Genomic DNA, 65838 nt, shown 5'->3' with positions numbered 1-65838 from the left:
GGCCAAAGCCACTGGACAGTGCGCATGGGTGATTTTAGAATGCTTATCAATTGTCCCAGTGCCATTTGTCATGCATGCGCACTGAATACTGGTGTCTGATGGGCTGAAATGGACAACATTTGCAGTAGTGCAGCTGTTACAGAGGTGCCCAGGGGGTCCTAACAATCCCTAAGTTCCTGGAGTGCTTTCAGGAGCGCAAGGGTTAGAGAGGCCACCTCTTTATAGAATTTAAGCCAAGTAGGTTTTTTAATAGGGCTGTGTGGAGCTTCAGGTAGTGATTCGATTAAGAGGAGATTCAGCCCGATTCGGTGGCTGAATCTGGATCTGAACTGAAGCAGGGGACCAGTTTAAAGGTCTGAATTGATTCAAAGTTCTCCGAATCTTTTCTGAAGATTCAGAGAGCTTTGATGATTTGGGCAGTTCCTGGTGGCTGCAGCAGGAAGCTGCGGCTGAACTCTGACCTGGTCAATGCTAGGGGCGGGGAAAGGGGGGACTGGGGGAAGCCCCCCAAACCCCCGCCTGTTCCCCCAGCCCTTCCATGGCTGCCCTCACTTGCCCCAGCTTCTGGTGCTTTAAACAAAAGCCCTAGTGCTCACTGGGTGCTGCTGGGTGTGTGGGGGGTGATCCCCTCACTGCCCCACACTGCTTCAGGGGCCCTGCCATGAGCCCCTTGGTCCCCTCCCCCCTTGCTTCCCCAGTCCCCCACCCCACAAGTGCCCCACCTGGGCCAGCTCTGCCCCTTAAACAAAACACAGAAAAGCCCTGGGACTCACTGTTCCTGCAGTGGCCTTGGGGGCTTGTGCAGAGGCCCCCATGTGGGACGGGGCAGCAGGGATTGCTCCCACTGCCAGGAGTGGTGAGTCTGGGGGTGTTTTTTAGTTGTTTGTTTTTTTTTCTTAAACGGCTGGGGCTGGCCTGGGCAGGGCTCCCATGGGGCGGGGCTGGGGGTTCATGCAGAGCGCCCCATGCAGCATGGGCCAGTGGGGGCAGCAGGGATTGCCCCCTGCCTGGCAACACCTCCTGAGTCGGGGCTTTTTTTTCAACAAGTGCTGAAGCTGGGGAGCTGGGGTGGATGGGGTAGCCGTTGCCAGGCTGGATGAGCAGGCAGGGGATGGGCCTGGCTGATTCAGAGATTTGGCAGCAGCCAAATCTCTGAGTCAGTCGGCCGAATTGAATGGGGACAGTGATACGAGTCACTGTCCCCCAAATCAGCCGAATCCGAAGCGAATACTAGCTGCTTCGCACAGGCCTAGTTTTAAACACTAAGGGCACTATCCAACTCCAGATGATGTCCTCTGAAAACTTAAAAGTCAAAACACAGATGCGCATATTCCACAAGACTATTTGCTCTCTCAGAGTTAGAGGCATTGCTCTCTAGCCTTGAGGACAGCAGATACTGTTCTGGCTTGAAGGCAAATTTTTCTAAAAGCTCTTAAACCCTTTGGACAGTTCAAAAGCTCGGGGTTACCATATATACCACTACACCTAATCTGGATGAAGTTCAACAGGAACTAGTAGTGGAAACAAAAAACGTTCTTCACTTTTTCAGTACTTTTTAAAGGTACAGTAACGGATAAAAATCACTGCAGGGACTGGAAACAAGCTAAAGTCCAGCAAGGGAGCTGTTTGGTAGGAGTGTATGGGAAACTGTACAGGAGGCACCAGACTTAGTCTCTTCAGTGATGGGGCACACTGGACATGTGGGATTCCAGCTGGTTGGACACATGGGGTGTGCAAACTGCACCAGAGTTTATTGCTACGTGCTAATTCCATGTGTAGACGCACCCCCTGAGGATCAGCAGGTGGAGGAAGAAAAAACAATGAAACAACAAGTTACATATGCACAAACAGTTTCATTGTGCAAGTAGGAGAGCCACCAGGGATTTCAGGAGATTCTTCCTGGGAGACAGTATGGTTAGATAGCTGGGTGCTGTTCCCAGCTTGTGTAGGCTAGGAAACATTGCTCACTCAGAAGTGTTGGGAAAGGTCTGGTGCTATTATTGGCATCCAGGTAGAGAAATTAATGCAGAAGTCTTGACTACTGTGCCCAGCATGTTTCCCTACCCATGAAGATGTCCTGAAAGTAGAGTGCATGAGAAGCAGGGTTGGCCTGTGCCTCATCCAGAGACTCCATGAGGTACTGAAAGGAAGGAGGAAGCTGGTGCAGGAGCAGAATATGAAGGGAGGCAATAAGACGACCCAAGCACAACCCAACTGTGCCTTTGCTAGCAGCCTCAGCAGAGAGGCTAAGAACAAACCAGGCTGTGGAGACCAAATTGCTTTAGGACGCACAGAAGAATTTCCATTTCCATCTTCTGTGGCCCAGAATGCTACCTTGGAGGTGCTGGAGATAAATAGAAGACTTGATTCACTTGAGCTGTTGAGCCAACACCTCTCACCTCCTCTAAATCCACAGAGTGGTTGAAACTGCCATTTGTTGTTTGCCAATATGGAAGTTACCTTCTGGAAAAAGTGTATCACTTGTTCCTCTCCGTGCTATTTAGAACCTGGCATTTCCGTCTCTGCACTGCCTGTGTAGACTGAAAGCACTCTGAGTCAGGGATAATTTTTTTCTTGTCTCTACACAGTGCTGGACACACTAGCTATGGTAAGGAAGTGATAAATATCATAATTCTATTATGATGGCAGTCAGGTGTGTACACTTGCTCACCATGAATCATGGGCTCTATGCATGACCCACAGGGTAACTTCCTCTGGTGGGTGGCATGCAGGAGATCAAACAGGCTAATCAGAATAGCCCCAACAGTCACACTGAGGGTGCCTGCATCATCCGTCTTCTCTACCCCAGTGGGGATTTGGAAAGCCATCCTTAAAGCCTTTCATCTTAAAATCAGTTTCTCGTGTTCAGAAGACTATCATTATGGAAGACTGGCTGCTCTGCCTCGGCAGTGGAGCTCCAGCCCAGCACCTCTAGAGCATGAATGCTAAACCTGAGCTGAGGAACCCCCTGGGGACCAAGACAGATTCCAACACCAGGTGGGTCAGTCAAGGAGGGTGGATAGCAGGAAGGGAGGGAGGGGAAGATTGCACATACCGAGTTGCAGGTTAGAGCAAGATTTTGTGGAGAACATGCTAGCAAAGTGGTGCTGGGGCCCAGCCATGATGGAAAAGTCCCAGAGTTTACAGTCATGTTGAAATTTTTGATCTACCTGTCATTTAATTGTTTGCACCCAGAAATAGAAGATTTGAAACCAGACCTGTCCAGCTGGGCTCCGCTGCTGCTTCTGGATCATGGGTGACCATGTCTACATGAGATGCTGACTGCACAGTTGTTACTGCATAATCATTGAGTGCTTGTATAAACAAGGACTAAATGACTGCTCATTAATTGGAATTACTGCACAGTTGTGCTGAGAAATGGCTTTTTTGTGTCACTGACTGCGTAGTAGCTCAAGACTACTGGGCAGTAGCACTGCAACACGCTTCTTGCCATGCAGTGCTACTGTACAGTCAGCATGTATAAGGCCAGTGTCAGTGACCTCATTCAGAAAGAGGCATGAGCAGACCCAAAGAAAAACTCTGTTCTATTACTCTCCCACATGTCTTGAGAGCCTCTGGGCTGCTTGCTGGTTCACAGCCTTGGCAGGAGAAGGTTTCCTGCTATGTGGGAACAGGCCACCCCTGCTGGGCAGGTCTTGGCCATGCAAATGTCTCTGCCATAAAAGTGTGCTGCCTGAATAGCTGCCTCCCTGTAGTCAACTGATCCTGAATCAACGCTGTCTCTTGCTTCCATTTTGGTGAGAAACTGGTTTCAGAGCCATTCTTCTGCTTGTTGTGACATTAGCTAGATGCCCATGTTGCTATTTGGATGGGTCCAAGAAAAAGTCTACAATGTACATGGAAATGAGCTTTCAAAGGACACATCATCCTTGAAAAGATACAGTTATCTTGATACTAGGCATTGGTTTTAGTGGGGTTTGGCAAGTTCCTCATTGTGCAACACAGTTATTAGAATGAAAGTGCAATATCATTTTTTATAGCCAGTCATAAAGCTTAATCAGTTTAGAAATGGTAAATAGCATGAGACAGCAAAGCCAGTACATAGAGATAACAGCTCTACCCAGTTCTGTTTTGCTCAAGAACAGTTCTTCTTCACACATCGTTATGCAAAGCAATTGTGGTACTGTAAGCAGAGTAATTCTGGGTCCATTTTATGATGGGTTGATTTCACTGGGGATCTAGCTCCTATGAGAAGATACCTATTTCTTTACAATATTGAAAAAATAATAAATTACATTATTGAGTACTGAATCTCATTGCAATTAGTCAAGCCTTAGAGAAACAGACAGCCTCGTAAACTTTAAAACCCCCTGCCTGGAACACCAAATAGTCGTACCTGAAAGTCCAGATACAGAGTAGCTGTCAAAAATACACATCCATCTGAATTACTCCATGGAGACAACCAAATAAACCTACCACTTTTCTGTCTGTCATTGTGGTTCATAGGCCATTTTGTATATATACAGGAATGGTTCACATGGTAGACGCATGGAGTTCAAAGAGCTCCAAAGAGCCACTGAAGGATGAAGTGAGAAATTGTATGGTTTCTTTTTTGGAGGATGCTTACTCAAACGCACAGAGGCTGCTGGCAGATATTCAGGCAGTCACACAGGTGGGGTTTGAAGAATTTTATGCTCCATTCCCCCAATTGCGTGACTTGCCATGTCTGATGTGCATGGCAAATTGTGTGAGTCTGGGAATGGGCCTTAAAATTCCTAAAACCCTAATTACACAAGCTGCCAGTGGTGGAGGGGAAGCAGGCAGCTCTCTGATTCCCAGCTGCACCTCCCACACACTTGGAAGCAGCAGCCGAGGAGTCAGCAGCTCTGCCCTGCCTAGGTGCTGCTTTCACAGGTGCCCAGAAACATAGAAAAGTGGGCATGCAGCTGGGGCTCCCAGCTGCATGCCTGCTTTTTAAAGGTGCAGAGTGCAGTGAGCCTGACATTGGGAAGCCTTTCCCTGATGTTGCGCTCAAATCCCCCAGACCTCCAGAAAGTGGACATGCTTCTGGGAGTGTGTTACCCTTTCCAGAAATGTAGGACAAGTGCCAGGAACACAAAACTGAGGAAGAACCTTTGACGTCAGGGGTGGGCAGGGAGGGAGTGCCTTGGAGTTTGAGAGCTAGACTCCCCATGGAGGTGGGCCAAATAAAGACCAGTAAAGAGGAATTAACAGAAGTGATAGTGAAAGCTGCCCCCTCAGTGCCAGACAGCGCAGTAATTCCTGCCCTTTGGGACATCCTGAAATTCTGTGGCTTGGATTTCCCTGAGAAAAGTTACAGAAATTGTGCTTGGATCTAGCATTTCTGAAAAGGGTAACACATGTCCTCCTTGTGGACACACATGGCCCCTGTGGAGATAAGGTGGTCTGGGGAGAGAGTTTGGTCACAACTTTCAGAGGGCTTCAGAGGGCTTCCTTGTTCAGGAAGGGTGCAGGCCATTGGGAAAGCTGGACAATCTGACCTAGGCTCAGTGGTATGCTCCGGTCTCCGCATGGTGCTCCTGCAACCCATGGCAGCAGGACAGCCAGGGAATCTGTCCCTCAGGCTTGGAGGTCTCAGTGGCTAGGGGCAGACATTCAAAAATCTGGAGCCTGAATTGATTCAACCTTTGCAAGTTAGTCCAACCTGCCTAGGTTGAACCAGTGTGTAACAGGGCAAACATTCTCTCTGGACTGAGGAAATGCAAGCACACGCTCAGGGCAGCACCTGGTGGAATAAATCCCCTCCTGCTGGGATGGAGCTAGCCCCAAGGATGCTGCTCTGAGTGCAGACTGAGTGGCAGCTACGGCCAGGTTGTGCAGACCCAGCTGTGGTGCCCTGAGGGCAGAGCAGGGAATAAAACACTGGTAACTTGCGGTACCTGCCTCCTCCACCCAGAGGCCCTGCAGGCAGCATCTGGCCCTGCTCCCACCCCTGCCCTGCTGCTGAAACAGCAAGTGGGGAGCAGACCCTGTCCCTGTTTCTTCAAGCATCAGCCTCTTCCTGGTGGGAGCTGCGATGCAGGACTGGTAGAGCTGCTGCAGAGCGTGGTGGCACTGTGAGAGGCTTGCAGGGCTTATGCTCCCCATTATGACAGGAGCAGCTGCCCCCAACAAGGGCCCTGTCCCTTCCTGCTGCAGTGGCAGGGCAGGGACATGGCCAGAAAGTGCCCTTCAGGAGGGGGGCAGACACGGAAGTTATTCCTCCTCCCTCCGGCGTTCAGTGGAGGGGACAGCAGGAGGCCTATTCTGCCACAGGGAGAGAGTGCAGCGGCGACAGCGGGCAGACCCAGCTGCCAGTGCAGGCAGAGGGGAGACTAACTCTCCTCCCTGCCCCCTTTGCCTTGGGGGCCATGATGCCCTCCTGCTACAGCAGTGAGGGGGCAGTGCCCAGCAGACCTGGCTCAGGTCCCTATCTGTGGAATAGAGAGCGGGGAATTAAACCCTTCTCTGGCCAGACCCCCGGCTCCTGCCTGTCCCTGCTCCAGCTAGGAGCAGAGGAGTGGGGCCTGCCTGGCTGGGCTGGAGCAGAGAGCGCAGCCCACAGAGCATGTCAGGATGCTGGGGGAGTCTGGTTTAACTTAAACCAAGAAGGGGTCTGGGACAGATATTGCATGAACCAGTTTGAGCCAAACCAGTTAACCAGATTTATCTTAAACTGGTTTCAGCCATTTTGTGCACTGAACGTCTGGTCTGTTACAGATCTAAACCAGTTTCTGATCACTTAAACTGGTTTATGTGTAATGTCTGTCCCTAGCTAGGGTGAAGAGTTAGGCAAGCTGTGGGTGGTGCATTTCATTCTTTGGCCTTGCCCCTTCTATGTGCAGTGGGTGTTTCCCCATAGGCTGCCCTGGTCCAGCCCTTCTCTGCCTGGAGATAAAAGGGCAGGGAGCAGGCTGCCATGGGAAGAGGAGCAGAAGATGACAGGTGAGATGCTGGTGTATATAATGCTTACTTTTTCTTGAGAAGAGCTATAGGAGGAACAGGAGGGAGCTGCACTCTGAGTGCGCTGAGACGTTCCTGACTGTTCCTTAGCATAGTCTTTGTGACAGCTTCCCTTTTCTGTCCTGGTCTAGTGCTGGGCATTGTCTTTGCTCTGTGTCGTGCATTCTGTCTCTGGCAGTTTTGCAGTCCTGTTGGGCAGTGGTGTAGTAAATGAAACCATGGAGCTCCATGATTATATGCTGTTTCCTTTCTCCAGGTCTTCTGAGGTGTCTCTCTGATGCCTGCATTGCTTGGTCAGGTTTCCTGTACTATTGGGCAAGGGAGGCTTCCAACTCCCATCTGTACATCAGAGCCTGCCTTCAGTGTGCATCACTGCAGCTTCAGGAAGCCTTGTTGTGGGGTGGGACTAGCAGCTGTAGGAGGATCAAATATTGTCACCACAGCTGCCAGCCTGAAATGATCAAAATCATGAGACAGGCTCCAGATTTTGTGGGATGGGCTAAAAAACATGAGATTAAAACAGTAACCCAGTTGGGTCTCTGCAGCTTGGGCTCTGAGCTGCAGGTTGAATTTGCAATGTGTTCTCAAGCTTTTCCTTGTAATAGGCAGGACTAGCATTAACACTCTATATAGTACATGTGTGTCTACGTGAAATGCACCTGAGAGTGTCAGGTAATCACATGACTCCAGGAGCTGGGGATAGGACGCCTCACATATTATGAAAGATTTGTGCATGGTTTGCGTTGCCCTTATTGATCACACTGAATGGCCTTGGCCTCCACAGAGGGCCTTGCGCACTGGGTTGTGGGCCTACTGTAACCACACAGCTGGTACCTCTCCCTATGAGAGAGATGAGTGACGGCTTCTTTGATTGTCTTTGCCTGTCGTGCCTTGGCACTTGCAGGGCAGAATAGCCCTATACCACTCCATCTCAGTTCAGGAGCTTGCTTTGAGCAGTGTGGGGCAGAGTGGAGCTGTAGTGTGACTGTAATGCTTCAGCTGATCTCTGCTGCTGGATGACAGATGCAAAGGGAACAAATGAAGCTCATTATAGATCAGAGCCAACCCTGGGGATCATTCTGATCCCTGGGTTTCTCTATGGGCAGGAACGTACAAAGCAGTGCTTGCTGCCACCTTGTCTCCTGCTGCAATAGGCACTGCCTGGCCACAGCCCAGAGCAAGGGAGTCTTACACAAGCTTCTCAAGCCAGCAGGTTGCTATATAAACTTACCCTGCCCCTTCCTGAGCACAGTCAGATGGACAGTATGTTTCTGTTGAGACTGGCTCCTCTGAGTCTGAGCTGGGGATAACTGTCCTAGCCCAAGCGAACAGCAGTCATGTCAGAAATTTTAGGTGCTTTGCAAATGTAATTTTGGCTGTGTATTGGTCAGCCTTGGATCTGCAGTGTAGTGTGGGACACGTCATCTTCCAATCCAGGTCTTATGAGACAGTGGAGCCCATGAGGCAATGCTTTGGGGGACTGCACTGTTAAACAGAAGTTCCAGAAAATGCATTCTGACTCTGTGAATGGGCTGGATGGAGAGTTGGATATTTTTGTGGTTAAAGCTGAGGTTAAGGACTGAAAGTCATTTCCTGGTCCTGGTGTAGATTTCTGTAGGGGTTGGCTAAACCATTTATTTTCTCTGTATCTTACATTTTCCCTCTTGTTTGTTCCATGATAAGGTCTTTGAGATGAAGACTGTCTTCTAGTGTGTACCCATGCAGTGCCTGGCATAGTGGGACCTGAAGCTCACTAACTATATAGGGACATCGCTGTAATACTAGTACTACTGACTCATGTAGTACCTTTGATTTTTGACCTGTTGTGAACTGGCCAGGAATAAATTCAGGCTAGATATTTGAAGGTTTGTCAGTCTCAGAGGGTTGTGGTTCTGGAAAAGCTGCCAGGAGGAATATTGGGGACAGAAAATGCCCTCATTTAAAATCAATCTTGATCAGTTTGTGAAAGGGATAATTTGATGAGGTGGCTTGCAATAGCAGAAGGCTGGAGTCAGTGACCCAAGAGGTCCCTTCTGGTCCTATGTCCGACATTGCTAAGATCTGCTCTTCCACTAACAACACAAGTGACAGAAGCCATACCCTGTTCCTGCAAGATACTGGCAGGGTTTTTAGGAGTTTTAAATATTTGTTTTGCATTTGTCCTGAATTATAGGCAATTTTAAGAGTCTTGGACATAAAACTCAAGTAACTGCCTGGCCAGTAGACATTTTACTTGATAGGGCCACGACTCAAAGCAGACAACAAAAAGTGAGCAAAGAGATGGCAGGGAGAGTCACATAAAATTAGGGAAAGCAAGCTGGAGATAAACAAAGCCTGCCTATCAGTTTGTTGATAACAAGGCTGCTCCCATCTGTCATCCCAGAACTTTGCAGTAGCCTTTCCTCCAAGTGACTTAAAAAGAATAACTTCCAGCAGCCTCAGAGCACAGGTCTCCTCCTTCAATCTGCCACAGACTGATCGACTAATTGCTCCCACTGTCGTAGCAGTGACTCCCCACCTAACTCATTCCAGTCATCCTGTTCTTAACAGTGGCTACCTGTTATCATATTAAAAGCACTCCACGACCCTCTCTTTAACAGACAGTTGGGCTTCAGAAACAGCTTATGCTTTATGCTTGGCAGCAGCACTTGTATTCCTTTCCTTCCTTCCTGTTCACCCCCTGTATCTGGGCCTGGTTTCTGCTACACGTAGAACAGGACTGTTGAGGGTCACAGCCTAACAAAGAAGATGGCTTAGGCAGGACATGATTTAATACCTGATGATGGCCCTTTCCACTTGTTCTTGGACACTTCTTTTAGCTTCTGTATTTTCAGTGCTGACACTTTTACAGTGAACTCCTGATCCTCATGGAGATAAAGCTGCCCTCAGAGCTCTTTAGGGAAAGAAGGGAGAAGGAGGGGAGGGGAGCTGTGGTAGAGATAAATGCTTTTCACTCTGCTGAAGCAGCCCAACACATCGAAAAGGAGTGATATAACAGCTTTTCTGCTGTTCTCAGGCAATAATGAGAGGCAGTATCATCCGAGCAGACTGGGTGAGGCCCACACATTTTATGTACTGGGCTTCAGTTTCCTCTTCCACTGGCTGTCTCCATTGGCTGCAAGGGTGTTTCTCCTAGCCTACTAAGGTACAAATGAGATTAGGACTAAGATGCTGTACACCTTCAGGGCTGAAAACACCCTCTCATTTCTGAAGAGCCATTACATTCTCATCCAATGGGAAAGGCAGTTTGGAGCTGGGGGGTCACAGGTCTCCGCAGATGATGGTGTCACAACTCCTGGTATTAAGTAATTTTGCCAGGTGAGTAAAATCTATGTGTTCTTCGCATTTACCACTAATAACCTAGGGTATTTCTGCTTCTTTCCAGAGGTGAAGCCATGTATCACCCTCTTAGGATTCCTGGTAACCCTGAGTCTGTTACAGGTGTCTGGCTCCTCATATGGTATTGTCCCCTTCCTCTTCTTCCTGATACTCTCGGCTTACGATACATTTTTTGCTTTATACTTTGAGTTAAAGGGTACAAAGTTAAAACCTTGGGTACAAAGTTAAAACCTTTTACATTGAGCCAGATCCTATTCCATTGTGCTTGAGTCCCAAATTAACAGCGAATACGTCTGTTGTATCACATGTCATCTTAGTCCTAAAACTATCACAAACATCAGGGAGGAGGATGAATGCGCACCCACCCATGGGTTTTCAGAGGCTTGAGCAGGGTGGGCTAGGATCATAGTGAGGAGTAAAAATACTACTTGGTGTAACAGGATATGGCCTAAGATATAAAATGTGGGGGAGAATGACAGTACTAAGGGACCCTGAACTGTGTGGTTACCTAGGGTAAGAAGAGAGGTCAGACAGTGTTGGAATGGATGCAGGCTTGGGAAGGGGATGTGGCCTAGTCCCCGACTAGCAGACTGATTTGTGGGGAGAACTGATGGGAAGTCCTCACATCCCATTCTTTTGACCAGGTATTTCTGGGAAGCTGTCGGATCCATGCATTCTTGACAACATCAATAAAGCCAAGCACCTGGTGGATGCAGCATATAAGCATGCACGGCAGAGGTGAGTTCCCTGCTTACAGCCTTTTTGCATCTTATATAGTTCCACTAGGAGGTACTGCCAGGGATTTGAGGGTCCTTGGTTACAGAGCAAATGTTGCAATGGTTGAAATCTATCTTGGGGTAAGAAAAAATCCTCTGCATACAATGGGTTGTAATTTAATATTTGACCCTAAAGGAGTGCTGGGGCCTGCGCAGCCTGGGGGTCCTTGACATCATTTCCAGGGTGCTGGGGCACTATGCAACAACAGTGCTGTTAGGCATGCAAACACAATTCACTGGATAAACCCAGAGATTTCAAATAGGAATCCACAGTGTCAAAAACATGCTGACCTATTCTGGTCTTTCTGGGTGCATCTCCACACGCAGGGGTGTGCATTTGTAATATGGAAAAAATTAGCAGCGTAAATTTGTGCCAGTAGTTTTTGCTATTGTGCATGCCCCTGCACATGGATTTGGTGTGGGGCAAAATGTCCCACTTGAAGGAAACTGCCATTTCCACACTCGTCCTGGCTCCTGGTGTGCTGGAGGAGCTAGGGAACAACTACAGAAGGGGAGACGCTCTGGCCAGTAGCCAAAGTGTCTCCTGGGAGGACCAAGCCTCTGTGCCTGCCAGTGCATGCTCCTGGAGTGTGTGCTGCACCACTTTTTTGGTGTGGTTTATTTTTTTTGCTTCTGGGATTTCCTGGTAGCAAATTTTGCCCCCATATTGCAAATTTGCAGCATGAGCCACATTTTAACATGCCAGGTGTTACTTTGTGAGTAGAAACTAATTAAAAGTAATCCTTTAAGAAATCTCATCTTTTGAGTCACAGGTGTTTCTGAATCATTCTAGCTAACTGATGGCTTATTAACAAATATGCTTTCAGCATAGTTGACACACATTGACAAGTCTAGGGGTGCATCTGTGCGTTGCCATATGGCAATGTTGCTATGGCGCTGTGCTTTAGTACTTCCTTGTGGAAATATTAAAGCACAGTGCAGTAACTACCCATACTGTGCTGTGCTTGCAGTACATGGTTATATTTCTCTGCTATGTCACTGTAGCAATGTAGTAAAACAGGGGAGCGTGCCACTATGGTGACATAGCTACCAATTACATGTAGACCCATGTGAACACTATGTCATTGTAGCATGTCACTACGTTGCCATAGGGTGACATGTAGATGTGCCCTAGGAGTAGGCTTGTTTTAGGAGATTAGGTCAAAGTTCTTCAATATTATTAAAACTGTTACTTAAATGGAGTTAAGGATGGGAGGAGAAATGAGTAATTTATAGGAAAAATAAAAACATTGCAGGGATATTGTAGCTCTAACAGGAGAGATTACCAATCCAGAAAATTTGGGGTTAGTTATAGTGAAATCCAAACAGATCACTCTTGTTCTTTTTCTAGTCTTCTTCCACTTTGTATGAAATACTTAAATATTCATTGGAGCAGGGACTGAAATTAAGGTTTTCAAATGAGTGTCCTAATCAGTGTATTAGAGTCATATTCATATACATACACATATTCATAGTCTCTCTCTCTCTCTCTCTCTTCCTGACCTAATGAATATGCAGGTGTTTTTATCTGCTTCAGTGGGTTCCTCTACACGTGCACATTTACTATGCAGTAACCAAAATTACTGTGCAGCATGGGCATGCGTCTACATGTGCGTGCCCATACTGCACATTAAATACAGTGACTTTTGCCAGCTTGAGCGTAAATTTGATACCTGCATGATATGTGTATGGGTGTATGTGTGTATCATGCAGGTATCAATTTTATGTCTGACTGGTTACTGCCTAATAATGTATGTGTATCATAGAGTCATAGAAAATTAGGGTTGGAAGAGACCTCAGGATGTCATCTAGCCCAACCCCCTGCGCAAACCGGGACTAGCCTCAGCTAGAACATCCCAACCAAAGCTTTGTCTAGCCTGGTTTTGAAAACCCCCAAGGATGGAGCTTCCACCACCTCTCTGGGTAACCTGTTCCAGTGTTTTACTACCCTCCTAGTGAGAAAATTTTTCCTAATATCTAACCTGAACTTCCCTTGTTGCAGCTTGAGACTGCTGCTCCTTGTTCTGTCATCTGCTACCACTGAGAACAGTCTATCTCCATCCTCTTTCAAACCCCCCTTCAGGTAGCTGAAGTTGGCTATTAAGTCTCCTCTCAGTCTGCTCTTCTCTAGACTAAATAAGCCCAGTTCCCTCAGTCTTTCCTCATAAGTCATGTCCCCCAGCTCCCTCACCATTTTGTTGCCCTCTGCTAGACTTTCTCCAATTTGTCCACGTCCTTTCTGTAGTGGGGGCCCCAAAACTGAACACAGTACTCAAGATGTGGCCTCACCAGTGCTGAATAGAGGGGAATAATTACTTTCCTTGACTACTAGCAACACACCTATCAATGCAGCCCAGTATGCTGTTAGCCTTCTTGGCAACCAGGGTACACTCCTGGCTCATATTCAGCTTATTATTCACTGTACCCCCAGGGCCTTTTCTGCAGAGCTGCTGCCCAGCCAGTCAGCCCCCAGCCTGTGCATGGGATTGTTCTGTCCTAAGCGCAGGACTTTGCACTTGTCCTTATTGAACTTCATGAGATTCCTTTTGGCCCCATCCTCCGATTTGTTGAGTTCATTCTGAATCCTAGCCCTACCCTCCAGCCTATCTACTACTCCCCCCAGCTTGGTGCCATCTGCAGACTTGCTGAGGGTGCACTCTGTGCCACCTTCCAGGTCATTGATAAAGCCATTGAAAAGTTGATATTGGCTGCCACCTAGACATCGAGCCATTGGTTACTATCCACTGAGCCTGATGCTTCAGCCAGTTTTCTATCCACCTTACAGTCCATTCATCCATGTTTCCTTAGCTTGCCTGTGAGAATGCTGTGAGACCATATCAAACCCTTGCTAAAATTAAGGTACACCACATCCACCAGTTTCCCTGTATCCATGAACTAGTCACCTCATCACAGAAGGCAGTCAGGTTGGTCAGACATGACTTGCCCTTGGTTAATCCATGCTGACTGTTTCTAATCACCCTTTTCTCCTCCAAGTATTTAGAAATGGATTCCTTGAGGATCTGCTCCATGATTTTTCCAGGAACTGAGGTGATGCTGAGTAGTCTGTAGTTCCCTGGATCCTCCTTTTTCCCTTTCTTAAAGATGGTCACCATATTTGCCCTTTTTCCAGTAGTCTGGGCCCCCCTGATTGCCACAAGTTTTCAAAGATAATAGCCACAGGCTCTGCAATCACATCAGCCAACTCCCTCATCACCCTCTGATGCATTGCATCTGGTCTCATGGACTTGTACATATCTAGCTTTTCTAAATGCATCTTAACATGTTCTTCACCACTGAGGGGGGAAGGTGAGCAGCTCAAACTGTGCTGCCCAGTGCAGTAGTCTGGAAGCTGAACTTGCCTGTGAAGACTGAGGCAAAAAGGGCATTGAATACTTCAGCATGTTCTGCATCATCTGTCACCATGTTAGCCTCCCCATTCATTAAGGGACCCATGCTTTCCATTATTTTTCTCCTGTTGCTGACATACTTGTAAAAACCATTCTGTTACCTTTCATAGTCCTTGCTACCTGCAACTCCAGGTGTGCTTTAGCCTTCCTGATTTCATCCCTGCATGCCCAAGCAATATTCTTATACTCTCCCTAGATGTCTATCCAAGTTTCCACTTCTTGTAAGCTTCTTTTTTGTGTTTAAGCTCACCACAGAGTTTTCTGCTAAGCCAAACTGGTTACCTTCCGTATTTGCTATTTTTCATGGATATTGGGATGGTTTGTTCCTGTGTCCCCAGTAAGGTTTCTTTAAAGTACATCTAGCCATCTTGGACTCCTTTCCCCCTCAAACTGGCCTCCAAGGGGATCTTGCCCATCGGTTCCCCAAGGGAGTCAAAGTCTGCTATTCTGAAGTCCAGGGTCCATACTCTGCTGCTCTCCTTCCTTCCTTTTGTCAGGATCCTGAACTCAATCGTCTTGTGATCACTGCTGTCCAAATTGCCATTCACTGCTACATCCCCCACCAATTCTTCCCTGTTTATGAGCAGCAGGTCAAGAAGATCACAGCCCTTAGTTGGTGTCTCCAACACTTGCACAAGGAAGTTGTACCCAACATTCTCCAAAAACTTCCTAGCTTCCTTTGCAAACTTCCTAGATTGCCCGTGCATACCATAAAGCTTTAAAAATGCCTGAATTGGAACTATGTTTATTTCATGATGTTTTTGGAAGGGAGTGTTGAGGTCATTTAGAAAGTAAGATGGAAGGGGCCATTTGGAGGCAGCATGTTGACTACAAGAAGGAATGGTTCCTTATCAGTTTACTAGGGTAAACTGTATGGATAACATCTCCCCATGTCAAAGGGTGAAAGGCTTCTGGTTTGTACCTGAAGCAGGTCATGCTTCATCTGGAACTTAAGAGTGATCCTTGTAATATTGGTGAATGTGTCCAGTGAATACTTATTTTATGCATAGTTGAATGGTATTAATATGGGAGTCTGAAAACTCCCCACCCTGTTGGGCATTTTTGGAGCACACCTGTGCTCTGGTGAAGCTTGGGGAGGAGTTGGGAGAAGCTGTGTTCCTTTAAGCCGAACAGTCTAGTTAAAGCAGTGGGAGATTTGGCTTTAGAACCATACTCTGATTCAAGCAGAGAAGAAATGACTTGAAACTAGACCTCCCACATCTTTGGTGAGCACTAAAATCCCTGGGTAGTTAGGTAGTTCCTCCTCTGTGCAAGGATCTATTTGCTGTGTTCTGAAAAGACCCACTGGATGAAAGCGCTCACCTTGGACAGAGACATGATTCCCTCCAGAGCTGAGGCACCTTAAGCCTTGGGTGGCAGTGCACATGTCTGTTGGCACAAATGTAGGTACTAAGGGACATTGGTGGAAACTCAGTAGGGGAATTTAGTCATCTCTGCGGTTCAGTGGCATCTAAAGTGAGGCACTGAAAATCCAAATTGCACGAATGATTTAGAAACCAGAGTCCTAGCATGGATCTAGTTTATATTATTGCATAGTTTTATAGTTTCTAGGGTCAGAAGGGACCTGAGCAGATCATCTAGTCCAACCCCCTGCCATGGCAGGAAAGAGTACTGGGGTCAAATGACCCCAGCAAGATGTTCATCCAACCTCCTCTTAAACACCCCCAGGGTAGGAGCCTGCACCACTTCTCTTGGAAGCTGGTTCCAGACCCTAGCCGCCCTGACCGTGAAGTAGTGCCTCCTGATATCTAGTCTAAACCTACCCTCTGCCAGCCTGTGACCCTTATTCCTGGTCACTCCTGGCGGTGCTTGGGGGAACAGTGACTCCCCCAATGCCTGCTGATCCCCCCTGACTAGTTTATAACAGGCCACAAGATCCCCCCTCAGCCTTCTCTTGTGGAGGCTGAACAGGTTCAGGTCCCGTAGCCTGTCCTCATAGGGCCTGCCCTGCTGTCCCCTGATCATGCGAGTGGCCTCCTCTGGCCCCTCTCCATGTTGTCCACGTCCCTCTTGAAGTGCGGCGCCCAGAACTGGACGCAGTACTCCAACTGCGGCCTGACCAGTGCCGCATAGAGGGGGAGGATCACCCCCTTGGACCTGCTCGAGATGCATCTGTGGATGCATGACAGGGTGTGGTTGGCCTTCCTGACTGCCTCCCCACACTGCCGGCCCATGTTCTTCTTGGAGTCAGTGATGACCCCCAGATCCCCTTCTGCCTCCATGCTGACAAGAGGGGAGTTCCCTAATCTGTAGGTATGGTGCCGGTTGTTCCTCCTGAGGTGCATCACCTTGCACTTGTCTGTGTTGAAACCCATCCTATTCTCATCCACCCACCCCTGTAACCTGTCTAGGTCTGATTGTAGCCTGTTGCATCCTTCTAGTGTGCCCACGTCCCCGCCACATCTTAGTGTCATCAGCAAGTTTGAACAGGGTACTTTTCATCCCCTCGTCCAAGTCACCGATGAAGATGTTGAACAGTGCGGGCCCGAGGACCGAGCCCTGCGGAGCCCCACTGCCCACGTCCTTCCAGGTTGAGAAGGACCCATCCACTACCACCCTCTGGGTGTGGCTCTCCAGCCAGTTGGCGACCCATTTGACTGTGTGGGTATCTATACCACAGCCCCCCAGTTTGTTAATGAGAACGGGGTGAGAGACAGTGTCAAAAGCCTTCCGGAAGTCCAGGAAGACTATGTCCACTGCTACCCCTGCATCTAATGATTTGGTGATCTGATCGTAAAAGGCCACCAGGTTTGTCTGACAGGACCTGCCACTGATGAGCCCATGCTGGTTGCCCCTAAGCATGCAGTCCCCTGCTGGCCCCTCCTGGATGTGTGCCAACATAATTTTTTCAAACAGCTTGCCTAGGATCGAGGTGAGACTAACCGGCCTATAGTGTCCCGGGTCCTCCTTCCTGCCTTTTTTGAAAATGGGAACTACGTTGGCCCTCTTCCAGTCCTCTGGTACCTCACCAGAGCACCGCGAGTGCTCGTAAAGCCGTGCCAGGGGACTTGCAATGACCTCGGCCAGTTCCTTTAGAACTCTAGGGTGGAGATCATCCGGGCCGGCTGACTTGAATACGTCCAACCCCTCCAGAAGCTCCCTAACTAAATCCTCGCTAACCCGTGGCCCAGGTGTGCCTCCCCCAGGGCTCAAGGGGGGCCCAGCAGGAATTGTTTCTTCAGTACTTCATTGTTGGGTCCGTCTCCCTGTACTTTGTTTGCTCTTTAAACCACATCCTCTTTTCTATGTTTCTTTATCACTTGTGTGTGTCTTCTGCACTTCACTGTGCAGCTCTGCTGTGGGATGGAGGGGAGGAGTGTTTGTTTCAGAGCTGCAGTTGGATTTTTTTTTTTCTTCCAGTATGAAGGAGAAGTTGATGAAAGAAGATTTTACCCCAGTAGCTCTCCTGCGGTATTTCAAGCAACCAGTGGCAGGAACCAGGACTGCGACACGAGCTGCTGATTATATGGAGACCACCCTGAATCTCCTGAAGGAGAAGCTACAGCCAACCATAAAGGGAGAATTCAATGTCACAGGTACATGGTACAGGTTTGTCTTGGCCATTCCTCTTCCAGGCCCCACATCTGCCTAGTCCTTTGGGCCAGTCATAGTCCCCCTGACTTTAATACAGGATCAGGCCCTTAATTAGAAGCAGCCGAATTAGAAGATGAGTGGTTTCAATGTGCAGTCACTCTGCTTCCAGGCTATGATACATGCCAGTACAACATAATCTCTCATACACTATACTTCAAAGCTGCCATCATCTCAGTGAGACACATGATAAAACACTGGGGAGACCAGAAGTGAGAGGAAGAACTGCAATTTAAGAAAGAATGGAGTGAGTATAACTAGAGTGTTTTAATCACCAGCTGGCAGAGAGGAAGTGCATGGGGGTTTACATATCCAAAGTGTGATAAAACAGTTACATGTTGTATACTTTTGCTATACATTGAAAAGCTACAGAAACCAATCAGATGCTGACAATTTTATAAGAAAACCTATCACCAGTTACTAGACAGATACCCATGCAGGTGTACCCTATTTTGCTATTTTGGAATGGTTATCAATTTGTTGTCTTCTCAGTATTAAGCCTCCCTATCTTCATGAAAGATGTCACTTTACTTACCTTCCAGGTGTGATCTGCCATGCCTTGAAACACCCTGCTCATTATATTTTTGGTAGCCTGACCAGGCCTTCTAGGAAGGGAGAGGGAAAGTGGGGGAACTTGGTTAGAAGCAAAAACAGTGATTCTTACCCAGGGTGCTGTGGCATCCTGGGGTGCCTTGAGATCCTTTTCAAGATGCCATACAGTGTGTACTGTTAGGTGTGCAAATATGAGAGATTTCAAGTAGGAAACCATAGTGTTAAAAATATTATGACCTGTTGTGGTTTTGTTGAGGTCTCTACAACAAAAGAATTGCTCTATTTTTTTCTGTAATCAAAAAATCAGTGAAAACCAGGAGCTGGCTTTTTGTGAGGGGAGCCTTGACTCTAAAAACATTCAGCTAAGATTTTGCTGAAGCCTTAACAAGACAATGTTAGGGGCACAGGGCCTGTAGTTTATCTGACACTGGCATGAGAGAGCAAAACAGATCTTCCACCTTTCCAATCCTACATTTTTCTTTTGGGATTTGAATCAAACACAACCACTTTCCAGCTGTAGGGAGGATGGGGATGGTCTCTTCACTAATGTGTCCTTCCGTTCCTTCATCTAGGCATCTCCCCATATCTGCAGATGGGAGATAGAAAGTAAGTGTGTGCTGTCTTTTTCCAGCAACTTCCATCTCTGATGTACCATGCATGAAGATATTGCGACCAGGGAATTGGTGGCCTGGTCAGTCTGGCAGGACTGGTCAAAAGCTTCACTTACTCCTGCACATTTTCCACAGGCAGCAGTTGTGAGCTTGGAAATTGACCCAGAAGGTTATATCTGTGGCCAGTGCCTCAGCCCAGCAGGATCAAGGTGCTCAGGAACTATCCTCCATTATGTTTTCTTGCAGATGTGCTAACCCCAGTGCAGCTGGAAGTGATTTACAGGATGACAGGATGTGCCCAACAGAATATGGAAGTAAAGTGTGAAGGCAGAAGTCAGTACCGTACAATCACGGGCGAATGCAACAACAGGTGACAGCATCTGTCATGGGGAGGATGGCTGCTTCTCCCTATGAGGGACTTGGAGCTCTGATTCAAGAGGGGGCTTATGTGCCTAACATGGGACTGGGTAAAATTTAGCTGCCTAAGCTCAAAATTGTGATTCCAGGTACCTAAAGTTTTGCCTCTGTACATGCCCTGAAGTGCCTCCAATCCTGACAGAGCCAAACAGGCTCAGGCCTGCACTTGATCCAGATCTAGAAATTAGGTGCTTTCCTCCCCATCTACCCTGAGGGTTTGATCTGGTAGGTGTTCTCAGACACAGCAAAAACGCATCTGTAGGTTCAGGCTACACCCTGAATCCAGTGGTGACAGGGAGGAGGCATGGTGTCCTCCTGGCACAGTGGTTAGAGCACTTTACTAGGATGCAAAAGGCTAGGGGTCAATTCTTCCCCTTGTCTAAGCAGATTCAAACCCACATCTTTCACCTCTTAGATAGAGGAGACCTGGGTACCAGCCCTTATTTCAAGGACTCTGGCACTATTGTGCCACCACTAATAATTTGTTGCTATTATAAATTCTGATTCTTTCATTTAATCTTGTAGGAGACATCCTACATTAGGGGCTTCCAACAGAGCTTTTGCCCGGTGGCTGCCAGCAGAATATGAAGATGGAGTTTCACTTCCTCGAGGATGGACAGAAGGAAAACGTTTTTTCGGATTCACTCTCCCCTTGGTGAGGATTTGTAAACTCACTTAAATACACAAATGCAATTGAAATCATGAAAAATCACCATGGAGTTTGGCACTAGGAGGAGAGGTCATGGGTCTCTGCACTTTCATTAGAAATAAGGAGCTTCTAGCTCTTATTTCAGGAAAAGCTATGGCTGAACCCTAATGGCCTCGTACAGTGGGTTAAGGGATGACCCCAAATTTATTATTCTTTTAAAATCTAGTGATTGTAAGCTGATCTCATTGTTATTCAGGCCTGACTTATAGTTTCCAAGTACACTAACCTAATGCTAAACAGAGTCATGGACCATAAATATCCCAAAATTAAAATATACCCAGCAGGGGAAATTGTGGAAGAAGGGGCAGTGTGGGAAAACTTCTCCTGTTAGAAGTGGGTGCAGTGATGGAGACAAGGGCAGTCAGAAGCACAGAGGACCTAAGAAGGTGGGGATTTCCATGGAAGCTCCCATTCCACTCCCAAAATCAGTGAGAATGAGAGACTTTAAAGACAGGGAGCTACAAACAAGTGGCTTTAGCAAAGCAGGCAGGGATCTAACATGGACAAAGAGTCTCCCTAGTCATGTACGACCAACAAACTGAGCAAAACGATGTGGAGGGAGGGCAGGAGCATGGTAAAGGAAGACTGACTCCAGAGACAGTCCTGTCCCTGAGAGACATAGAACCAAACAGAAGGAATATGATTCCTAAGTAAAATGAATATCATCAACTGAAAGAGACCTATTGTGAGCTTTGGGTAGGCCTCTTAGGTAGAGAAATGTGTTAAATTTATTATATTAAAATCTACAAACCCCACAACTTTAGTGTCAATAAGGCTCCAGTTACATTTTTAAAATGTGTTAATTAGGGCACATCAAATAACAGATGCTGGCATCACACCTTAAATCCTTGTCTAGACACAGCCCTTCACTAGTCTAACCAGGTGGTGCATTTGTGTATTTTCTAAAATACACATGAAATGAGGTGAGGTCTTTATTAGAGCCTTTGCTTCATTCAAAATGTGCTTTGCATGAGACAGGGTACTCCTGCAGAGTGCTGGTGAATAGGCACATTGTTCCAGAATATGGAATTTCTTTTTTCCTTTTAAAATAAAGCCTAAGAATTTCCATTACAAATCCAAGAATCCTCTTTTTTTACTGCCTGACCTTAATACCTCTGTTTTCTTACAAATATACATGGATTGGCCTCAAACCACCAGCCACATGAGAGGCAACAGCATTATATCTCTTTCTCTTCCTCAGGTAATAATTGAGGAACTCAGATCCCTACTTCTAAATGGAATGTCTAACATGATGCTGAATTTTAGCCAATTTAGGATTATAAATTTCACTGCTGAGTAGCAAGAAAGATTTCCACACCTCCCTGCTTGCCTTTTGACACCACCAGGGAAGGAATCCTGCCTGATCTGCACAACAAAGAGCAATTCAGAAAGACACTGTCATGGACCCAGAGGGACAGATTTCCACCTTCAGCTTCCTCTGTGCAAAAATAAAGTTTATTTCCTACGTATGGGGCATTTTTACCATCTTTAATGTTCCCTGAGCCCGATGAAGGGTATGTGAGCCTGAAAGCTTGCAAAAAAAGATTCTTTTTTGTGATTTCTTAGTTGGTCTAATAAAAGGTATCATCTCTGAACCAAGTGTACTAGATTTTTGCATGTCTAACACGAGGCACCTAAATTCTTACATACCTGATGTTCAGAGCTGTCCTGCACAGAACTGATTCTTGACACCAACATTTGAAAACAACAGTTTAATCTTTTTGTCTGTTACTTTCTTGATCTGTGAAATAAGGAGAATTCATGCTTACCTTTTATGATGCTCCTTCAGAACTGTGAGTTGAAGAGCTCTAAGTGAAGGGGATTTTTGGTGTTTGCCAGGGTTAGCAGATGGAAAGTAAAGTGTGAAAGTTCTCTATGGAGGGAGCACAACATACAGCCTGCATTAAAAATAAGTGAAGAATTTGCCTTTTGAAAGCTTGCATTTCTAACGGGAGGTCTGAGCAGCTTCCTTCTCGTATGGAGAACTATCAGTGACCTTGGGAACTGATACACTTTTCCCTGTATTTTACATAAACCATGCTTTCCCAGATCTATTCCTTAGTATATTCTTTGTTTTCATCCTCTCCAGGTCCGAAAAGTGTCAAATGAGATTGTACGCTTCCCTACTACACAGCTTAGGCTGGACCATCAGAGGGCACTCATGTTCATGCAGTGGGGCCAATTTATCGACCATGATTTGGACTTCGCTCCTGATACACCAACACACTTTACCTTCCATGAGACAGTGAACTGTGAAACCAGCTGTGTCAAAGCACCACCTTGCTTCCCCATCAAGGTAATGACAGGATTTTGCCTTCCAGAGAACAGGAAAAAGAAGAGGTGTCTCATTCCCTACAATTGACTAACCTCAGGGATGGGGAGTTGCAGTGGGGCTGGGATCCTTCTCACCCGATAAACATTTAAGTGGACTTAAGTGCCTAGGTGTGATTCTTTTCCACCCTGTTCAAGTTCCTGAAAGTCTAGTAACCTACTTTTGTATCACACTGTCATTTTACCCTTAAGATTGAGTTGCAAAAAGCAGTGAGAAGAAGGATCTACCTGCCTTTCTTCTATTAATTGTTTTTCAGGGATTCAAGCAGAAGGGAGTAGGATTGCACTTAAAGCACCTAGGTTAATTTGTGCACCTAATGGGTACAATAGAATATTGGCCACTGTCTTTCCCTGCAGGTTCTTTCAAATGTGCCTCTTCTCAAAGGGGGAACATTGGATTGACTGAGGGGAATGAGTATCCATGCTTGAGATTTACAGCAATGACTCCTTTGCTGGGGTTAGGCAGTAGGCACCTAAGCCAATTGGATCTTTTCATCTGATTGGCTTAGGTGGTGGTGCAGAAAGAAGACCAGTGCTTTAGCCCAAGTGGTTGAGTGAGTGGTTAGGGCACACAGCTAGATATCACGGTTCTAGACCCTCTGGTTCACATTTAGGCATCAACACTGCAGGGGAGGTAGAATTGCTGCCTGTACCTAAGTGCCATCAAGCCACTTATGCAGCTTCAAAGCTGTCACATAGACAGGCAAAGAGAAACAGAATTCTACCCTCTGTCTCCCATAACCCAGGTAAGTGCTGTAGCCAGCTGTGTTAAACAAGGCGCCATCCTTTCTTTACGCTGGGTTTTATGTGGGGTTGGATGTACTCTGAGCAGGTCTGCCAGACCAGGACCTGCAGGTGAGATGAACATGGAGGTGGTGAATGGCACTTGGGGTTAGGCACTGAGCAGTTGGGGCTCTCAAGACATAGGGAGTTCTGCACACATCAGGTGTGGAGGAGACTTGGGCTTCATCAGAGTGCATGAAAATCTTGACTCTTACAGCTGAGAAGAACCCAACCCACCCTTTTGTCATAAATGAAGAGCTGTGTTTGGTCTCCAGGCTATTCACCACTGAAGGGTGTTTATACAGTGTTTCCTGCCATTTTTGTGTTATGAAACTGAGGAAATGTTGTTTTCTGAGAGGGTTCATGCCCTCCCATGAAGGTGACCAGTCATGCTTATTTCCTTGCAGATTCCACGCAATGATCCCCGTATTAAAAACACAAATGATTGCATCCCATTCACCCGCTCAGCCCCTGCATGCTCTATGGGCAGTGCCGTTCGAGAGCAGATCAATGCACTCACATCCTTTCTCGATGCCAGCATGGTATATGGCAGTGAAGTGCCTTTGGCTAACAAGCTAAGGAATCGGAACAACCAGCTGGGCTTGCTGGCTGTTAACAACAGATTTACTGACCAAGGGTTGGCTTTCTTGCCTTTTGTTAAGATGAAGGAGGATCCATGTTTGATGGTCAGCGGGAAAGCTCAAATCCCATGTTTTCTTGCAGGTAAGTCATGCTTTTGCAGCTCATGTCATTCTCTGATTTGGTGACCCGGCGTAAATAACTCTGTTGGTTCTATCTTATTTATTGGTATTTATAAAAAAACACTTCAAGCAATAGGAGGCATAGCCGGGCAGCTGTGTGATGACCAGGTCAGTGTCAGCTTCGGTGCCAATTGCAGTAGCCTGATCAGCTGCTGCTGTGGTCACAGCTATTTTTGTGCCAGCCTACCTCCCCAACAGGGGTGGCACCTGGAGCTACTTCCCACTGTTCCCTGCCCCCTTCCTCCTGTGTAATGCTACTACAGTTAAAAATGAGGAGGGAAAGAAAAGAGAGACAGATCAGAAATAAAAAAAAAAAAAGCAATGCTGATGTGAGGAGTACACTGTTGCTCTTTTGTTTGCTGTGGTGCCTCCTGAGAAGTAGACCAGTACAGAAATGAAAACTGCATGAGGTCTTTGATTAGGGCTATAAAAAAACATAACAAATCAGTGACATGAAGGACTGGTGAGATTTACGTTACCTTTGCCGGTGTTCCAGACTTCAGATGGAGCAAGCCCAGTGTCTGACGTCATGAAATCCTTTTTTTGGAGAGAATTTCTTTTACGCTGTACAAAGCTGTTGTAGTCCGTGCATGCTGGTTTGTCTGAAAAGGAGAACAATATGAAAATAACACAGTACCAGGCACATGAGTAGTTTTTTTCTTGTAGCTGGGATGTATTAAGAGCAAGATGAGCAAATTGTTTTATAAACTGAAAGCCCCTAATAAACAATTCGTAAAAATAATTGATTAGGTTACACGGTCATACATAGTTTGGTGGGGCTCCTAATATAATTAACAAAGCATCCTGGGGATTTTGTTAATTACTTAATACAGCACCATAGAGCAAGGGTTTTCAACCAATTCTGGCTGTGGGCTAGAATGACCCACCCTGGGATCTGGCTGGATGGGTGAGTGCTAGGACCCTGTTGCTGCGGGTGCTTATTCCTACGGCAGCACAGGGATGAATGCCACTGAAGCCTTGCATCTGTGAGCAGGATCCAAAGGTTTCATGGCCCAGATTCAGCCTGCTGGCCATAGGTTGTTAATCCCCGTGAAAGAGGTCGTTTCCTCATAAGCATGTGAGCTAGCATGGATTTATAAATAACAGGATATATTAACAGAGCCAAGGTGGGGCTTTCTACATGTAAAGCATAAACCCCTGATAGCTCTGAAATAGAAGCAGGTGGCAGAGTTGCTGGGACTGCTAACTGGAGTCATAGCTGCAAGCACCAGGCCAGGATATTGCTGTTGCCCCTTTACAGAAGCGCTGGCTAGTGTCTGTTATGTATGGATATTGTATCAAATTTGAGGTCAGTATTGTTGACAAGGATCAAGGTCTAGACCTTTTGCACAGGCTTCTTGTGCCTGAACCAACAGAGAGTTGCTGTAGGCATGAGGTATCATGCAGATGTGACCAGCACTAGGTGTCTTTCCTGTGCTAGGCCAGGGCACAGCTTTTCCAAGTTCGGAATACCTGGTGCCTAGCAGGTTTTACCTGGACATATTGACACTTTGACCTTCTCATTCCCAAATTATTTTTGTGGGTTAGACAAATATTTTGACTTGTACTTAAGATGAATTGATTCCTGCAAGGGAGTGGATTACAATGAATAGTAAGAGAAGCTGGGTGGCAGTAGAGGACTTGGGGTGATGGGATGATTTGCAGAGTTCTTGGGGGAGTCGTGGCTGTGCTCACAGGAAGGAGGAGAGTCAGGGGGAAGGTGGCATGAGTGAAAGGGGAAGCTTTGAGATAATTCAGTTAGTATAAAATAGTCAAGTCCATCAAGATCTGTGGCATATAAGAATGGGTTGGCTGAAGGAGACAAATGATTTTGGTTTTTGTAGGTGACACTCGATCCAGTGAGATGTTAGAGCTTGCTGCTATGCACACGCTTTTTATGAGGGAGCACAACCGTCTGGCCACACAGCTGAAGAAATTAAATCCATTCTGGAATGGAGAAAAACTTTACCAGGAAGCCAGGAAGATTTTAGGTGCCACCGTCCAGGTACTGGCTACAGTGTTGCATGTGTCACTGGTTTACCCACAACCACCTAGGACTTTGAAAAGGGGGATGCAGATCATGTGGTGCATCATCACGCGTAACACAACACATTTTCTCTCATTAAAAAGAGACTATAAGCTTTGCTAATAAGCTAGGGGCCTAGGGCTATATTATTCAGTTTAAGAATGAAGTAAAAACAAAAATATCTGTATTGGAATGTCCATTAGTTTGCTAATTAAGTATATGATGTATAAAAATATCACAATGAACTATGCAAAAATAATCACAAGATGCTGTTTTATTAGTCCTGTAGTGATTAGAATTAAATGTACATCTCTAAGATTTATAAAACAAAATGTAGTCATCTTGAGCATTTTGACAGTGCATTCAATGCTTCATTGAAAGTTATTTCCAGACCTGAGTTAATGTTTGCACTAGGGCTGTGTGAAGCTTTGGTTCCTGATTCGATTCAGTGGTGACTTGGCCCGATTTTGCAGCCAAATCTCCAAATCGGGAGACCCTTTAATCTCTCTGAATTGAATCAAAACCCTCCGAATCGATTTGGAGATTCGGATATAGACACAGCTTTAAATGTTTTTTTCGACATGCCTCAAGGGAGCAGGTGGCTGGTGAATGCTGCGAAGGTGAGGCCAATGGAGCGTCCCACAGGAGTAAGGGTGCTCCCCAGCGTGCTTGGCAGCAGACCTGGAAGTGGACAAGAAGCACTTCTGGCCCACTTTCGGGTCTGCCAGGGAGTGCGCAGGGGCCCACCCACACCTCCCCTGCTTGGTGGCTGGTACCTCCTGGGTTTGAGGGGGCACCTGGAGTTCCTCTTTGCCCAATCGCTGAGCAGGGGGTGCAGGGTCCCTTCCTCCCAGTGTGCTCTCCAGCGGACCCGGAAGGGGACTGGAATTACTTCTGGTCCACTTTTGGGTTCTCTGCTGAGCATGTGCCCCCCCGCTTCCCCCCGCGCTCCTGTGGGACACTCCATCCACCCCAGCATCTCAGTGTTCATGAGCCGCATTGGTACATTGAGGTATATAGAAAAAACATTTAAAGCTCTGTGTGTGTCCGAATTGCTGATTCTCTGAATTGGCATCAAATCTTCAGATTCAGATTTGGTTGAATGAAATCAGGGACAGTGATCTAAATCCAAATTGGCTATGGCCCGCTTTGCACACCCCCTGCTTCCACACTTGAGTTAATGTTGTTCACTAGAGTTAAAATAGTTCTGCAGGGCTATGGAACACGAGCTACATTGCCAGGAGCAGTTATACAACAGTAGAATTGCAGAAGAAAAGATAGCTTTATTAGTGGAACATCAAGACCATTAAGAAGGAGACGGCCATTTACAACTATGGAATGAGGAGTTTAGAAGGAATCAGGTCAATTATAATGAGCCATTAAATCAATTGGCTTCCTCACTCATGCCTGAGTAGAAATGCTGCTGCCACGACCAAGCAGTTGGTTTTAAACTTTAGGTAGAACAGAAATCATAGGCAGGGGGGTGGTGGGAGGGTGCAACTGTACCATCTCTGGATCTACCCCTGCCCACAGCCTGCTGCCTCAGGTTGTAGTCTCACAGGTTACACGTGGCCAGTTTTTCAGCAGTATTTTAAGCTGGATTTTCAAGGCAAAAGTTGCTGCAAGAACCAAATCAAATCAATACTTAATATGCATGGTGTGGGAGCTGTACTGCTGGAGGTGTTGTCTGACACCAAGGGGCAGGTTATGAGAGAGCTCCTGGAACTGTATGGGTAGTAGCTCTTGCTATATGCTCCTTGGGCCAGTACATCTGATGCACCAGAGTAAAATAGACTAGAGTGGTTAAGCAGCTGGGTGTCCCACACCAGAAGTGGCTGCATTTCCCTAGTTTATGCAATGTGCCATAGCTGTTTACAGTGGCTTAGAAGGGCCCTGTCATTTTAACATCAGCTTGTTATGTGCTTAGAACTTCTTGAAAATGTTTCTTTACCTAGGACCAGACACGTGCAATTTTGCTGATGTCACAGCAGAGGTTACATTTCAGGCTTTTTCTATGCAGACACAAAGGGAAGGAAAATGCCAGTTTCAGTGAGATCCTGATACACCTGCATGGTTTAGAGAGCCATAGTCTTAGGCAGTGTCCTATTGTGCCCATGCCTAAATCTGTCCAGCTGGAAGGTGGATTGCTGAGCCTGTGGTTTAGGGTCCTGCTGTAGAAGTGACCATTAACCAGAGCTCAAAATTAGGGAGTAAGTGAGATGCTTCACTTTGGGATGGAAGAGTATTTGGGTGACGTGGAATTCTAGTGAAGTCCCTGTTCCCATTCTGTGATGCTCCTGGCATCCATTTTGTTTAAGCCGTTGCCTTTTTTGGGAGTATCCTATCTTACAGCTTGTTTTGAACCAGTTGCATATAACAACTGTTTCTAGTTTGAGACAAGCAAGACCTTGAATCTTGCTGTGTTCCCAGGGAGGTGGCAGTTGATGCAATGAGTGGCTCACTGCTCTCTTTTTTTTCCTCCTAGATAATAACCTACAGAGATTACCTGCCCAAGCTGCTGGGAGACACGTTCAGGAGAGCTCTTCCTCCCTACAAAGGCTACAAGAGCTCTGTGGATCCCCGAATAGCCAATGTCTTCACGCTGGCTTTCCGCTTTGCTCATGGTTCCATCCCACCTGTAGTGGAACGGTTAAATGAACGGCATAAGCCTATAGGTTCCAAAATACCTCTCAGCAAAGCCTTCTTTGCTGTTTGGAGAATTGTAATGGAAGGTAAAACCTATTTTGGAGCCCCAAACTCTTACAGACTGTATCTACGTCTCATTCAGACCTTTCCCAGTTTCTGGCTGCATCTACATGAGACACCGAATGGACAATTGTTACTGCGCAGTCATTTGGTACTTGTATTCATAAGTACTAAATGACTGTGCAGTAACTGGAGTTACTGTGCAGTAGTGTTGCTGAATGGCTTTTTCATGATGCTGACTGCTCAGTAGCTTGAGACTACTGTGCAGTAGCATTGTGTCACACTTTCTGCCATGCAATGCTAGTGCATAGTAGTCATGAGCTACTGTGCAGCCAGCATCTCATGTAGACACAGCCTCCTTTAGTGTGAAAGTTACACATTACATTTAGACCATGTAAAGAGCACTTGTATTTTAAGTGTCCTCATGTTTAAAGCTTTTTAATTTACATTAAGTGCCCTCCAACTGCTTTAAAGTTATGCAGCTTCAGGCAAGAGGTTAACTCTGGGCCATGCTACCTAGAGATAAAATGAGCGATTTGCAATCCTCCAGGATGCACTGCTTCCAGTGTTCCTACCCTCCCCAGAGCAGACATATTGCTTGAGTGTCCTGGCTCCTAAGGATGCCTCTGTTTGCCAGCTGTAGTAGCAAGTCAGAGCTGTGCAGGCAAGAAATGGTATTAACCCTTAATGTGTATAAAGTTCACAGCACTTTATAATTTTAACTTTAGCACTGCTAACATTCCAGATTTAGTATGGTCTAAGTATAACATGTGACCTCACCCTTGGTGTCTTTTTTATGGCAGACAAGCTCAATGTGATTTTAATCAAAATAAGGATACTTGTCACAGCGACAGATACTAATTCTGCCACTTACCAGGGGCCAGAGCATCTTGCTCTTTGTGGGCAACACATGACTCTTCCTGTTAAGGGAGCTCACACCATAATTGCTTAATGTTGTACATGCTAATAAAGTTAAAATTTTGAAATAACTCTGCATTACACTTGCAAAAAAAATTCAGCCACAGGTTTTTATATGGGCACCCTTCCCATTATATCTGGCTGCTTCATGATCTTTGAACTTATGGCAGTCTCTTGATAGATGTGGCACTGAATTTACCCACAAACTATAAGCAGGGATCTGAGGTCTGAGAGTTTTTTGGGATGCACAAAGTCACAAAAAGTGTCTTGGGGTGAAGCAGGGCATGAACCCTACAGCTTGTCTGCCTCAGGGTAGTACCCTAGTCACTGGACCATCTCTTCTTTTGAAGCGGCCTTCATCAGGACAGCATATCTATTGTACTAGCAAGTAGATAAAAAAAGGTCATTTCAGCTTTGCTGGACTCTTCCACATGTAGTTTCCATTGCTAATGGAGATAGATGTGTAAAGCAGTTCACAAGCAGCTGTTCAATCATTGCAGGAGGCATTGATCCTTTACTCCGCAGCCTGATGGGTAATCAGGCCAAACTGATGACGCAAAAACAGATGATTGTGGATGAACTCCGGGACCGATTGTTTGACCAGGTGCGGAGGATTGGATTGGATCTAGCTTCCCTTAACATGCAACGTGGGAGGGACCATGGCCTCCCAGGTAGGAACTGCAGTTAACGCTATCTTTGGAAAGAGATCTCTAGAGGAAATGAAACAATACATATAGAAAAATATGGCTGGACAGGCGCTCATATACTCCAGCCCCATGCTCAGAATAGGATCACCCCTAAGCCATCCCAGTCAAGTGTCTGTATAGTGTGCTTTTAAAAATTTCCAGGGATAGAGATTCCACCACTTGTCTAGTTACCCTGTTCCAATGTTTGAACCACTCTTATAGTCGGAAGGTTCCTAATCTTTAACCTACATTTCTTTTGCTGTAGTTTGGGGCTGTGTATCTTAATCCTGTCCTCTGCTACCACAGAGAAGTCTATCTCCAGTTTTGTAATCTCCCTTCAGGAATTTGAAGGCTGTTATCAAATTCTTCTTCAGTATTCTCTTTTCTAGACTGAGTAACCCTAGTTCTTTTTTGCCTGTCTTTCTAAATTTTGTTTCTCATGTCCTTTGTTGTTGATATGCAAGAGACCTCCTATTAATGTAACCCCCTATACTGTTGGCTTTTTTGTCTTTTTTTGCAACAAGAGCACAGTGTTGGTTTATATTCCGCTTATGGTCCACTGTAATCCCCAGGAGCTTCTATAGTACTGCAGCCTAGCCAATCATTCTCCAGTCTGTATTTATGCAATTATTCCATCTCAAGTCCCATTCATTAATTACACTGAATTAATGACTATAAATGACAGCGTGTTTTAGAAATCTAAAGAGAAAAACAGATAGTCCAAAAGCATGGTACAAAAAATGAACTATACCAAACCTATTCACCCATCTTGGGATAAAAATGTCTATCAAGGAGCGTAAGTATAAATATCTTGGTATTGGCTGAGATCTCTTTGGGATATCTTTTTTTTATCTTGTTATTTATGCTATACCACAATAAATGAGTAAGTAGGATGTTGCTCTCTAAAATAGGCATCTGAGTGGAGCTTATGGGGAAGGATGGAGATCCAGGAAAACAATCCATTGCATTCATATCACATTAAGAAGTCTAGAGACCTAGGCAAATTTTAAGATGGAATTTGGAGATGCTTAGTGAATTTAAACACCTCCAGGGTTAGGTGGTAACTGAGTGGGATTTTTTGGATCACTATTTCAGATCTAGATGGTTACATTTGACAATAAGTCCTGTCCTAGACACTCAAGTCTTTATTTGTATTTAAGCCTTAATCTGTAGAGCCAGCCTGAAAATTACTGATCAGTGATCACTCCATGGAGAGGTACATTTATTCATTGGCTTATGACCAAAATGCAGGAGGACAGAGTTATATAGGTAGACTAAAAACTTCCTGCAAGGATAATGGGAAAACTACATCATTCAAAGAATGGTCATTTTGCTTGAACACATGAACTGTGCAGGGTAATAGGGAGACTGTCATATAACTTCCTTAATAATTTAATTCCAGAGACATAGGCAGTAAGGTGAGTTGTTTGGAAAAGTCTTTAGATAAACTGGAAACAAGAAATGTACAGCTCCCCTAGCCTCTAAGGTAAAAGAGGAGCGAACTGGTAGCTCATGTGGAAGGAAAAAGGCATTGATTGTACTTTGCTTTGCTTCCACAGGGTACAATTCCTGGAGACGATTCTGTAGGCTTTCACAACCTCGCAATGAACATGAACTCTCTGTTGTGCTGAGGAACACCAACTTGGCTAAGAAGTTCATTCAGTTGTACAGGACACCGAACAACATTGATATTTGGCTTGGTGCCCTTGCAGAGCCCTTTGTTCGTAATGGCAGAGTGGGGCCTCTGATGGCTTGTCTCATTGGCACTCAGTTTAGGAAATTGCGAGATGGGGACAGGTAAGGGCTGGAGTCCTGGAAGAGGTGTTTGGGATGGCTGCAGCTGTGATTGTATCATCACCCTTCTCAGGTTTTCTTTTCTTCTTGGTAATGCATACATGCCCATTTGTATCCACTGGGACAGCCTGGATAAAAGTATTTGGGGCTCATGCTGTTTTGGGGGACCCTTTAGGCTGAAGCCTCACAGGTCTTGTTAGCACGAACTGAGTTTTGAGTGCTTAGTGCCTTTTGAAAATCAATCTCTGCAGGGGTCTGAAGAATTAGTGGCCCCTTTTGAAAGCATTAGCATCCCTGAAGTCTGGGCAAGCTCTTCTTTTTCAGCCTCTTCCCTTTCTTATAACTTTTTAAATTTTCAAATCAGATTTTATTTCCTTGTCCTTCTCTGCACTGCTGGCCCATGACTAATGGAAACATTTGTAGCTTAAACCCCTCCTTTTTCTATGTTTCCAAACATTTTAATCTTTGGCTTGAGTCCCAACAAGGGCAAGAATAATTTTCTTGAAGTAATTCCAAGGATATGAAAAATGTCTTGATGGGCTGAGTGTCACCCAAAGCTATCCTGGCAGGTCAAATAATGACCCATGGAATATTTTGGGAGCCTCCCTCTTTGAGTAAAATTTTCAAAAGTGGCTAAGGCAGTTAGGCACTTGACTCGTACTGAAAATTAATGGTTGTTATGCTTCTAATGCCCAACATGCTTTTGAAGATGATACCTATTAAGTTTATGTGCATAACAATATACTGGTAGACTGGATTTTGGGTGACTCATAGCAGGCATCCTACTATTTGTTCCCACTGCACTCAAGATCTGTGTAGATTTTTTTAACATGACTTCAACCAGAAATTCTTGACTTGGTATTATATTTTGTTCCTTCTAACTAAAGCAATGTGCAAAGCCTTTATTATTGCTTATCTGCTCCAACCAAGAAGGGACAACCATATCTTTATCTTTGTAATATCTCCATGTAACCATTGGATCCAGGTAAGTGTTTATTAACTTGGTTTTAGGGCAACCTTTATAACTCTGGTAGAGTCACAACTAAGGTTTGCAGAACACCGCAAGCATGAGACTATTATTGCAATCTCCTTTTACTTTTATTTTCTCCTTGGCTTTCAAGTCTATTCTGCTATATCTCTAAAGTTAAGTTACATCAAGGGTATTAAAAGAATGCATGGTTTTAAACAGAAATAGGCATAGATGCTGTTGTTCCAGTATTTACCATAAATATTTAATCAGGATGCTTATTCTTCAACTCCTTGTGTTTACAATCCCTTAGTTAAGATTTTTCTACCTATAATATGCTTAAATATGAAATGCAAGGAACTGAAAAGTTAAGCTACTTAACAGAGCCTCATTTCTCATTCACTCAAAAGATGTACAATTCACCCTTTGCAGAAAACACCATTCAACAGAAGCAATATTCCATGACCTCAGTTGTGGAGCAGTAGGGATTCCAGTCATTCAATCATCCCTCTTTCCAGGGCCATCTCTAGGGGGAGGCGAATCAGGGTGACCCCCCACGCTTTGGGGGGGCCCCGTAGAGCTAGATGGAGTGGTGCTGCAATGCCATGCTGCTGCTGGCTTCACATCTGGCCACTCGACATGCCCCCCCCAACGCTGAATCTTCTGCTGAAATCAGTGCCTCTGGCTGCCTGCTACCCCCTCCTGCCCCCCGCTGCCGAACCTGCCACTGGCTTCTTTGCATCCAGGGGTGGGACCCCACACAAGCTGATTGGGCCCGGGCCTTGCACCCTACTTGGATCATCTCTGCCTCTTCCCCATATGCTTGACAATGGGGGGGGAGGGGGAGAGAGAGAGAGAGAGACCCCAGACTTGCCTACATAAATGTCCTGTTTGATTTTACTATCGTGTTTTTTAAATTTAACCTTAGTTCTGAATTTCCTGTTTCTGACACTTCATAGTCAACGGTCCAAAGTGTGTAGAAACCTACAGGATAAAATCTGTTGCTATTTTCCTTCTGTTTCTTGTAGATTCTGGTGGGAAAATCAAAAAACTTTTACTTCAAAGCAACGCCAGGCCCTATCCAGGATCTCCTTGTCACGCATAATCTGTGATAACACACGCATCCAGAAAGTACCTAGGGACATTTTCCAGGCCAACAGATACCCCACAAACTTTGTGAGCTGCAACCAGATACCAAAGCTGGACCTCTCGGCATGGAGATTAAAGAATGCAGAAAAAGGTGCGGAGTGAATATGTTGGCTCATGGTAGAAGTTTTGTTAGGCAGGAAATATTATTTTTCTTCCAGGGTACCAAAAATAGATATTTATGTCCATGGGCAGATCTAGAATTTGGAAAAGCGGGGGGTGCAAATAGTGAGGTGTATCATCACATATAAAACAACACATACTTTTTTCCAATTAAAAATACACTAGAAACTTTACTAATATGCTTGGGGCCTAAGGTTGTATTATTCAGTTTAAGATAGAAGAAAAAACAAATAGTTTAATTGGAATATGTTAAAAAATAATCTGTGGGGCTATGAAATAGGAGCTTCATTACCAGGTGGGGAGGGGAGCAGGGGTTGTTAACACATGTCGAATGAAGTGTTTAGAAAGGATCAGGTAAATTATAGAGCCATGAAGTCAACTGATCCATCAGCATTGCCTGACGAAAAATAGTTTTGCCACTACCAGGTATCTAGCTGGTTTTAAACTTTGGGGCTAGGGATAGAAGTTGCGCACAAACCTGTTTAAGTGATCAGAAACTGGTTTCAACCTGTAACACAATAGAAGTTCAGTGCACATAAACCGGTTTTAAAATGACTGAAACTGGTTTAAGATAATCCTGGCTGAATGTAGCATCAGACTTAACTGATTTTAGGTCAAACCATTTGTGAAACTTCTGTCCCAGACCCTTTCCTCGTTCAAGTTAAATCAGACTCTCCCAGCATCCCAGCATGCTTTGCAGCCCTGGGATAGGCTGTTGTCAGCTCCAGAGAGCAGGGCTGGCCCCTCCCCTCTCCTCCCTAGCTGGAGCAGTGAGGGTTGGCTCACTGGCCTTACTGGTTGACTTACCGCCCCCCTCTCCCAGGCAAACCCCTGTTGTGGGCTGGGGCCAGCAAGGACCTTAAGTTACCTTCCCTAGAGTATGGATCTGTTTTCCCTCCTTGCTTAGCGCTGGCTGTGACTGTGGACTACAAATCCCAGTGACACCTGGAAGCAGGAAGAGGGCGTGATGAGCAATCCTGCAGAGTCCTGCTGCTTTAATTCTGGACTGCAAATCTCAGAGACCTTGGGGCAGCAGGAAGTGGAAGTGAACATACAGTCCATGCTAGCTATGTGCTAGAGAGCTCTGCTCTATCACCCTCTGGCGCCTAGCTTGAGCCACTGCAGGCATGTGGCTGCATTTCGTGAATCAGAAGTGAATGTCTGTTCATTTGTTTATTGCTTCAATCCTTGCATCTTAGACTAACCTGCAAAGACTGAATCAATTCACCCTTGTGCTTTTTTACTATCTGTGAGGACCAGGAATTGATTGGGGGGGCGGGGGAAGGAAGGGTGAAAACAATGAAATTAAATTCATATTAATATTAATGAATATTTACCTAATGACTGTGCTTATAGACCAATTGAGGTCACATTTTCAGGAGGAACCACTGTGACCTCCAGCCTGTTATCAATCTTCTTGGCCAGTTGATCCCTATACAATTCTGTTGGTTAGATTTCAGGGGAGGGAGATTGCAAATATGTCAGAAATTCTCTTAGATATACAACTGTCTCAAAAATCTCTTCTATGAATGTCTGGATAATTGTCCTTTTCCTCCCTTGCCCCAGATCTCCAATTGCTCCTCTGTTCCTTGCTAACAGATGGAGATAAAACCCACATCTCATACCCCAATTTCTCATGCTCAGGCAGTACTCCCTGTCTCTTTGTTACTAATACCCTGTTCATTTCGACTTCCCCAGAAGAAGCATCTGGTGACTCTTAAATGATCAAAGTTGGTGGTCGGCTAGACATCTGGATTCAGAAACCTACTGGAACAGATTCTTCAGCATGTTTGATCTAGTATTTTCTTGTCTGGAATATTGGAGCAAAGCTGCTATCGATTTGCTTGATCTTATTTTGTGGTAGGCCTTTTCAGGAAGGTGGAATCAAATTAAAAGTGAGCATTATTAAAAGAAGTCCCAGTTCAATGTACAATTTGTTCTAAAAATGACATTCCAAAGCAGATTGCTGAACAAAATCATGGTTTCACTAGGATAAGGAAATAATTCAAGAAGGTGCCATTTTATGAACTTCGTACAAACTGGACCTCAGTCAATTTTACCATTTGAAAGACATTTCTTTTATAGTTACACATAAAGATGTTGGACTCCTGCTCTGATATAGCACTGTATTGCTGTGCTAGCCCAGGGTGGGGAATACAGTCCAAGATGGACTGGAAGACCTTTTAATATAGCTCATGTTTTTAATATCTATCACCTATTTTGCTCACTAAGGAATTGCAACAAATAATCAGCTATTTTCCTTTAATAGAAATAAGGCTTGCTAATTTCACAGAAGTATGCAGTTGACTGAGACTAATGATTGCCAGTTTTGTGATTCCCTTTGATCACTGTTACCTGGTTTCTTTAATAAAAATGCTTTTTTTCAGTTAGTTTCCATCTTTACTTGAATGTGAGTCAGCAATTGGTCTGTTTAAGAAAAAAGACATTAACTCTTTCATTAGGAGCCACAAAGGGATTAATAAGGCTATCAGAGCTATCACCATTTCTATGAGAAAATGGATGCAACAGCTGTGGTTCACTAGTCCTGGCAAGGTGGTATTCTTGCCATGAGTATTTCCAATCTAAACCCTGAGCTGTCTGGGCAATGGGATGTACCATAACTTAGGGTTACCATACATCTGGGTTTTCCCAGACATGTCCTCTTTTTTGGCCCCCTGGCCTCCTGTCTGGGTGGGTTTTTAAAATACAAGCAAATGTCCAGGTTTTTGCTGTGCCTCTGGGTTTTCCCCTGCACTACCAGCTTCGATGCTTGGGGCTGAGGGCAGTGGGGCAAGGTGACTGACTGTTGGGGGATCACAGTGGAGATGCATTGGGGGTGCATGTGCACACCCTGAAAGTGCCGGTGCACCCCCTGACCAGCTGCGCTTGCCATTTAGGTGATGGGCTGGGGGGGGCAGGCATGAACACCGGTGCCCCACCCTGCAAGCAGTGCCCAATCACTTCAGCTACTCCCAGAAGCGGCTGCATGATTGTCTACAGAGATCGACCATCGTGGGATAGGCCACAGGGGTCTCCCTAGGCAGTGAGATCTGCCGTGGGGGGACCCCTCCAGTTGGCAGGATTGGCCATGGGGGGGAGCCCACCATGGTCAGCAGGACTGGTCATGGGGGGGCATGTGCCCCCTCTAAGGCAGTACCAGTCTCTCGTGGGGGATCATGTGCTCTATGCATCAGCCTTTGCAGCTGCTCACAAGTGAGAGAGAGCTGTGTGGGCAGCAGGGTTGAGGGGGACAGAGGGCTGTGGGGTGGAAATGAGGGGCACTGGCAGGAGGCTTTGGGTCAGGAGTGAGGGACACCAGTGGGGCTGGGGCAGGGGTAGGGGCTGCAGGTTAGGAGTGAGCGGCACCAGCAGGGCTGAGGGGTGGGGTACAGTGGATCAGGAGTGAGAGGCAGCAGTAGGGCTGGGGGCAGGCTATAGCTTAGAAGTGAGGGGAAGAGGCAGGACATAGTCATATCTCTGCCCCTCCCATCATCTTGCCCTCTGCCCTGCTCCATCCCCCAACAGGTGTCCTCTTTTTGATACTGGAAATATGGTAAGCCTAAATTTACAGTATCCTAAAGATGGAAATCAACTAGGTGCATGGATACCTTAATCAGTCTTCCTTTTCCTTGTCCCCATCTGTTAAGCAGCTGGCAAAAGAACTGCAGAAGTTACAGCAGCTCCACTCCACCGGAGGATTGCCCCAGGCACAGTAAATTGTGCCATGCATTGATAATTCTTTGGATTACAAGGCTGTTGGAGAAGACACTAATGCAGTGATTCTTATTCTTGGGGTGCTGCCTGGTCCTTTGAAGTGTGCCCTGAGGTGTGAGGTGACCCAGGATTGCTTCTGCATGATTTTAACTGGAAGAAAGTGCTGATTCCCTGAGTGACCAGGGAGCAAACAAACAGGGGTAGGAAATGGTGCAAGAAACTTGCTGGGAGCAAGAGGAGAAAGGGGAAGAGAAGCCTGGCATCAGGCACTCCGGGAAAGTGACTGAGCCAGGGCTGCCTGCGTGTTTGGTTTGCTGAGTGTTTGTTTGGTGGGCTGTGTCTGTTTGGGGTGTATGCTCTGGGCACCTTGGGAGTGATTGCTGGGTGATTGCTGCCTGTGTTTGACAAAAGCCCTAATTAGAGGGTGGATCCAGTCCAGGCCCAGCAGGGTATAAAAGGAGACTCCCTGTGTGGCCAGGGAGTGAGGGAATAGGGCAAGAAGTTCTTAGGTCAGTTAGTAGCCCCGCTCTTTGAAGAGGAGCCTTTAAGGTAAGCTCTTTCTTTTGTTTAGGAGTAGTTAACCTACATATATTTAGTGTAAGTAGCTAAAACTCAGGAGTTAGGTGAATACTTAAGACCCTTGCTTAACTAGAGTACCGAGTGAGAGGAGGGGGGGGTTGCATGGTAACTCTCTCATCTTCCTTCACTGTAAGCTTGGTGAGAGAAAGCACGGAAAAAGGAACCTTTTGGAGCCAGGAAGCAGTGAACAGGTCAGCTTTCAGGTGAGTTTGCTAGGGAAGATCTGCTTGGGAGAGGGGCAGGAAGAGAAAAGCAGCAGATTAAGAGACCCAGAGAAATGGCTGGAGGATATTGCAAAACCAAAGCCACTGCTACTGCTAGTGCTTTTTCTGCTTGCACCTCTGAGGTGTCTGTCCAGGAAGGACCACTCACCACTGAGGCTACCATCCAGGTCTTGTTTTGCTGCTGTGGAGAAGCAGCTTGCAGGTTTGTTCCAGTGAGAGCCAGGTGGGGGAATGCCTGAGATGTGAGCAGTGCCTCCTGGTGGTGACCCTCAGGGAGCATGCAAGAGGGCTTCAGGAGGAGGTGGTGAAGCTCTGAAGGATCCACCACCATGAGGACTTCATCAATTCAATCCTGGAAGAGACCTCCAGGACTGCAGAGGAAGGACTGCCACAGGCAGTGCTAGTGCAAGAAGAGGACATGGATACTCAGGAAGTTGGAAGCTGGAAACTTGTGAACTCTAGCAGCAAGTAGAAATGTTCATCTCCACGTGCAGCAGTCTGTCTGGGGAATAGATATGGAACCCCAGCAACAGAGGAGGAGGAGGAACATGTTTTGTTGGTGCAAGAGACCAGGCATCCCCAATGTTGGGCGGATCAAGACCACTGCCACCAAGAGGAAGCAATGGGTGGTGGTGGCTGGAGACTCCCTTCTGTGGGGGTGGAGGCATCCATCTTCCAGCCTGATCTTTGTTTTGGGAGGTCTGCTGTTTGCCTGAGCCCAGATCTGAGATGTCACAGAAAGATCTAGTCCTCTGACTACTACCCCATCCTGCTCCTCCATATGGGAATCAGTGATACTAATCAAGGACTTTGGGAGCATGTGTGAAGGGAACAGGTTCAGATGGTGTTCTCAATCCTACCTGTTAAGGGGAAGGGCCCAGACAGAAGCAGGTGCATCCTACAGATCAATGCATGGCTGTGCAGGTGGTGTTGCTACCAGGGCTTTGGCTTCTTTGACCACAGGGTGTTCTTCAAAGAAGAAGGATTGCTAGGAAGAGACAGGATTCAGCTGACAAAGAAAGGGAAAAGCATTTTTACAGACAGGCTCACTAATCTAGTGAGGAGAGTTTTAACCTAGGTTCACTGGGAGATGGAGAGCAAGGCCCTGAGGTAAGTGGTGAAGCAGGTGATCCTGGAGATAGCACAAGCAGGAGGGAGCAACAGGGGAGGTCTTCTAATTCTTCCTGAGAAAATAGGGCAATTGGTAGTTATCTCAGGTGTCTGTATGTGAATGCATGGAGCCTGGGAAACAGGCAGGAAGAATTAGAAGTCCTTACACAGTCGCAGAACTATGATGTGTTTTGGAATAACAGAGACTTGGTGGGATAACTTGCATGACTGGAGCACTGTCATGGATAGGTATAAACTGTTCAGGAAGGACAGGCAGGGGGAGGAGAGCAGGAGTTGAGCTGTATTATTGCACATGCTTCAAGTATGAAACTGGACATAGTTTTAACAGGCCTATCCGGGTTAGGGTCAGAGGGGAGAGCAAAAAGGGGATGTCGTGGTGGGTGTCTGCTATTGACCATCAGACCAGGACAGTGACGTGGCTTTCTTCAAACAGCTAGCAGAAGTTTCTCAACCACAGACCCTGGTTCTCATGGAGAGCTTCATTCACCCTGACATCTCCTGTGAGGACAATACAGCAGCACACAAGCAACCTTGTACAAGTGTTGGAGAGGCCAACTAGAGGCCATGCTTTTCTTGACTCTGCTGCTTACAAACAGAGAAGAATTGTGGGTAATGTAGAAGTGGATGGCAACTTGGGAAACAGTGACCAGAAGACGATGAAGTTAAGGATACCGGGGGAGGGTGGGGGGGAAAAGGAAGAAGAGCAGCAAAGTAAGGACTCTGCACTTCAGAAAAGCAGACTTTGATTTACTTGGGGAAACTGATGGACAGAATTCCTGGAGAAATCAGTCTGAGGAAGAGTCTAGGACAGCCGGTTGTAGTTCCTTGCTGAGGGCACAGGAACAAACTTTCTGAATGCAAAGGAAGACTAGCAAGTATGGCAGACCAGCTTGGCTTAGCAGGGAACTCTTCAGTGAACTTAAACACAAAAAGGAAGCTTGAAAGAAATGAAGTGTTTTCTGCCCAGGGCAGGGGGTCAGACTCCTGAGGTGCCTTCTGACCCTGAAAATCTATGAAATCTTTGAAAACTCATGGTGATCAGGAGAGGTCTTAGAAGATTGGGCAAATATAGTGCCCATATTTAAGGAAGGGAAGAAGGAGGATCTAAAGCCAAGGCTGCAACTGAACTCCAACTAGCTTCAAGCATCAAGGACAACAAAAAGTCCTTTTTCAGATATGTGGGGAGCCGGAGGAAAAGCAAGGGCAATGTTGGACCCCTGCTAAACCAGATGGGGCAACTGACAACTGATGCCCAAGAAAAAGCCAACCTATTAAATAGGTACTTTGTGTCAGTCTTTCATCAGTCCCATGGGATGCCCATGCCTGCTATGGGACAGGGAGATCCGGGTGATGGGGATCCCCTACCTTCCATAAATGCTGACCTCGTGAAGGAACACCTTGAGAAGCTGGATACCTTCAAGTCAGCCAGCCCTGACAATCTGCACCCCACGGTACTCAAGGAGCTGGCGAGCGTCATAGCCCAGCCCCTGGCACGGATCTTTGAAAACTCCTGGCGCTCTGGTGTAGTGCCCGAAGACTGGAAGAAGGCCAATGTGGTGCCGATCTTCAAGAAAGGGAGGAGAGTGGATCCGGCTAACTACAGGCCCATTAGCCTGACTTCTATCCTGGGGAAGATCTTAGAAAAGTTTATTAAGGAGGCCATCCTTGATGGACTGGCCCAGGCTAACATCCTAAGGGATAGCCAGCACGGGTTTGTTGCAGGTAGGTCTTGTTTGGCCAATCTCATTTCCTTCTATGACCAGGTGACCTATCACCTGGACAAGGGAGAAGAGATTGATGTCATATATCTTGACTTCAAAAAAGCTTTTGATCTGGTATCCCATGATCGCCTCTTGGCCAAACTGCCCAGTTGTGGCCTTGGCTCCACCACGATCCGCTGGCTGGGAAATTGGCTCTGTGGTCGGACCCAGAGGGTTGTAATTGATGGCAGTCACTCATCGTGGTGCCCTGTGACCAGTGGGGTCCCTCAAGGCTCTGTCCTGGGACCCATACTGTTCAACATCTTCATTAACGATGTAGACATTGGAGTCAGGAGTGGACTGGCCAAGTTCGCCGATGACACCAAACTTTGGGGCAAAGCATCCATACCAGAAGATAGGCGGGTGATCCAGGCTGACCTGGACAAGCTCAGCAAATGGGCAGATGAGAACCTGATGGTGTTTAACACCGAAAAATGCAAGGTTCTCCACCTTGGGAGGAAAAACCTGCAGCTTCCTTATAGGCTTGGCAGTGCTACGTTGGATAGCGCTACAGAAGAAAGAGACTTGGGGGGTCATCATTGACCATAAGATGAACGTGAGCCTGCAATGCGATGCTGTGTCTAATAAAGCAACCAAAATGCTGGCTTGCATCCATAGATGCTTCTCGAGCAAATCCCGGGACGTCATTCTCCCCTTGTATTCGGCCTTGGTGAGGCTGCAGCTGGAGTACTGCGTCCAGTTTTGGGCTCCACAATTCAAAAAGGATGTGGAGAAGCTTGAGAGAGTCCAGAGGAGAGCCACACGCATGATCAGAGGTCAGGAAAACAGATCTTACGATGATAGGCTGAGAGACGTGGGACTCTTTAGCCTGGAAAAGCGTAGGCTCAGGGGTGATCTGATGGCCACCTATAAGTTTATCGGGGTGACCACCAGTATCTGGGGAATGTTTGTTCACCAGAGCGCCCCAAGGGATGACTAGGTTGAACAGTCATAAACTCCTGCAAGACCGTTTCAGGCTGGACATAAGGAAGAATTTCTTTACTATCCGAGCCCCCAAGGTCTGGAACAGTCTGCCAGCGGAGGTGGTTCAAGCACCTACATTGAACACCTTCAAGAGTAAATTGGATGCTTATCTTGCTGGGATCCTACGACCCCAGCTGACTTCCTGCCCTTTGGGCAGGGGGCTGGACTCGATGATCTCCCGAGGTCCCTTCCAGCCCTAATGTCTATGAAATCTATGAACTGGGTCTCTTGATTTGATTTGGATTTGGAGATTCAGCCACCGAATCAGCCCAAATCTCCTCCAAATTGAATCACAGCCCTACAGGGTCTTACCATTGGTCATCCTACTAAACCCTACATTTGAATTTGAAGTGAATGGGTACGTGGTGTGGCGGGCCAGTAGGGGGCGCTCCTGCGTTGCGCCACCCACCTCCCTGCGCCCGACCACCTTCCAGGCTCTGAATGCCTCCCTAGGGGCGCCTTATGCTCAGCCAACCCCTCTCCTGGAGCACACTCGCTAGCCTGGTGGTAATGTTGCCGCCACTACCCCGAGAAGGGACTGTCTCGGCCCTGTGTCCTCAGGGAAACACAGGCCTAATAGTCCAACGGGTACTCGACCCGGTACAGGCACTTGGGGCACTTCCCCAAGTCAGAGGGCAAAAAGTAAAGTCTCCCTTAGTCTGCAGACCTAAGGGGACTCTTAGGCATAATTTAGACCCGCCCCTCAATAAGTCTCCCACACCAGTCAAAAAGGAGAACTTTACTGATTACAAGGGGTAGGGGAAACTAGGGTACAGGATTGAGCAATATCTTAGGAATCCTAAAGAGCAAACAGTGTGGCTGAGGTAGCCTTCTGATCACGCATCCGATTGAGTAGCTTACTCACAAGCATCTTCCAGAGCTCTCCAGTTTCCCCTCTGGAGTCTTGGGGTGAGAGAGAGCTAGGTCCCGACGGCAAGGCTTCTCTGTCTCTCCTGCTTTGCTGCTGCTTCACCTCATGGCCGAAGAGAGAGCCTCCCCCCCCCCCCCAACCTATATAGCCCCTGTGACCTCATTCACCTGGTCCAGTGGAGGTCAGCCCCAGTTGGCTGTCAGCCAAGCAATTTGAAATACATCACCTGTTACCAGGCAGATTCCAGCTCCCCAGGTAGAAACCCCCCACCCAGGTGGCTGATGCCAGTCACGTAGGCAGAGGGAGCAGGTTTCCCCTCTCCCTCAGGAATGCAGCCAGCTCAGGTTACCTAAAGAGATACGGTAAAGGTGTGTCTCCTCTGTGCTGGCCCATCTAATCACATAGTCACAGGGCAGAGATTTTGGGGAGAAACCAAGGTGGCTTTCTGCCACACGTGGCACATCAAATTCCCCACATCCACCAAACACATTAAAGGGGAAAGACTGCTGCTCCAGCACCCAGTGCATGGACACCTGATTGGGTTACTCATTGATATGCAGATAGATCACTTGCAATGCTAATTGATTGAATGCAGCTCCCATTACGGGTAAGAGTCCAATACCCCCACCCCCTTGCTTGGTGGTGGTGCTATGATTTGAGAAGCGGCCCTGCTTCCTACGTGTAATCAGTGTTGCTTTGTGGATGGGATGAGCAAGGAGGGGCAAATGGAGATTTAAGAAGAAATGCATGAGGACAGGGACATGAAAAATGGTGACAAAATGAGTGAAGATGCAAAATGAAGCATCTGGATGACATGAGTGAGAAGGAGGAGGAACTGTTGCTAAGTACCCTGCTGCTGGCCTTGGACTTACTGCATAAAATAGAGGTACACCTAATGATGGTGGTGTGTGCTATGATCCTGCTTCTAAATGCTTGTCATGATATGCCTGCACATAGATGCACCATGCCAGAAAAAAAGCACTTAGGTGTGCAGTGGAGTGGGATAGCTGAGAATCATGCACAGAAGTGGATGCTGACAGGGCTCTATGGATCACCCTCAGGAGCAGCAACTGCAGGGTCTGGGCCCATGCCAGCAGCTTGGGCTGGTGGAAGTGAATTGTACAGATCACTTGGAATGATCAACAGAGCCATGGGCAGCAGATGGAATGCAATAATACCAGCATGGAGACGCTGGCCAGGCAGCCCTTGTGTGAGATTGCCTGGCAGCACATATTATGGATGCTGCTGACAACTAGCAGTGATTGTTCTTCCCACCGAAATAAAATTCTTGCCTATTTATGCCAGAAACCATCTGTGTCTGCAGTACATTTTTTGTCAAAAGTGGCAGGGAGAAGGTTTTGGTGTGGATAGTGGGGACAGGGGGTTGGGATGGATGGGCAGGGCATGGGGTGAGGAGTTGGAGCAGCTGCCTGGACTGGGATAGGGGGTTACTGTTTGCAGGCTGGCATTGGGGTGAGGGGGGTGTGGGCATGCACAGCTCAGTGTCTGTTACTGCCTGGCCACCCTGGATCATGTACTGTGAAGGGTTAATTAAATCTCTCCTTGGCTGGGAGGTGGGGGGAGGGAGAGCCTGCAGGAGTCCTCAGGTGTTTGGTGTGTGTTGGGTGGGTGGGGGGGGGGGGTGGTGTTGTTTGCCTTGGTTCTTGGGAGAACAAAAATCCTCCTAAAGGTGTTTGCAGCTGAAATGCCATATCCAACCTCTTCTTAGCCACCTTTTTATATCCACAACTGTGCAAAGAATGCTTTTTGGAGTAAAAGAAAGGTCTCAGTTTACTACACCATAATTGTTTAATCAATGTGCTGAGCTGCATCTACATGTGGAAAGATGTGGGGGATAGATGAGGGGGGCAGTGCAGTCCATAGTCACCCCAACATTTCACAGAGCCATGTGCCATGGAAAACACACAATTGTGTGCATTATGTGTAGGTATTCCTGGTGTCACAGGGCAGGGGGAGGGGAAGGGGGAAGCAGCCCATATCAGGGGTCCCCATGGAAACTGTACCAAGCTGACTGCTGGGGAATGCTGGGAAATGTAGTCCTGAAACATGGAAAACTAAGTGTTGGATGGAGCCAAGGTCCTTCACCCCTATTGCACTACACAATGCTAAGTTTTTGTAATGAGCATTAATTGCACACATCTGTTTTGCACCAATCACCACCAACACCAACAGCTGCAATTGCCACTGATGTGGAAGAGGATGAGGAACAGGTGTGCCAACCACTCCCTCACCTCAGAAATTTATATTTCTGTGATATACGCTTTTTTTAAAACTATATTTATACTATTTTCTAACATGGGAATTCATGCTGTTCAGGGGTGTGGGAAGGGATGATGCACACAGCTTGGTGTAGGGGTCCCAGCCATGGCCATCTGGTGGAGACCAGAGCCTAGGGCGTGTAATTGGCAGGGTTTTGGGGTGGCTGCAGCTTGGCAGGGGCAGGAAGGGGTTAGCATGAGGGTCCCAGTGGGGGCAAGGATTGAGGAGGAAGGGGATTACTAGTATATTACTTATTGGTTTACTGGTGAACATGGTCCCCCTGCTGTAATTCAGTAGGGAAGACAGCAGTGGGGTAGATTGGTATTCAGCTTCCCCTGCTGGAATTTACAGGGAATTGCACACCAGGCTTAATTAGTTTGAAAGCCCAGTCTGTGCAAACACTGATGCGATGCTCCAAAATAAACACATTTAAATTTTATAAACCTATCTTTTTGGTAAAAATATATTTTTCTATCTATATAAGATTATATATATCTATGCTCTAACCTATTACATCCCCAAAGGATTAAACCTACCCTGCTAGAGAAAATCGCACCTGTGCAAAGGCCCACTGACCACCTGTACCTGTTACAATACCCGCAAACATGCGCAACACACACAAACAAAATCTCAGTCCTTTTCTGGTCCCTCTGACCAGCCTCTCTTCATTTCCACCCTTGCCCTGCATGAGGGGTCAGGTACTCGGCTCAACTGTTCTCTCCACTGTTGTCGCTCCAGCTTCTGCTGGAGGATCCACTGCTTCTGCTGCTGTCACTGTCCTCTATTCCACTTGTCTGTTCCTCTTCTCCACTGCTTTTGCTCCCTTCTTCACTTGGCAGGAAGCACCAGATCACCGACCATCAATTCTGCAATTTTGGTCACAGTTGCATGGTCCTGTGCCACGTGTCCTTGTGCCCAGTGGCCTTTGCTGCGTCGTCACCGTCCTCTGCTACTGATTTCTGGAAGGAGGTCTGGAGTTCGCTCAGCGCCATCTTCACGCAGCCTGCTACTTCTATGTCTGTTTGTCTGTACAGGAGGAGGTTCCTGGCCTTCCACAAGGCGCTCCTGACACAGGATGCAAACTGGTTGAAGCAGCGATGGGCTCTCCTGGTGTTTGGCAAGGTGCCTGTACAGTGCGGCCTTGCTGGTTAGTCAGCTGACATTGATCACTGCCTCACAGAGCTGCTTCACCCTTTTCCATACCTCCTTGGTGCAGGTACAGAGCCACAAGAGAAGCTCTATTGTCTTGGTGGCCCCATGGCAGTTGGGCCACGGGCAGCTGGGTCTCCCCAACTGCCCCTCTCTATGGCTCCAGGCCTTCACTGGGAGAGCTTGGTGAGCTATGAGCCAATTCAGGTCCCTGTGATCTTTGTGCAGCTCCTTGAGGTGGGTGCACTCCCACATGGCTTGGCATGTGTCGCTCGGGAGCAGGGCCACAAATCTGTTTAATTTAATTAAAATTAAACCCTGTGATGTGTACAAGTGCCCCTAGTTAGGGTGATCATACGTCCTGGTGTGTCCAGGACAGTGCTGCTGACTTGGGGTGGGAGGGCAGAGAGGCAGGGTCGTGGATGTCCAAGTTGTCCCAGATTTCCTTATATCTAGTCCAACTCCATGTCTGAGGCAGTATCATCCCCATCCAAATCATCCTGTAGAAGTCCATTGCCTAATCTCTTAGCAAAACTACATAGACAACCTTGACACAATGCAAGATATAACCCCCTAACCCACCACAGGTAAAGCAGGGGGACCAACATCATGTTGCTGTAAAGGTTGTTAATATACACTAAGATCCAAGGAAGAAAGTCATGCTTCCCCTGCTACAGAGGAAGGCAAAAATCTCCATAGTCCTTATCGATTTGACCATGGGGTAAAATTCCTTTTTGACCCCAAATATGTTGATCATTTGGGCTCTGAGCAGAGGGGTAAGACCCTCTAGCTAAGAATCTCTGTCTTTAAATCCCAGCAGGAACATTGGTATACTCTAGTCAAAATCCCCAGCCTTGGCTGCAGACAACACCTACAGCCTCTGAGGAGGGCTTAAAAGAATTCTGACACATAGCAGAGAGGAGAAATTCCCTTTTAGTCCCCCATGCGGCAACCAGCAAAGCCTGGGAGCATGGGAAATACCCATAGTACAGCATAGGCATAGTTAGATCACCCTGACCAGTGGCTGTCCAACTTCTTGAACACCTTCAGGGATAGGGCCCACAATTTCCCTAGGCAGCCTATTCCACTACCTCGATGTTCTAAGAGTGAAGTTTTTTTTCTGGGATTTCCAGTCTAAATCTACTTTGCTGCAACTTCAAGCCACTGATCCATGTCCTGCTTCTTGCAGCAAGAGAGAAGAGGTGTGTTCCCTTTTTATGACAGCCCTTCAAGCACTTTCATTTAAGAGGCACCATGCTAGCAATCTTCCTTTTCCACAAGGTGAATATACCTAGCTTCTTCCATCTTTCCTCATATGACTTGCCTTCTACACCCGGTATGATTTTTATCACCCATCTCTGGACCCTCTCTAACTTCTTTTTTAAAAACACAGAGCCCAAAACTGAACACAATATGCTAGATGTGGCGTAAGCAGTGCTGGGTAGAGTCACTATCACCTCCTGTGTCTTGCACCTAATGCTTCTATTGATACATTAAAAAACTGCATTCCATTTTTGTGCAGCTGCATCACACTGCAGATTCCTATTAAATCTGTGACCTACCCAGACTCCCAGATTCTTCTCTATAGTGCTGCCATCCAGCCAGGTGTCACCCAATGCAGTCCCACTATTGAGCTTGTTTATCAGCTTGTCTGCTTACTGCTCTGCTTGCTATTTAACTGACTTATAACAAAATTGTAAAATTGATGGTCGGTGATCTGGTGCTCCCTGCCCAGACTCGGGAGGCACTAGTCTCCCATACTGGTCTGTCATGACTTTCAGAAAGTGTGTTAGTACTTTTGTTTTACCATATTTACTCAAATACAAATGTGTTTTTTTCCTCTCAAACAGCATGGGGAAAAAGCCCCTCATCTTACATTTTCATACAAGGAAACCTCAGAAAATACATTGTCTATCATTAAACTGTTGCCAAAAGCAGCATATGCTCAGCAATGGAAACCCAACTATAAAGCTGATTACATGTAGCCAACACTGAGTGTGACTATAAAACACATGGACCACAATAATCATAAATACAACAATTAATTGGGCAAACATACTGATGGGGACCTTTTTATTTCAAATTTTATTAAAAACGCACTCATCACTTTATACTTAAAAAGCTTCATATATTGCGCATCCTTGTTTTACCAAGACTTCATAGTGCAATACAACTACACATATTAAATAACATACATGGAGCTTGACCACCTTGGCAATGGCAACCATCACCTACTGGAATGCACCATCCAGCGCAGGGTGTCAAAGGCCTGCAGCAAAGCAGCAGCCCTGGATTTCAGAAGGGTGGATTTCAATGAGGTAGGGAGACTAATTGGGGAGGCACTGAGGTACTGGAGGGGAGGGGAGTTGGGAGTCTAAGAAGAGTGGTTGTTCCTTAAGGAGGTGGTCCTCCAAGCCCAAAGTGTGACAATCCCCATGCAGATCAAAGGGGTCAAGAGTGCTCAGAAGCCCCCAAGGCTCACCAAAAGCATCCACAAATGCCTCAAAGCCAAAAAGGAGGCATATGCCCAATGGAAGGGAGGGGCCATAACCAACAAGGATTATACTTCCATTGCCTGCGATTGTAGGGGGGCTATTAGGAAGGCTAAGGTGGAGATGGAACTGGGGACTAGTGATCTGAATCAAAGATAACAAGAAGTCCTTTTTTAAATACATAGGGGGTAAAAAGAAGGTGCTAAATAATGTGGGACCGCTCCAGCTTGGTAATCTGGTGGTAGCATCAGATGACAAAGCTAATCTCTTTAACAGATTCTTTGCTTCCATTTTTCTGAACAGGGACAGAGACATCCCCCCTGACTGGGATCCTGGACAGACCCAGGGGAGGCGCAGCCAGGCCCAGGGTCAGTGAGGACCTAGTCAGGGAACTTCTGGAGGAAGAAGATGTGTTCAAATCAGCAGGTCCTAATGTTCTTCATCCCAGAGTGCTTAGGGACCTGGCAGAGGTCATTGGAAGTCACAAAAGGCTTGGCACAGCTTTATGAGCACTCGTGGTGCTCTGGTGTGGTGCCTGATGACTGGAAAAGGGCCAATGTGGTTCCCATTTTCAAAAAAGGGAGGAAAGAGGACCCAGGAAACTATAGGCCCATTAGTCTTACCTTGGTCCTGGGGAAGCTCTTTGAGAAAATTATCCAAGAGCACATCTGCAAGGGGCCAACAGGGGAGTTTATGCTTAGAAGCAATCAACATGGGTTCATTAGAGACAGATCCTGTCAGACCAACTTGGTGGCCTTCTATGACCAGGTCACAGAAGCCTTGGATGCAGGTGTCACGGTAGACATAGTCTTTCTGGACTTTAGGAAGGCCTTCGACGCTGTCTCTCACACCATCCTCATTAAAAAATTAGGTGTCTGTGGTGTTGATGCCTACACAGTCAGATGGGTCTCAAATTGGCTGGAGGGCTGCACCCAGAGAGGGTGGTGGATGGGTCATTTTCAACCTGGAAAGATGTGGGCAGTGGGGTTCCCCGGGGCTAGGTCCTCGGACCTGCACTGTTCAATATCTTGATCGGTGATTTGGATGAGGGGGGTGAAAAGCACCTTGTTCAAGTTCACAGATGACACTAAGATGTGGGAAGAAGTGAGCACGCTAGAAGAGAGGGACAGGTTACAACTAGATCTCAACAGGTTACAGAAGTGGGTGGATGAGAATAGGATAGGTTTCAATATGGACAAGTGCAAGGTACTGCACCTGGGGAGGAAGAACCAGCAGCATACCTATAGGCTGGGGAATTCCCTTATTCCAGCTTCCTGTGGAGGGTTTAGGATTGAGAGTATGGTCAAGGGTAGAAAGGTAAGAAAGGTTTATTGACTTAACAAAAGCACAACTATGTGTAGTAACAAGACAAACAATGACAGATAAGAACAATTCATGTTGGCAACTTATTGGCAGTCCCCTCTGATGCCTGTTGTACAGCAAGTTTTTCTTTCCACAAAGTTCAGCAAAGTCAGGTGTCCCCGATCAGCACTGTTTGAGAGGTACTGGGAAGGACCCTGGAATTCAGTTCTTGGGCTCCTTGAGGTCCACGGGTCCACTGATCCAGGCCAACAGCTAACTAATCCTTTTCACAGAGCTGTATCTTCTGAATGGTTTCCAGATATTCCAGCTAATTTATAGTTTCTGAATGGTACTGATAACGTACAACCACTTGGATTCCTTTTACTTCAACTGTCCTTAGACTGACCAATAGCAGTATAAGCCTTGCATTCCTTTGATAATGTAATTTTAACTATGCCACGGGGCCTTACTACTTCAAGGCTTTGCTAAATTTACTAGGCCTTACTTTATACAAGGCCTCACTACATCTTAAACTTTAATTAGGCTTTTAGCAACAACATACAGATATCTAAACAAATACAGAAAAACACTTAGTCTAATCTTCATAGAGCCTTCAGCAAGCAACTTTATCACACAGGCATACTTTTCAGCTGTCACACTCCCTTCTTGTCAGCACAGAGGCAGAGAAGGATCTTGTAATCACTACTGATTCCAAGATGAAGAGGGGCTGCCAATGTGGGGACACAGTTAGGAAGGCTAACTGCACCTTGTCATACATCCATAGATGCATCATGGGCAGGTCCAAGGAGGTGATCCTTGTGGCAGGAAGCCACCTTTGTTTCTCCCCAAAATCTCTGTGCTGTGACAATTTGATTAGGATGGGCCCAGCAGAGGAGACGCACCTTTACCCTGTCTCTTTAGGTAACCTGAGCTGGCTACATTCCTGAGGGAGGGGGGAAACCTGCTCCCTCTGCCTACGTGGCTGGTATCAGCTACTTGGGTGAGGGGCTTCTACCTGGTGGGCTAGAGTCTGCCCAGTAACTAGTGATGTATTTCAAATTGGTTGGCCGACAGCCAACCGGAGTTGGCCTCCACTGGACCAGGTGAATGAGGTCACAGGGGCTATATAAGTTAAGACTGCCCAGGAAGAGGGAGCAGCAGCCATGTGGGGGACTCAGAGAGAGGAGCTTTACCATCTCAAACTGGCTCTCTCCCCCATAACTCATGAGTGAGGAACAGCCTGCCTCCAGAGGGAAACTCCAACAGCCTCTGGATGATGCTTGTGAGTAAGCTACTCGAGATCTGATTAGATATCTAGCTGGCAGTAACTCAGATGCATGATCAGAAGGCTACCTCAGCCAGACTGTTTTGCTCTATGGGATTTCTATGAGACTGCTCTATCCTGTACCCTATTTTCACCCTACCCCTGTAATCAATAAAGTTCTCCTTTGTGACCAGTGTAGGAGACTTATTGAAGGGTGGGCCTAAATTATGCCTAAGAGGCCCCTGAGGTCTGCGGTAAGGGAGACTTTCCTTTTTGGCCCCCAACTTGGGGAAGTGCCCCATGTGCCTGGACTGGGTTGAGTACCTGTAGGACTATTAGGCCTGTGTTTCCCCGAGGACACAGGGCCGAGAAAGTCCCTCCTTGGGGCGGTGGCAGCTTATGTTACCCCCAGGCTAGCGAGTGTGCTCCAGGAAGGGGAACAGCCCCAGGGAGGCACTCGGAGCCTGGAAGGTGGTTGGGCGCAGGGAGGTGGGTGGCTCAATGCAGGAGCACCCCCTACTGGCCCACCACAATCCTCCTCCTCTGTGTGACACTGGTCTGGCCGCAGTTGGAGTACTGCATCCAGTTCTGGGTGCCGCACTTCAGGAGGGATGAGGACAGCATCAAGAGGGTCCAAAGGAGGGCCACTCACATGATTAGCAGGCAGCAGGGCAGGCCCTACGAGGAGAGGCTACGGGACCTGAACCTGTTCAGCCTCCACAAAAGAAGTCTGAGAGGGGATCTGGTGGCCTCCTATAAACTTGCCAAGGGGGACCATCAAGCAATGGGAGAGTCCCTGTTCCCCCAAGCACTACCGGGGGTAACAAGGAACAACAGCCATAAGTTGATTGAGAGTAGATTCAGACTAGATGTCAGTAGGCACTACTTCACTTTCAGGGTGGCTAGGAGCTGGAACCAACTTCCAAGGGAAGTGGTGCTCACCCCTACCCTGGGGGTCTTCAAAAGGAGGCTAGACAGCCACCTAGCTGGGGTCATTTGACCCCAGCATCCTTTCCTGCCTATGGCAGGGGGTTGGACTAAATGATCTGCTTAGGTCCCTTCTGACCCTGCCAACTATGAAACTACATCAACTTCCCATAAAAACTCCTTACAGAACTCTATTTCTTTATACAGAACCACATGAATATCAATTAAACTCCTTCTAAACCCTCCCCCTCAAAAAAACTATTTCCTCAGTAACCATCTGAAACTCTCCACTCTCCCATCAGTCCTCTCTGTTGGTTCAGTGAAACAAGTGTGTCAAGTCTTTTATACTCAATTTCTTCTCCACCTCCTCTTCTCCACTCTTTTACTTGTTCTGATCAATGTAGTATTTCAGGTTATGCAGCCCCAGCTTCAGATACTCTCTTTCAGTGAAAGCCAACCCCTTAAAAACCCAGAGGTTTCTTACTTTTTTCGTATACTGGCTTTAACACTTGCTAACAGTATCTTTAATATTGTTTCCTCAGGCCCTTTGGTACGGACCTGTAAAGTGCCATCTCTTTTGTTAAGGACTGTCTTATTTTTGTGACACTCAAAAAGTGACATACCGTTTCCAAAACAACCTTTGCGTACGTACAGTCCCAAACACATGTCCCACTGTCCTTCAGCCTTGTACCTCTCCCTTAGACACTTACACCTCCTTCCCCTCTCTTATCTTTGTGTGTCTGGCAATGCATCCCCTCCCTGGATTGAGGACCCTTCTTCTAGTTTCCTGTTCTGTGGTTCTGATCCTATCTTGCCCCCACCGCTCCCCACCAGCTTCTTTCCACTTTGTCTTCTTGTGCCTTTTAGGCAGAGCCAGGTGATCCATGGGGCAGAAATAAAGGGGTCAGATAACCAATAACATCTTGTATAGGTGCAAGACTCAGGCCAGAAAGGGGCAATCTGACTGTGGAAGCCACCGGGGACAGGACTTTCTCCGAGAGACGTGGAATCAGATCCCAGACTGTGGCAAGAACACTTAGAAGGAAGCCCCAAGTGAAGGGAAGCTGAGGCTCTGCATAGGAAGCAAGCTAAGTGCCATGGCCTTTTTCTGTTTTGTTCCCTTTCTATTTGGAGCCTGCCACCAAGGGGATTTGGTGAACCCCATGTAGGACATTTCTTTGAACTGGGACCAGCACTGGTATTTTGTTTGTCATTTTTCCTCGGAGGATCAGAGTGTGGTTGAAGGGTCACTGAAAGGGCCCCCTAAACTTGAAATTCAGCAGAGTGAACATGGCCAAAGGAGGCCTAGCCTGCCTGGACTGTAAGGCAGGAGGGCAGCAGGGGAAAATAGGACTCAAGGCTGCCAGCTATCTACAAAGAGAATATTGCAGACCCTGGAACCTGACGTCACGGGGCATGGCCAAAGCTGAGTCAGGAGCTTGTGGCCCTGAACAGCTCAGTAAAAGTGGAATGAGGCCAGGGGAGCCATGAAACAGACAAGGGCCCACTTCTTCAAAGTGTGCCTTGCCCTCTGTACATGCTCCCTTACAGACTTTTTCATTAACTTTTTTTGGCAGGCAAGAATATTGAATGGGGGAGACATACCAGGTGGTGCAGGCACTAGGAGACCTTTAAAGGCAGGAACACTGTAGCGACACCCGTAAGTAGCCTACACAAAGATATGAATGAGCAAAGCTTTGTGGATGTTTTCTTAGACACAGCCCTTTACCATTAAGGTAGTCTTCTTTGCTTGAGTTTCAGATGGTGCCCTATATTCTAGTCTTGATGACGTTGGCAAGTGAGGAGTAAGAATTGGATTTACATCATTCTTGCAGGTGCATAGTAGGGGGAAATGTATAGGCCACTTCTAGAAATTATGATTATTAATATCCTTTAAAGAAATTATTCCTATATTCAGGAAATCGACTCCTTAGAGCTTGTTCAGGAAGGATAGGTAGAGTAAAAAAGCAGGAGGTGGTGTCCTATATATAAAGGTATGATGTACGTGTGTTTTGAAGTGCAGTACAAAATCAAAGACAGGCCTGTTGAAAGCCTCTGGGTAGAGGTTAGGGGAGAAAGCATTAAGACAGATGTCAGGATGGGCATGTGCCACAGGCTACCGAACAGGAGCCTGTGGATAAGGCCTGCTTTAAACAACTGATGGAAACTTCCAAATTTCAGGACCTAGTTGTCATGGGGAATTTCAGTTATCAGGTCATCTTCTAGAAGGGAAACAGAGCAGTGCACAAGCAGTCTAGCAAGTTCTTGGAGTATGTTGGGGATACATTTTTTAAAGTGCCTGTTACATGTATAAGGGACACTTCCTTACCAAGTGTTCTAAATCGGGCTCTGCCCAAACTCTTCAGGGAGATTGTCCCAACAGGGACACCATAGTTGTAGTTCAGCTTATTTCCAGCCAGGGGATGCAAGATTTAAAAAACAGGGAGCCTGGGAAAATTCCAGCCCAGGGATTGGCTGGGCAGCTCCCCTTAAAACTGGAGTGTCTCCCTGCCCCCAGGGTGGAGAAAGAGAGAGGCACACGTTGTGCGAGAGGGGCTGAGATGAGCCTGCAGTATGGTCCCACCCCATGGTTGCCTGCTGGACACCTCATGGGTGGGCTAGAGGCCAGGAGAGCACCTAAAGGGTCTAGAAAAAGAGAGCAGACCCCTAGAACCAGCAAGTGAAGTTCATGAGTGAGCTGAACAAATTCCTTAGGGTGGGGACACAGCCCTGGGAAGCTCCTGGAGAGCAGGGCAGCAATTTCCCACTGGGTTTGGGGACTTGGGGGCTGGTCAGAGCGTGATTAAACCCTTCTATGTGAGTGGTTGAGAAAAGGACTGTGGCAGAACTGGATGGCTTGGTGGAAAGAGACGCCAGCTAGGGAAATTCCCCAGGATGCCTGCATGGGTTGAGATCCAGGGAGGTACAACCTGAGGGGAAGCTTCAGTGTGCTTGAGTGCCTTAAGGCAGGGGTTGTCAACCGTGAGTACATGTACCCCTGGGGGTACTTGGGACGGCTGCATGGGGTATGCGGTGGCAGTGCAGAGGAGCGGGGGTACTTGGGAAGTGTCAGTGTCAGGGGCAGGGTCACCACTGCCATCCATCACTCTGCATTGCTGTTGTGCACCGCTTCCCTGCACCCAAGCACCTCCGCTTCTCTGCACTGTTGGCTTTGCATCTGGCTGAAGGGAGGTGCGGAGGGGGTTGCTGATGGCTGACCAGATGCAAAGTCAGTGGTGCGGAGAAGCTGAAGTACCTGGGAAGCAGTGGCACGGGGGGTAGGGCCACCACCATCCATTACTCCATGCTGCCACCGGGTGCTGCATGCCACTTTCCTATGCCCAAGGATTCCCACTTCTCCATGCTGCCAGCTCCATGTGCAGCTGGCCGTCAGCACCCCCTTACCCCCCGACATGTGGCAACAGCACTGGGTATTTAGATCGTGGCAGGGCGGCTGCTGTATGTGGGGGACATACCAAGATAGATAGAGATTAGCAAGATCAGTGAGGGAGGAGAAAAAAAATGTGCCAGCTACCCTGAGATCCCTTTCCCATTCTAGTAATGGGCCTTGTTAACTTACTGTAGTGGAAGTAAAGAAAGTTTCACTGCTTCCTGTCCAAGAACTTCTACTCTGCTAGAGATGAGCCCCCATCAGTCTATCATCCTCCTTTATAGATTCATTTGCATTCTATGGAGACTTGTCAAAAATAATCCAGAGAAGGAATTCTTGAGAGTTGGCAGTTTTTGTGTCCATAGTCAACAGACTAGAGGAGGAGTAGACAATTTTGTTTGGGCATCAATAGAGCAGCCTCTCAGCTGCACGGTATCCTTCCCTAAAAATCACTGGAAATCAAACCGATTCCATGGTCCTTTCAGGGAGACTAACAGAACAGGCTTCTTTCCCCAGTGAGAATGCTCCATCTTGTCCGCAGAAGAAAGGTAACAGTGGGCTGTTTATTAGGAGAGAAGTACCTCCATTCTTTCCAGTTCTTCCTCCATCTATTCAAAAAAAAAAAAAAAAATCACAGCAGCTGGTCATCTACATATACGGATCCAAAAAACACATGAGAAAATCCATGCTTTCATAGCAGCTGTACAAATGCGGGCCTTTTAAAGAAGCCCAGTCTGCATGGCAAGCAAATAAACCACACTTTACTGGAATGGTTTAGTCAGGGACAATCCTGCTTTGATGAGGGTCTGGACTAAATTACTCTGAGGTCACTTCCAGCCCTATGTTCTTATTCTTATGATTTTATGGTCCAGTAAGACATCACAGATACCTGCAGCCAGGCTCATACAACAGTTTAGGTCCATATTACAATTGCCCACTGTTGCAAGTTCATCTTAGCCAGTCTCACACAATTGTTGCATCCTACTCTGGGTCATAGCACCCTTGCAATGCCTTGGCATGGTGTCTGCTGTATATATCCAATTAAACATCTCAAAACAATCCCTTAATAATCCCCCCACCCTCCAGTGCCCATAAAAGCTCAGAGCAATGCCTTTGGCTTGCCTATTGTCTTGCTGCAAGCATAAGAATACTTGAGCCTTTGTCTAACTCTTGTTTCTTTCACGGTTGGTTCAAACGCGTCTGACATGCCACTAATCTGGCCCTGGTTGTATGAGGCTGTCTGCATATATGCTCTGGAAAACAGTAATAAAAAACATAAGAGGATCAGCGCAAATTAAACTTTCATAACATTTTTCAGACAGTGTCTTGGTTTTGTTCTGTGTCACAGAGTCCACAGGCAAGCACAACAATCAGTGTGAATCAGCAAAAATGGTTGTCCAGTGACCTTCCTTGTGTGGGGCTTCCCCTGCCTGTCCCCGACACAGGAAGGTGTCATTAGATGAAATAACTGCAACATGGGGCAGCTAACCAGGAAAGGCTACCCCAGGCCCTATCACTCCTAGACCCAGAGCTGTGCATGGGATACCCCTTCACAAGGCACTAGGACCCATGTGGCACTTGCCCTGAACCAAATGAGTGTAGACTGGAAAGAAAATCCAGGTTGAAAGCGATGGGGGGAAATTCAAGGAGTAGTTCCACAGAAGCCTCTACAGCAGGGAGCAATGCCTTTACTCTGCTTCCCCTGCCATCTCTTGAGGTGCTGTTTCCCCAGTGCTGACTGGTTAATGGCTCTAGCAGTTCCCATCCCTTCTCTTTACCTCATGTTCCCTCAATCAACTTCATGCATTATTCCTTTCTCTATATCCTGTGCACAGCCATTTCCCTTGTCCTTTCCATTCCTCTGGGCAAAGCTGGGTTAATGGCACTAGCACAGTGAGAGGGTGCAGTGACAGGGCTGCCAAGGTGCCTGGTTCTGGATCTAGAGATGTGATTTTTAGCTTTTCTTTGGCTTGTGCCAACTGCTGTTCCCAGTTGGTAGGCTGTGAGGTGGGCTCTGAGTAGGTACCTAGTCATCAGATTGGAGAGCCAAAAGTGGCTGGATGTGATGCTGGCCACATGACTCCCTTGAGTTTACTGAATTTGTTCCATTTCAATAGAGTATATATTGTCCTCATTTCTTATGACTCCTTCCTTGTTATTCTGTCTATATTTACTTTGGTTTAACTAAAAAAATAAAACTATTTAATCAGTAGGGTGAAGTAAAAAGGCAGGTTTATCAGCTGGGAGGGTTATGGCTCAATCTAAGCAGGTGCTTCCTTTTGAACGGTGGTTTCTCTGTGACCTATTTGCAGATTCACATTTATAACTGTAGAAGGCTCATGGCCAAGAAGGATGAACAATAAGGGTTTCCTGTGCACAGTAGTTGACTTCTGGTTCAAGATGATTACCTGAGGCTTACATTACTTAGCTTCCTTGTGATTCTTATTTAAGGTGTCACTGGCCAGATTCACAGGATTTACTCAAAATTGTCAGATTGGATCAGAACCATGGTTCAGCCAGACCAGTACTTGCCTTTGCCTCTGGCTGGCATAAGCTTCATAGGAAAGAGAATGAAACCCTATAAGAGAACAATGCTCCTAGAGAAGTTAGGTATTTTTTTAAGACCCATACATGACGATTAATCTGCACTCTACACTGTTGACTATCATAATACATCATGCATCTGTGAGATTTACTTCAGGAGGTGCATGCAGGGTAGCTGGGAGGATGAGGAGCAGCAGCACTGGAGCAGTTCTGAGACATTTTATATAGTTAAAGCCTGCTCAACCCTGCTCTCGGGATCATTTTGGGGAAAGGGCCTCAACATATCCCCTGTCTAACAGAGCCATGGAGTATGGGCCCAGAGGCTTTTGATGTGTCTGAATGAATTCAAGTCAGCAGGATCTTTTGAACTTCATCTTAGGGTGCTGGTGGATCTGGTAGAGATCAAGCCTTTGGCAAGGATATTCATGAAGTTGTGGTAAACAGGCAAAGTACCAGAGGACTGAAAAAGGGCCAATATAGTGCCCCTCTTTAAAAAGAGCAAAAGGGAGTACCTACAGACTGTTTAGCCTTACCTCATTACCTGAGAAGTTACTGTGACATATCCTAAGGAAGTCCATTTGCAAGTATCTGGAAGAGAAAAGACTGATCACAAGTACCCAGCATGGATTTCCTAAGAACAAAACATGCCAAAAACTTGATCATGTTCTTTGATGAATGACTAATTGGGTGGATGAAGGAAATGCTGTGGACATAGTGTATTTGGATTTCAGCAAGACTTTTGACAAGTTTCTGCATGACCTTCTTATAAACACATTGGAGATCTACGGGATAAACAAGACTACCACTATAAGGTGGATAGAGAATTAGCTCCATAGTCTTAAGCAAAGAGTTCAAATATAAATATAAATCAGGAGGGCAGGAGGTTTTAAGTGGTCTATCTTGGAAACCAGTTGTAATGGGGATTGGGAGTGGGGGCGGGAAAGGAAGGGGATGGTGGAAAGAGAAGAGAATGGCCCCGTTCATCCTCTCCCCCTTACCTGAGCCAGAGCTGGGATCCATCCAGGCTGTTGCTGGGATCTGTGGTGGGGCCAAAACAGCCACATGTGTTGGGACAGCAGGGAACAGAGGAAAAGTCTCCATGGCCCCTGGAGAAGGAAGTTCTAATTGGGAATCCTGGACATGCTACCTGCCTGCTTGGGGCACCAGGCTTCTGGGTCTCTGACACCCTGGGAAACATGTCCCACTCACAGTGGTCCCCCTCACCTGCAGGAGGCACAAACAACTCGCATCCAGAAGATGCTGATTGACTGGAATGCCCAGTGGAGCAAAATAAGAGGGACACAGGAGTGAATGGAAGGGGTCTTACCCTGGAGACCCAGGGATGGATGCTGGAAAATGGGGAGAGGCAGATACCCTGCCCATATTTTTGTTTATGGAATCCAGACAGACGTGTGGGAATCCCAGCCAGGAAGTCCTGGAATCCGTGTGCGAGGGACTGCCGCAGGCCAGAACTGAGTAGCCAGGTGGCCCAGACTCTCTACCAGCTCTGTCCAGAGGGCTCTGGGCATTTTAAAACTATATAGTGAGTGTAGGGGAGGAGGAACTCCCAGTCCTAACCCTGTGGCCCACCACCAGCAAAGGTCTGCAGACAGTGTTTAGGGTGCGTATATGGGGTACCCCATGAGTGCCTACTGTAGAAGTAATTAGCTTACTTGACTAGAAAAACAGACAAAGACCAGACGTGCTGATACTGCTTAATTCAGATGTTCTGAGATAAGGAATCCGCATTCCTGCATTCCTTGGGTTATCCTGATATCTTGCCCTCAGTATTCCTGTATGCCTTAGAATAGCCCTATGCATAGATAGTTGTTTAAGTAAATGACCTAAGTTGCTGTGTAATTTACTGTTGTTTTGTTTCTCCAAAGTGTATTTTTTATCTCTTTCTCTGTCTTTAATATAAATATGCTTGTAACCTTAGAAAGTCTAAGAAATCCTTTGAAACAGACAAGGGTGATTCCCCTTGCTGTATGGAATTCTCCCTTTGATCACAGTATAGCCTTAAATAAATTAAAAGCTGGCTCTGTCAGTTCTAATTCAACCGCAATGTGAAGTTTAATTTCTTCCACACTACGGTGCACAAGCCAGGACCAAGTGAAACTTTGGGGACTCTGAAGAGGCCAGCCTGAGATGCATTGGTTGGATCCCCCCGGCTAGCCCAGAGTGCAAGTTTTAATGGAACTGATAGATTATTGCGGACAAGGTCAAAGGTGGGAATCAGGCCCGTTGCCCAAAGTAGGTAGCAGGCAAGGTGGCAGGGCCTTAACGGGGACCTGCCACACCAGTGCTGTTCAACATTGTTTATTAATGATTTGGATGCTGGCACAGAATGTTTCTTGAGCAAGATTGCAAACAACACAACCGGGATGGATTGCAAACATGTTGGAGGATGGAAACACAATTCAGAAGGATCTTGATGGATTGGAAAGCTGAACTAGAGCCAACAGGGTGAAATTCAATACTGACAAAAGCAAGTATTGAACTCAGGAAGAATAATCATAATACAACTACAAAATGGGTGACCCCTAGCTGGATGGCAGCACTGCAAAGAAGGATCTGGGAGTCTTGGTAGGTCACAGATTCAATACGAGTCTGCAGTGTGATGTAGCCACACAAAAGGCAAATGCAGTTTTGGGATGCACCTAATGCTTTTATGGATGCAGAACACAGGAGGTGATAGTGCCTCTACTTGGTACTGGGTAAGCCTCATCTAAAGTACCATGTGCAGTTTTGGGCTCCATGTTTTTAAAAGGATGTGGAGAAGCTAGCGAGGGTTCAGAAACCAGCAAAAAATGATAATAGGTATGGAAAGCAACTCATACAAGGAGAGACTAAATGAGGTAGGCATGTGAAGAGTAACAAGAAGGGTTTCTACAAGTATGTCATAAATGAGAGGAAAATCAGAGAAAGTGTGGATCCCTTACTGAATGGGGGGAGGCAACCTAGTGACAGATGATGCAGAAAAGGCTGAAGGGCTCAGTGCCTTTTTACCGCAGTCTTGACAGACAAGGTCAGCTCCCAGACTACTGCACCTGGCAGCACAGTTTGGAGAGAAGGTGAGCAGACAACAGCCGTGAAAGAACAGGTTAGGGACTATTTAGAAAAGCTGGACATGTACAAGTCCATGTGGTCAGACACAATGCACCCAAAGGTACTGAGGGAGTTGGCTGATGTGATTGCAGAGCCCCTGACAGTTATCTCTGCAAACTCATGGCAACTGGGAGAGGTCTTGGATGACTGGAAAAGGGAAAATATAGCGCCCATCTTTGAGAAAGAGGAGAAAGGAGGATCTGGGGGACTCAAAACTGGTCATCCTCACCTCAATCCTCAGAAAAATCATGGAGCAGGTCCTCAAGGAATCCATTTCTAGGCACTTGGAGGGAAAAAAAAGGTGATTAGGAACAGTCAGCATGGATTCACCAAGGACAAGTCATGCCTGGCCAACCTGATTGCCTGCTATGATGAGATGACTGGCTCTGTGGATGTGGGGAGAGCAGTGCATGTGACATACCTTGACTTCAGCAAGGCTTTTGATGCAGTCTATCACAACAAAGTAATCAGATTGGTCAGGGCTCTGCAATCACATTGACCAACTCCCTCAGCACCTTTGGGTACATCACATCCAACTGCATAGACTTGTACAGGCCCATCTTTTCTAAAGAGTCCCTAACCTGTTTTTTCACCACTGTTGACTGTTCATCATCTTCCTAAACTGTGCTGCCAGATCCAGTGCTCTGAGAGCTGACTTTGCTTGTGGAGATTAAAGTAAAAAAGGCACTGAGCACTTCAGCCTTTTCTGCATCATCTGCCACTAGGTTGCCTCCCACATCTAGTAAGAGACCCACACTTTCCCTGAACTTTTTCTACAAGTATGTCATAAACAAGAAGCTCTTCTTGAGTTCCAGCCTTTCCTCAACCTTACTTCAGGCTCTACAAATTAATTCCCTCAGTGCCCCTTGGATCAAGGCTGTAAGGCCATTCACAATCACAAATCAATATCCCCTGGGCTTTGTCTTCACAGCTGTAATTTATTTCCTTTGAGAAATGAAATTATGGCCTATTTTCTAATCCAGCTGCAAATTCATTACAAAATTCCTAAATTAATCACACATTTTTCTTTAAGGTGTACTGCAATTCAAGCAGGCTGTATAATTAAATCCACCTCACTCTTCTTCCCCTTTTCTCAGGCTTACTGTGCAAATTTGTTTTATTTACCTGCTGCAGCTGGTCTCTAAACCCCACCACTGTTCAGGATACATCCTGCTTTTCACACAACAGGCCTCTGTCATATGTCCCAGGAAATGCCTCCTGCCTAGCTCTGTCTTCAGTTTCGCTGGAGCAGCTCCCACTGCCCAGCCACCTGGTTCACTTATCTTTCTCAGAGGGTCATTTATCTTTCTCTTCATCATTTGGATCCCATCTCTTTTTACCAATCCTTCTTCTTAGACAACATCCTCTGTTCAAAGAAGCCAAAGCCCTCCTGGCAACACCATCTGCACAATCATGCATTGATTGATCTGCAGGATGCATCCGCTCCTGACTGGCTCCTTCCCCTCAACAGAAGGATCAAGAAAACCATCACCGGAGCCCCCATTCTCTTCATTAGTGCCAGCTCAGCCTGCACCTTCCCATGAGGTCTTCAGTGGTGGACCAAGTGACGTAGGTGGACAAATGGGAGGCATAGCCTCTGACTGGAAGGCTATAACCCTTCCACTTCCTGCAGGAATTTGTTCCAGCAACAGTAATGTTGAGTGCTGCTGCTGATTTAGACCTGTCCATTTGATCTTGATTAATCTTATTCCAGTCTTGGACCTTCTGGCCTTGATCAACTGCTTGGTCTTGATCAATCATCAAGACCATGACTTTGTCCTGATACTGTGGAAACAGGACTGATGCATGGTTTTGGATTTTAGATGTGGAACTGGCTACTTGCATTTTGGAAAGCCACCGACTTGTCCTAGTGTGAACCACTAGCCCTGGCCACCTATCATTTGGTCAACTATGACAGGAGGTTCATGGATCTTGATTCTCCTTTAGCTATATTTTGAAGTGGGGCCACACAGTTGTGGTCATCATAAATCACTAATCTACGTGGATGCGCTCACCCCTGTGGAGTACCTATTGGGAATGCAACTCCACCCTCCGACGCCAACACTCCCTTTTGCATGGGGCAAAAGAATGAGGGCCCATATGGTCCCTTGGAATGTGGATGGACCCTTTTTCTTATACACAAACTTGTGCAATAATTGAGGTAACTGCAGACTCACAATGACCAAACATGCTCATTGCTGCACATTTTCAATTTTTGATCCCTCTCACCCCAAGAAAAACCATGCCCTACTCATCCCATGAAAACAGCTTGAGATTCCCAAATACTTGAGCACTAAACCTTCCTAGACCAACCAGCTGTAAGGGGTGGGGAGGGGGTGTGTGAATCACGCAAGTCCAGGATGCTCTCTGACACAGCTGAGGAGAACCCCCTTCCTGTTGCGGTACTCAGAGATGCAGTGGGTTGAGATCATTACTGGGATATGTGTTCTGTTGCTGGCACCTACACAAACTGGAAAATCCATATAGAAGAAAATCCTTCTATGACCCCCCAGGGAATTTAATGTAAAAGTAACAGAAGCTAAGGGCCTTTTTAATGGCTACAGCTATGCCTCTACCAGTCTTTCCAGAGGTTTGCCATGGACTTGTTACACCCTGGATTTGCTAGTTTCTAAACGATTTGAACTGATTGCTTAACCATAAGAGAAACATCCATCTTGGCTATTTACCTCTAAAGCTCCAGGGTCAACTCCATATAGGGCCCCTGGAATGTTGCCCTGCTTATTCTGACTCTCATGAATGCCTTTTTTGAGAAACACTAACATGACCATCAGATCTTTGAAATTCATCCAGGAAAAAAGTTCTGGGAACAAAGAAGAGATTTTCCCCTCCTTCTACAAACTGTTATTTCCTGGCCTGTGTTATCAAACCAAATTCTGGCCCCAAAATAACTGAACATGAACTGTCTTCTCTTAATTTAACCTCTGCTATCAAAGCAGCAACAGCAGCACTACTGTGGCAGCTTGAGAGCCAGCAGCCTCTATGGAAATGAGGGAAAGAGAAATCTGAAGCTCCAACCTCCATATTCAGGATATGGCTAGAACAGCCCAGTCTGTGGATATGGAGAGGGTCCTCTCTATTCATGCAGCTTTCCCTTGACAATCACAGGCTCCTAGTACTTGGTCACAGCAGGTATTTTACCACCATGGGATAATATACCAGACAGTCACAGGAAATGACCAGTTAGTCTTGTGCCTCAAGACCTGAGCATTATTACTCATGCCAACACCAGCCCTAAGGCTGGCTGCAGCACCCCCTGGTAGCTGAAATAATCCTGCCCTACTTCGGCTCCTCTGTGTATCCTCCTTAGTGCTTCCCCTGCCACACCTTGATGGAATTTGTATGTTACATTTGGGGGGCTGCCCCCATGAACCTAATGGACCTGCACTTGGCCTAGTTCAATCTGCTTACCTGGACTCCCCAGTCCTACTCATACCTGCAGACTCTAGGTCTGCTAACCAATACTCCTTGCCTCAATGACACCTGTGTCT

The 65838-nt window shown here is 46.7% G+C and overlaps 1 protein-coding gene across 2 annotated transcripts; it reads left to right on the top strand.

Moving 5' to 3' along the window:
• The first annotated feature begins 5142 nt into the window (after nt 1–5142).
• On the top strand, nt 5143–36978 carry LOC149854009 (myeloperoxidase-like). 2 transcript variants are annotated; one of them, XM_090026092.1, is made up of 13 exons: nt 5143–10405; nt 10929–11022; nt 17849–18024; nt 19489–19612; nt 20185–20314; nt 22458–22664; nt 23890–24205; nt 26088–26248; nt 28755–29001; nt 30394–30564; nt 32139–32376; nt 34369–34580; nt 36308–36978. In XM_090026092.1, the coding sequence occupies exons 3-13, from the start codon at nt 17850–17852 to the stop codon at nt 36328–36330; spliced, it is 2004 nt and encodes a 667-aa protein (XP_089882218.1). In that variant the 5' UTR covers nt 5143–10405; nt 10929–11022; nt 17849; the 3' UTR covers nt 36331–36978. The 2 variants fall into 2 exon arrangements, with proteins under 2 accessions (XP_089882218.1, XP_089882217.1); XM_090026091.1 differs by having other exon boundaries at nt 5143–11022.
• The last annotated feature ends 28860 nt before the right edge of the window (nt 36979–65838 follow it).

This window comes from Crocodylus siamensis, chromosome 13, assembly GCF_052110815.1.
Source record: "Crocodylus siamensis isolate JL-2025a chromosome 13, ASM5211081v1, whole genome shotgun sequence".
In the NCBI taxonomy this organism is placed as follows: Eukaryota; Metazoa; Chordata; order Crocodylia; family Crocodylidae; genus Crocodylus; species Crocodylus siamensis.
The sequence above is the reverse complement of the archived record's forward strand: the minus strand, read 5'-3'. Positions and strand labels throughout refer to the sequence as shown.

Bases quoted from the DNA above. Each gene is read 5' to 3' on its own strand.
- LOC149854009 (XM_090026092.1), top strand. From the start codon at position 17,850: ATGAAGGAGAAGTTGATGAAAGAAGATTTTACCCCAGTAGCTCTCCTG. The intron at 18,025-19,488 runs GTACATGGTACA...GTTTTCTTGCAG, and splicing joins GGGAGAATTCAATGTCACAG to ATGTGCTAACCCCAGTGCAG. The intron at 19,613-20,184 runs GTGACAGCATCT...TTAATCTTGTAG, and splicing joins ACGGGCGAATGCAACAACAG to GAGACATCCTACATTAGGGG.